Source organism: Bufo bufo, chromosome 3, assembly GCF_905171765.1.
Source record: "Bufo bufo chromosome 3, aBufBuf1.1, whole genome shotgun sequence".
In the NCBI taxonomy this organism is placed as follows: domain Eukaryota; kingdom Metazoa; phylum Chordata; class Amphibia; order Anura; family Bufonidae; genus Bufo; species Bufo bufo.
This window is the reverse complement of record NC_053391.1, coordinates 222,133,862-222,205,950: the sequence shown is the minus strand read 5'-3', so window position 1 is coordinate 222,205,950 and position 72,089 is coordinate 222,133,862. Positions and strand designations below refer to the sequence as shown.

General features: G+C 43.5%; 1 protein-coding gene across 1 annotated transcript; it reads right to left on the bottom strand.

Moving 5' to 3' along the window:
* Positions 1-28,590: 28,590 nt before the first annotated feature.
* Positions 28,591-68,902, bottom strand: LOC120995021 (Krueppel-like factor 15). Its single transcript, XM_040423970.1, has 3 exons — positions 68,806-68,902; positions 54,651-55,702; positions 28,591-33,378 (listed from the first exon to the last, which is right to left on the bottom strand). Exons 2-3 carry the CDS (start codon positions 55,598-55,600, stop codon positions 33,204-33,206), a joined length of 1,125 nt encoding a protein of 374 aa, XP_040279904.1. The 5' UTR covers positions 55,601-55,702; positions 68,806-68,902; the 3' UTR covers positions 28,591-33,203.
* Between the last annotated feature and the right edge of the window lie 3,187 nt (positions 68,903-72,089).

Sequence of the window (72,089 nt, the reverse complement as noted above, 5' to 3'; positions counted from 1 at the left end):
AAGCCACTCACTGATATGACTAAAAAGGGGGTAGATTTTTCCTCCTGGTCGGTAGATGCACTTAAGGCCTTTACTAGTATCAAAGAGAGTTTTGCTTCTGCTCCCATTTTGGTACAACCTGATGTCTCTCTACCTTTTATTGTTGAGGTGGACACTTCTGAGGTGGGTGTGGGTGCGGTCTCATCTCAGGGTCCCTCTCCTGCCAAATGGCGACCGTGTGCCTTTTTCTCTCAGGAAACTCTCCTCCGCAGAGAGAAATTACGATGTGGGAGATAGGGAGTTGTTGGCCATCAAATTAGCTTTTGAGGAATGGCGCCATTGGCTAGAGGGAGCCAGATACCCTATTACCGTGTTTACCGACCATAAGAATCTGGCCTACTTGGAATCAGACAAGCGTCAGAACCCGAAACAGGCCAGATAGTCTTTATTCTTTTCTAGGTTTAATTTTGTTGTCACGTTCTGCACTGGGGTTGAAAATGTGAAGGCTGATGCCCTGTCACGTTGTTTTCCGGGAGGGGGGAACTTTGAAGACCCGGGTCCGATTTTGGCTGAAGGGGTGGTCGTCTCTGCTCTTTATCCTGATTTGGAGGCAGAGGTTCAGGCAGCCCAGGCAGAGGCTCCTGATCTTTGTCCTCCTGGGAGGTTGTTTGTGCCTCTCGCTTTACGACACAATGTTTTTAAGGAGCACCACGATACTGTCCTTGCTGGGCACCCGGGGAGTAGAGCCACAGTGGATCTCATTGCTCGGAGATTCTGGTGGCCAGCTCTTCATAAGACGGTTGAGAGTTTTGTGGCAGCCTGCGAGACCTGCGCTCGTGCCAAGGTCCCTCATTCACGGCCATCGGGTTCTCTCCTCCGGTTACCCATTCCTTCCCGTCCTTGGACGCATCTGTCCATGGACTTCATTACGGACCTGCCTCGTTCCTCGGGGAAGACTGTGATTCTGGTGGTTTTAGCAAAATGGCGCATTTCATTCCCTTTCCTGGGTTACCCAATGCTAAGACGCTGGCGCAAGCGTTTGTTAATCACATTGTCAAATTGCATGGCATTCCTTCAGACATCGTTTCTGATAGGGGCACTGTTGAGGAAGGGTTGAGACGCATGCATATATATACATATATGCATGCAAACACGTGCATGCATGTATGATATATATACACTCACCTAAAGAATTATTAGGAACACCTGTTTTATTTCTCATTAATGCAATTATCTAGTCAACCAATCACATGGCAGTTGCTTCAATGCATTTAGGGGTGTTGTCCTGGTCAAGACAATCTCCTGAACTCCAAACTGAATGTCAGAATGGGAAAGAAAGGTGATTTAAGCAATTTTGAGCGTGGCATGGTTGTTGGTGCCAGACAGGCCGCTCTGAGTATTTCACAATCTGCTCAGTTACTAGGATTTTCACGCACAACCATTTCTAGGGTTTACAAAGAATGGTGTGAAAAGGGAAAAACATCCAGTATGCGGCAGTCCTGTGGGCAAAAATGACTTGTGGATGCTAGAGGTCAGAGGAGAATGGGCTGACTGATTCAAGCTGATAGAAGAGCAACGTTGACTGAAATAACCACTCGTTACAACCGAGCTATGCAGCAAAGCATTTGTGCAGCCACAACACGCACAACCTTGAGGCGGATGGGCTACAACAGCAGAAGACCCCACCGGGTACCACTCATCTCCACTACAAATAGGAAAAAGAGGCTACAATTTGCATGAGCTCACCAAAATTGGACTGTTGAAGACTGGAAAAATGTTGCCTGGTCTGATGAGTCTCGATTTCTGTTGAGACATTCAAATGGTAGAGTCCGAATTTGGCGCAAACAGAATGAGAACATGTATCCATCATCTGATGGCTACTTCCAGCAGGATAATGCACCATGTCACAAAGCTCAAATCATTTCAAATTGGTTTCTTGAACATGACAATGAGTTCACTGTACTAAAATGGCCCCCACAGTCACCAGATCTCAACCCAATAGAGCATCTTTGGGATGTGGTGGAACGGGAGCTTCGTGCCCTGGATGTGCATCCCTCAAATCTCCATCAACTGCAAGATGCTATCCTATCAATATGGGCCAGCATTTCTAAAGAATGCTATCAGCACCTTGTGGAATCAATGCCACGTAGAATTAAGGCAGTTCTGAAGGCAAAGGGGGGTCCAACACCGTATTAGTATGGTGTTCCTAATAATTCTTTAGGTGAGTGTACATGCATTAATGGTCACTTCATAGGATGATGTGCGCGGATGTGCCCAGCATCTGCGCACATCTGCCCTTAGTGGCCCACAGGGGCTCATGGTGGCCCCTGTGGGAAATATGTGGTCCCTGGAAGTTGTGCCCCCTTATAATGTAGGGGCTGTGCCCCCTTATAATGTAGGGGCTGTGCCCCATTATAATTTAGGGGCTGTGCCCCCTTACAGTGTAGGGGCTGTGCCCCCTTACAGTGTAGGGGCTGTGCCCCCTTATAATATGTAGCTGTGGCCCCTTATTATATATATATATATATATATATATATATATATATATGTCCCCTATACGCCCCAGTATCAGTGTATGGATGTGCCCCAAGCATCCATACACATGTATATTATACATATATCCCCCTCCATAGGCTGAAACCAGGTGCATCGGTGTGAATGGGCCCCAGGCATTCACACTGATGCAATCTGGCTGATTGCATCAGAATGACCGGACAAGGGTCCGGTCATCCTGATGGATACATCTAATTATCTCTAGCGCTGCTGGAGATAATTATGCATGATAGAAGGGAGGGAGAAACCTCCCCTCCTTCTATTATGCACATTCCGAGAGCGCGATTACTATCGCGCTGTCCGGAATGCCAGGTGCTGCAGGCGGGAGATCAAAGGCTTCTCCCACCTGTCTGCTAGTGGCGCGGCCCCGCTGTGCGCGTGCAGGGACGCGCGGGCTGGCGCGGTGACGTCATATCACCGCGCCGGCCCACGTGTCTTCACCTGTGGCGCGCGCGCACAGCGCATGCGCCGCGGCCTGGGAGTGCGGGCTGCAGGGTATAAAGCCCGGCAGCCCTGCACTCAGAAGAAAGAGACCCCTACCGGACCCCCCCCTGAAGGAGAGCACAACCGGCGCTCAGGAGAGCGGAGCGCCCCCCCGGCTGGAGTAGACCTGTCGAGCCGCCCCACCTGAGGATGACCCCCCCCCCCCCGGACAACGAGCAAAGCGCTGAGTATCACTATCCCACCAACGATTCCTATTAACCCCTATTTGCCCATATCTCCTATCCCACCAACGATCCACATCCCCTATCCCTGTACCTCCTCCCATATCCCCTACATAACCCCCAGCACTTGCAGGGTATTAACCCTTGCATTGACCTCACCCCTACCTACCCACAAACCCCTACACCCCTGGTACACCCCTACACCCCTGGTACACCCCTGAGCCAATACCCCCCTGGTTAACCCCTGCACATCCAAACCCCTACTCCCCTGAATAACCCCTGTGCTATACCCCCTCTCTGTACACTTGCAGGGTATTTACCCTTGCATTGCTTTACAACCCTGATCGCCCCCACTGTACATCATCCCTATTCACTTGCAGGGTATTTCGTGTCTGTGGCCTGCATGCACCCCTGCATTGCCACCATTAACTTGTCATACCCCATAGGGACAGTTAGAACCAGGTGGGTGGGCTGCTAATATATATGTGTGAGTGTATTGTATAGTTAGTTTGTAGGTGTATTTTGGGAACCGTGTAGTGTAGTTTAGTGCTGTATTTATAGTACTGTGTTAGTGTATTGCGTGCGTAGTGTATTGTTGATATTAATAAATACTATGTCTTATTTGTAACTATCTGTGTAACGTGTGGTTATTAGCGAGTTAGTTTAGTAAGGCGCATGCAGCTAGCTTAGTGATTAGCGTAAAGTATAGTGAAAGTATTGTACTGTTATATAAAGGTATAAAAAGGCAGAGTCATCAATAGACGCTCCTCCTATTTTTGAATATTAATTATTGATATTTGCATAAATATTGGTGATTAATATTCCCCCTTTATAGGCACGCAATTTGATTCCAGATTCTGGAAGGCCTTCTGTTCTCGCTTGGGGGTTCGGTTGTCGTTCTCTTCTGCTTTTCACCCGCAGTCGAATGGTCAGACCGAACGCGTCAATCAGAATCTGGAGACATATCTGCGCTGTTTTGTGGCAGAGAATCAGGAGGATTGGTGTTCTTTTTTGTCCCTTGCTGAGTTTGCTTTAAATAACCATCGCCAGGAGTCCTCTTATAAGTCACAATTTTTTGGTGCATATGGGTTTCATCCGCAGTTTGGGACATTCTCTGGAGAGGGGTCTTCTGGTTTACCTGATGAGGAGAGATTTTCCTCGTCTTTGTCATTTATTTGGCAAAAGATTCAGGGTAATCTGAAGAGGATGAGTGAGAGATATAAGCGTGTGGCGGATAAGAGACGTGTGCCTGGTCCGGACCTGAATGTGGGTGATCTGGTGTGGTTGTCTACAAAGAATATCAAACTGAAGGTTCCCTCCTGGAAGTTGGGTCCTAAGTTTATTGGGCCTTACAAGATCTTGTCCGTCATCAATCCCATTGCCTTCCGTCTTGATCTTCCTCAGACTTGGAAGATCCATAATGTTTTTCACAGGTCCCTATAAAAACTTATGTCCAACCCACTGTACCCTCCTCTTTGCCTCCTCCTCCGATTGTTGTTGATGGTAATCTTAAATTTCAGGTCTCTAGGATTGTGGATTCTCGCATTATCCGCGGTTCTCTCCAGTACCTCGTTCATTGGGAGGGTTATGGTCCTGAGGAGAGGATGTGGGTCCCAGTGGCGGACATTAAGGCCACTCGTCTCATCAGGGCTTTCCATAGGTCCCATCCTGAGAAGGTGAGCTCTGAGTGTCCGGAGTCCACCCGTAGAGGGAGGGGTACTGTCACCGCCAGCTCTCTGAGAAGGTCTGGCAGATGTTCTTCTGTACCTCTTGCATGATGTTCTTTGTTTTGGTTTCACTTTGTCATCTCCTTTCCTTCTCCCAGCTGTCACCTATTTACACTAATTGCCTCCCTTTATATTCCCTCCCATACTGCCTCACTTTGCGGTTTATACTACTTCCTGGATTGAAGTTTTCACTGCTGGAGTCTTCTGCTGCTGCTTGTTCAGATAAGTTCTTTCATGTATTGTGTTTTCTTGTTGGCTTGATTCTAGGTGACCCTGACTCCCTCCGTATTAAGTGCAGGGAGCCAGTGGTCGTGTCCCCTCACTATTATAGGGTTTTCAGGTGTCACACAGTCTAGGTACGAGGGCATGCAATCGTCTACCTTTGAGACCCTTGTATGTGCTTAGCAGTCAGGGTGAGCTCTTAGGGTTTTATAGGGGTCACCTTTATGCTCCTTAGTTTGGGATCAAGCCAGTCGGATGTTTATCCATAACTTCCAGCTATCTGCAACATCATACGTGACATTAGGTTTAGGAAAATAGTTTTTTTTAAGAATGTTTCATACATCCATGCCCACACTATGTATATGTGTTGTGCCCCTGTCAAAGACAAAAATTATTTCATCCTGAAGTAAATAAAACCTTGTTGATGGTTGCGGGGTAAATAGGTGAAGGCAAACTGGAAAGGGAGTTGAGGGAACCTGGAGAAGCAATAAGGAAAGTCCAGCTCTTCGCTGTTTAGAGCATTGGGAGAGTACCACACTTTGCCTGTTCACCTTTGGTCTATTTCCCACAAAAGGAGGGATTTGTGAGAGATAGGCTTTATATCTCTATATATAATGTGAACATTCTGTAGTACACATTTTTGTCCACTAGATGTCCGCAAACCAGATGTATGAGCCATGTGTACATTCGTTTGTCTTATGGTCAATACGGTAGGGGGAAGGGATTAGGTTGCAGTTTTCAAATCTACCTATCAACTCAGAGTTGAAGTTGCTGAAACCACTCCTGTCAGGTTAAGGAGCCAATAGTCTCTTCTTAAGAAACACCAAGAAGAGACTATTGAATAAAGTTCTCTTCTACCATGGCTCAGGGGGGATGAGAAGATCCTTTTATAAAACCAACTGTGTGTCTGGTCTCATTATGAAAGCAGTATGGTGTACTTATACTTATAATTGATTTGGCACCACACAAAGAAGATGAGAATCACATAAATTGCTGATGACCTATCCTAAAAATATATCATCAATCGTTAAATCCTGAAGAACCCACTTTAATACTTAGCCAATTTTTGTTTTTGCGTTTTTGTTTATTCTTCCCACCTTCTAAAAGCCGAAACTGTTTTACATTTTTCGTACACATAGCCATATGAGGGCTTATTTTTCAAGGGAGAAGTTGTATATTTTAATGGCACCATTTAATATATCATAGCTTGTATTTGAAAACGGAATAAAATTGTTTGTGGGGTGAAATTGAAAGAAAACAACAATTCTGCCAAGGTTTTTGGGGGTTTTGATATGTGTTCAGTATTCGCAAAAATGACAATTACGACAATACCAAATTTGTATTGTTTTTTTTACTTATAAAAACTACTTTGAAAAATAAATCTAATATTTTCTGAAATGCATAACTATTTAAAAGTTCCGTCTATGGAGCTGTCTTGAAGGCTCGTTTTTGTGGGGTGAACTGTAGTATTAATTAGTACCATTTTGTGGGTCCATATAACTTTGTTACTTTTTATTAAATTTTTTTGTTGTGAAAAGGTTAACAAAGAATGACGAATCAGGGATTTTAATTCTTTTGTCCATTACGGTGTTCATCACACAGGAAAAGTCTCGATATTTAATAGTTCATACATTTTCGGACACAGCAATACATGTTGATTTTTGTTTAATTTCATGTAAAATTTGCAAAGGAGGTTGATTTATATTTTTTATATTTTCGTGTTTTATTTAATTTTTTAAATATTTTTAAAAAATGTTTTACTGTAATTTTCAGTCCTCTTAGGGGACTTAAACATGCGATATTCTAATCACTTATCCCATAGACTGCAATAGAATACTATTGCAGTCTGTGGATTTTGACAGGCTGCCTGTGAAGATGTGTCTTGTGCACAGCTTTTCGGACAGCCCGCTGTGACAGTGCTGAGAGCCTTCACAAGGCTCCAGACTGGCAACCAGTCACGGCACTGTGATTTTGCCACGGGGCTCTAATCGGAGAACAGAGGTAGCCCCCTCCCTCTGTCTAATCCCATTGAGGCCACAGTCGCTATTGACAGCTGCATCTGAGCAGATCCTTCCATTTTATCTCTTTGGAGGCTAGATTCCTGTCACGACCATGGTCATGGTCGTGACTCAGGATCCGCATGCAGTTGCCTGCGGTTTGGTTTTGTTGTCAACCACATGGTGAGGGCTGCTGGTATGTTGCCTCACGTGTGGTTGCCGCTGGCAACATGATTTGGTACTTGGCAGTATAGCAGCCTGGGCAGCTTGCTGTCAAGTGCATGCGGTTACACCTGGTTGGGTGTGCGTGTATGTATGCACTTTGTATGTCTGGTGTGCACGAGGTTTATGTAGGTGTGCACTGTGACACTTCCCTTCACTGTGGCTGCCCGTGGCAACGTTTGGTATTCTGTACATGTGGTGGCAGTGTCTCGGCCTTCTGGCTGACTCCCAGGACATGGTTGCCACGCATGTCGTTGCCTGCGGTAACAGCTGCAGTTTGATGTTTTTTTGGACATTTCCCCTTTAAGTGGCTTTTTCCCTTGCCTGGTGTAGGAAGGGTTAACTCCCTTCTTAGTTTGTGAACACTGGGTGTGTGTGTGGGTGTGGCCACTTGGGGCTATTTAGCTCCTGCTGGATGCCAGACTCTGAGGGGTACTTCAGCCATGGTTAGCTGAAGTCATCCTCCTGGCTAATACCATCTGTCAGTGAGGGCCACCCTTGTGGTCATAAATTACGTTACATGGTGTTATGAAGGTGTGTGTGTAGTCTCATTGTTATTGCAGCTTATGGTCCTGGGTTCCTGTGTGATGTGTGGTGTGTGCTGTCTTCGTTTGTGTTCTGGACAGCAGCACTTGCACATGGGTTCCAGGCTTTGTTGTCTGTGGCAGGTGAGTGTTGTGTTTGTTGCATTTACCTGCCATTGCCATAAGTTGTTTCTGTTCCCCTTGTAGCTTGGTCACTTTAGACTCCTGTTTCTCCGCGTCCAGGAGGAACGGGCTGTCTACCCAGCTCCTAGTTCAGGGATTGACGGAGGGTCAGTAGGGATCCGAGGTTCCTGAGCATGAGCCCTCCTCCCTTCAAGGGCGGCTCATGCAGCTAGGAGTCAGGGTCAGATTAGGGAAGCTCTAGGAGGTGACCTGCTCCCTAATTCTGTGGTTCTGGCCAAGTAGCGACCTTTCCATCTTCTGGCATCGCACGGCTGAGGGTTTTCCCCATCCTCAGCCGTGACAATTCCTGGCTTTGGGTCACTTTCTTGGGGTTTCCTCTGTAGGGGTACCTCAAGGTCTCTTCAAATGCAACATGCCACCCAAAAAACATTCCAGGAAAATCTACCCTCCAAAACCCATATTGCGCTCCTCGCCTTCTGAAGCCTGCAGTGTGCTCAGACAGCAGTTTACAACAACTTATGGGGTGTTGCCGTATTCAGAGTAAAATGGGTATGGAGGCTGCATTCCTGTTTTTGGCTCATAATCACTGATGGACTAGACTAGACTTAAAGAAGCCCTCCAGGATTTTTATATTGATGGCCTATCCTTAGGATAGGGAATTAATATTAGATTGCCGACCCTCAGCACCCTCGCAGCTCACTTGTATGAATAGGCTAAGGTGCTCTATGAGGGCTTAGGCCTCTTCCTAGGCCATGAGATGACATCACATTCAATGGTCACATGGCCTAAACGCAGATGAGTCACTCCGCTGAGCTGCTATACCAAGCATATCCGCCATCTCCACTGTACTTGGTAAGCAGTGAGGAGGCTGCGGCGCACACCAAAGATGATCGGTGGCGGTGCTGTGAGTGGGACCCTGAAAAGGTGAAGTCCCACAGTGGGACAAATCTAAAAAGTAAAAAAATTAAAGTTTCAAGTAAAAAAAAAAAGCGCCCTCACCATAAAATAGTGTTTAAAATAAATAAAAAACAGACATATTAGGTATTTCCGCATCCGTAACAATGTGCTCTATAAAAAATGTCACATAATCTACCACCTCAGGTGAACGCCGTAAAAAAAAAAAAAACAGCAAAAAAAAGCAATTTTTTTTGTTAACCTACTTCACAAAAAGTGTAATTGCAAGCGATCAAAAAGATATATGTACCAAAAAATAGTACCAATCAAACCGTCATCTCTCCCCACAAAAAATGAGACCCTACCTAAGACAATTGCCCAAAAGATAAAAAAAAATATGGCTTTCAGAAAATGGAGACACTAAAACATGATTTATTTTTCTTCAAAAATGCTTTTAATGTGTAAAACTGAAATAAGTGTAAAAAATACATCTTAGGTATCGCCACGTCCGTAACAACCATCTCTATAAAAATATCACATGGCCTAACCCCTCAGGTGAACACCATAAAGAAATAAAAATAAAACTGTAACAAAAATGCTATTTTTTGTCACCATACATCACAAAAAATGTAATTCCAAGCGATCGAAAAGACATATGTACCCCAATAGTTCAAAAATGCTTTTAATGTGTAAAACTGAAATATATGTGAAATAAGTAGACATATTAGGTATCACTGCATCCGTAATCATCTGCTTTATAAAACTATAACATGATCTATCCCCTCAGATGAACGCCATAAAAAAAAATCTACGCCAAAAATGACATTTGTTTGTCACCTTCATCACAAAAAGTGTAATTCCAAGCGATCAAAAAATCATACAGACCCCAAAATGGTACCAATCAAACCGCCATCTCTTCCCTCAAAAAATGAGACCCTACCTAAGATAATCGTCCAAAAAAAAAAGAAATATGGCTTTTAAAAAATGGAGACACTAAAACATGATTCAAAAATGCTTTTATAGTGTAAAACTGAAATAAAAAAATAAAAAATACATCTTAGGTATCGCCACGTCCGTAACAACCATCTCTATAAAAATATCACATGGCCTAACCCCTCAGGTGAACACCATGAAGAAATAAAAATAAAACTGTAACAAAAATGCTATTTTTTGTCACCATACATCACAAAAAATGTAATTCCAAGCGATCGAAAAGACATATGTACCCCAATATAGTACTATTCAAACCGTCATCTCTTTCCACAAAAAATGAGCCCCTACATAGGACAATTACCCAAACTATAAAAAAAATATGGCTTTCAGAAAATGGAGACACTAAAACATGATATTTTTTTCTTCAAAAATGCTTTTATAGTGTAAAACTGAAATAAATAAATAAAAAAGTAGACATATTAGGTATCGTCGCGTCCGTAAAAACCTGTTCTATGAAAATATCACATGATCTACTCCCTCAGCTGAACACTGTTAAAAAAAGTAAATAAAAACTGTGCCTAAATAGCAATTTTTTGGTCTCCTTACCGCACAAAAGTGTAATATTGAATGATCAAAAAATCATATGTACCCAAAAATGGTACAAATAAAAATGTCAGCTCTTCCTGTAAAAAAAGAGCCCCTGCACAAGACGATCGGCAGAAAAATAAAAGAAATGTAGCTTTCAGAAAATCAAGACACAAAAACATTATTTTTGTTTTCAAAAATGCTTTATTATGTGAAACTGAAACAACAAAAACAAATACACATATTTGGTATTGTCATGTTTGTATCAACCTGCTCTATAGAGGCAACACATGATCTATCCTCCGTAAAAAAGAAAAAAGAAAAACTGTGCCACAGCAGACATTTTTTGGTTACCTTGCCTCACAAAAAGTGTAATATCGAGCAATCATAAAGCATATGTACCCCAAAATAGTACCAACAAAACTTTCACCTCATCCCGTAGTTTACAAAATGGGGTCACTTTTTGGGAGTTTCTACTCTAGGGGTGATTAAGGAGATCTTCAAATGTGACGTGGCAACTTAAAATTATCCCAGTGAAATCTGCCCTCCAAAATCCATATGACGCTCCTTTCCCTTTGCACCCTGCCGTGTACCCTTGCAGCAGTTTATGACCACATATGGGGTATTTCTGTAAACTGCAGAATCAGGGTAATAAATATTGAGATTTCTTTGGCTGTTAAACCTTGCTGTTTTACAGGGAAAAATAGATTAAAATGGAAAATCTGCAAAAAAAGTTACATTTTTAAATTTCAACTCCATTTTCCTTTCATTCTTGTGGAACACCTAAAGGGTTAACACAGTTTGTAAAATCAGTTTTGAATAACTCGATGGGTGTAGTTTCTAAAATGGGGTCATTTATGGGTGGTTTCTACTATGTCAGCCCCAGAAAGTGACTTTATAACTTAACTGGTGCTTAAAAAGTGGGTTTTGGAATTTTCTTAAAAATTTTTAAGAATTGCTTCTAAAATTCTAAGCCTTCTAACTTCCTGAAAAATAAAATGACATTTACAAAATGATGAGGTATCACAATCTGCTTGATATAGGTATATAAAAAATTGTGAATTTTTCCAAATTTTCTGCAAATCTTGGAATTTTTTATAAATAAAGTTGAAACATATTGACTCAAACTTACCACTAACATGAAGTACAATATGTGACAACAAAACAGTCTCAGAATCGCTTATGCAAGTAAAAGCGTTCCAGAGTTACTACCACATAAAGTGAAACATGTCAGATTTGCAAAATGTGGCTTGGTCCATATGATGAAAACTGGCTTGGTCTTGAAGGGGTTAATGATAAGAAGTAAAATTAATATAAAGAAAGGAAGTTTTTATTTAAAATGTTTCAACAGGCGGCACAGTAGATTTAGTTTATGGGAGTAAAGTTCATCTTGAATATTAGTCTTTATGGAGGAACATGGAAAGAGTTGACATTTTAGAAAGGTACCCTTTCTCCACCTGTTAAAGATTACCCTCCTAACCCTACCGTGTAGAAGCTCTGTGGGAGGCAGATCTTGCTTAGCTTGTCGGATCTGCATTCCAAGTCTGCTGGAGGATATTCTAGCAGATTGAACACACAGCATTATACCACTTATACGTGCAATAGAAACATAAGACAGAAGATATTTTACAGGTTGCAGGTGTAAAAAACTGACCCATCCAATCTTTATATTTCTGTTGTGCTCATCTACAGTCAACTATTCATGTGCTGTAGGTTACAATTCTAGTGCCCTCACCTATCAGGAGAAAAGGGTCCCATGACAATTAAGTCACCACAGTCTTCGTAGCAATCTACAGAGCGCCCTTCTTTTTCTTTAATGACAGCAGACTGCAGTAGAGAGGGCCATGAATCTGTGAACGATAATCACGAAACCTGCACCTGTCGGGCATTTATGGATTATCAGTTTTATGCTACTTTATAGCCAAGCACTGGAGTCCACCCAATACGCTGCACACGCTCAGGAGTCCTCACCCCCTGCCACTGATTGACAGCTCTCTTCCTATAGTAATCTATGTGGATTATAACTGATATTTTTTTGGGGGGGGTTATTTATTATTTAAGAAATTGTTGAATGCTATTACAGGGTATTCCCATCAAGGACATTTACTGTATGGTGTACCACTAGGGTATTCTATAAATATAGGTGTGGGTCTCACATCTGGGACCTGCTCCAATCTCCAGAACCGGGCCCCTAAGTGAATGGAGAGCAAGATAGGCATGCGCTTTCACCCTCCATTCATTCTCAGGGGACTACTGAAAATAGACTAGCGAGCTTATTCGGCTATATTAAAAAGTTCCATAGCAGTGAATAGAGAGGAAGTTGCAGATTATGAGTGTTTGAGACCTTATTCACATATCCGTGTTCTCGTCTGTGACAGGACTGTCTGCGTTTTATCCGTAAAGATAACATGGCTGCTGCTGTGCCTCAGCTTTCATTTTGGTGTGGTGAGGGTTACTGTGGGTAGAGGGGGCACTAGGTGTCAGTGTAACGTCTGAGCAGTAAGTGTATTCATATGTCATGTGGTGTATGGGCAGAGAATGAGCTGTGGCACTGCAGCCTTCAGTGTGTGTATGCTTTGACAAGGAAGAAGGGAAATGCCCCTGGCCCTGGTGTTCTGAAGTGGCGCTGTACATGTGGAGGGCAGTAGGGTTTGCGAGAGGCAGGCAGTAGTAGCAGGAATGCCAGTGAGTACAGGGAAGATGCACTATATTGGACTGTACTTTATCACTTGGCTATAAATGCCTTCTGTATATTCACTCCAGACCCCTTTTAGGGGCTTATTAACCCTCTGCTGGAGGGACAGGGTGATGTTATTTACCTGGGGATGTATGTTGGAAGGGCTGGAGGGACGGGGTGATGTTATTTACAAGGGACTGTATGTTGGAGGAGACTGAAGGGAGGGCAGTGATGCTATTTAAATAGGACTATCTGTTGAAGGGGGCTGAGCGGGAGAGATGTTATTTAGACTAGTAAATACAAACCTCTTAGTCCATGTTCACAACACAGCTATTTATTTCTGTTTTTTTGCTCCCTTAGAGGAGCAGAACAAGAAAAATAACAGATATGCTTGATAGGGCACATAACTGACCCAAACTGAGCTGAACAAACTCCATTAACTATAATGTAGTCTGTTCTCCGATCAGGATTTCTTGTCTTTTTACCAGCCAAAAAAGTCCTGCATGCAAGGCTTTTGTGTCCGGCCTTTTTGACAGACTCTGTGACAGAGGGCCTGAATGAAGCCTCCAACGCACATGTGAACAAGCCCTTAACATTATGTAGGCCCTTGTATTATTTATATCAATTACTGCAACATTTGTTCTCCTCCTCGGCTAAAAATACTCCTCTAAAATGGTAAGAGGGGTATTTTTACTCTTCCGGAAAAATAAATGGTGTGAGCTCTGGCTGTACCCAAGAAGGTACTCACCTGCTTCCCACCACTGCATTCTAGTGCCGGGGGTCTGGTCCAGTTCCTTAAAATCCCTGGCATCTAAATTGGATAAGGTCACTTGCGCCGCTGTGGCCAGTCTCTGGCCTTAGTAATGGCATGTCCCCAAGGATCGGGACAATTAGGATGGAGAATTTTGCATTCTCAGCATGTTAATTTCAGAGTCAGATTTCTCTTGAAAATCAGCTCCTTATTTTTTTATACACAAATCACTGGGTTTGAAGCATTTCCACCCGTTTAGGCCACTTTTTTCAGTGAGTTTTTGTCCTTATTTTTTTACTTCAAAATTATGTTATGTGAACATAGCCTTACCCTCAACCAGGTTCTCATTACTAAACCACTGTCCATGAATCATCTCATCTTTTTGTTTTCAACAAATACTGTATGTGGCTAAAATGTTCTATAATTAATTTTTTTCCAGGACATACATTGATGTAGTTTTACCATAAATCTAATAACATATATATGTAGAATAAATAATACACCAGGACAGTTATTGGAGTAGACTTAACATCATAGATGTTCCCCTGTAAAATATATCATGAGACATGTTGAGAGAGTATCTGATCCCAGCCCTGAAGATGCAACCATATTCTTAGACTGAAATGGTATTTGCAGAGCTAAACATTTATTTTTAGTATCTGTCGTTTGTGATCTATACGCTGCTACTGAGAACATGTAATCTGGCAGCGAGAAGATATAACTTTAACAGTCATAAAGTATAAAAATAGTCAGCAGCTCGCTTCACTCAGCCGTGCACCAAGTCACATATAGCAACTATTCCAGCTAAGAAGTAAATAAGGACATGTCATGGAGGAAGTGATTGCCCCCTTTCATTTTATTCAAATAATGCACCATTCTTCTTGAAAAGTACTACATTTATTACATGGTTTGTTAACCTTACATACATAGATTTGGTTTGTAGTGCAATTAAAAAACTGACGTTTGGCTTACCCATTTTTAAATATTAAAATTGTTTGTTCTGAAATAAAAATTGCTTTGGTACTTCTTGGTGTTTTTTTTTTATTGACACTGTTGTACAGGAAGATCCAGGTGATGGGACTGATATACTGACTATGCACGTCCATGAGATGGAAATGAAAAAAAAAAAACTAGAAGGCAGAATGACAATTTTTTTTAATGATTTAACGTTTTTGCGTGGACGACCACTTTAAGGATAATTCTGAACAATAGAGAAATTTAGCATTACACTTTGATGATCTGAATTGCAACTTCTTGATGTACAATCCTAAATATTCAGGTGCAATTTGTTCCTCTAGTGCAGGGGTAGACAACCTCCGGCACTCCAGATGTTGTAAAACTACAACTCCCAGCATGCATACTTCCTCTGCTCTTCTCAGAACTCTCACAGAAATGAATGGAGCATGCTGGGAATTGTAGTTTCGCAACAGCTGGATTGCCGGAGGTTGCTGATCCCTGCTCAAGTGGATAGGCTTGAGCGAATCGAGCTTGACATCATAGATCCAAAGTCGATTCATTTAAAAACTTAGTTGGTAATGCTGTTTCCATGCAGAATTTAAATTTATGAGCTCCGTGTAGGCAAACTCTGTCTTGGCCGAAGTCGCACAAGACTTTGGTGAATGTCTTCAGTATTCCTATCTGCATATTTAAAAACATTTTAAAATAAGAATCCGTAGTCGGCTTCAGTACCGAGGTAACAGCCAGTGCCAAAGCTGACTTCGAATTCCTATTTGAAAATGTTTTTAAATACGCAGATAGGAATAACGACGACATTCCCCAAAGTCTTGGCAACTTCGGCCGAGATTAAGTTTGCCAGGGAGCCCATACATTTTAATGCTGTACGGAAACAGCTTTACCAACTAAGTTTTTTAACTAATCGACTTCAGATCTATAATGCGAAGCTTGATTCGCTCAAGCCTAATTGTGGACAAAAAGTGAACACCTGTTCTAACTGCATAACAAAGCACACATGTAGTATTTGCCTGTGAATATACAGTTGCTTAGTGAACTTGGTTGATGATTTTATGCTGGGAAAGAATCTCAGGGATGAGGCTAGTCAAACTCAGATGGTAGTGTCCAGTGTCGAACTGGGCTGTCTAGGGCCAACCAGTAAAATTTATTTTGGGGGCTCACTATACGGTTACATTAAAATATTACTTGCTCACCACAGAGCAGCAAGACTCTACAAGATGATTGATTATGGGGTCCCTGCAGCAACTTTGAGAAGGCAGGTCCCTGGGAAAGAAGGATACTGGCTGTGCTGCTGTACCTATAAGTCATCTCAGCCACATGAATGTGTCTAATAATAAACTGGGGAGTTTCTTAAATATTCTACCCAGTTTTTTTTATATGAACATAGGCTGGTTGTCATGTACACTGCCTATGTATCAGTGGCATAGCGTGGCTTGCCAGCACCCAGGGCAAGCCAAGTATTGTACCCCCGAACTTGTGGTCACGCCCCTTTTTTACAGATAATGTAGTAGATCTCACTTGCAGTCTTACTTAACACCACAGATAACACAGTGATAACTCTCGGAGTACAGATAATGTAGTATATGGGTGTGAGCCCCCAGAATTCAGAACACGCACAGTGTGACCTGAAGTCTGGGGCCAGGATGCGGCAGGGTGGGCCAGATTCTATATCCACCCTGCCATCACTACAGAACATACAGGGTAATACAGCGCCCCATATCTCTTACATCCAGTGATGTCTCCTTTGATGTAGATGTTCTCTTTCCTCATCTTCTCCTTTCAGACCTTCAGACCAGACAGCCATTTCTCGTCTCTGCACTTTGACAAAAAAAACTCTTAGTTTACTACTTTTCCATCATTTTCCCATCTGCTGGACAAGTCATCCTACCACCTCCAATACTCTTCCTGCCGTGCTCCCCAATATTATACTGCAGAAATAGATAAACCCCCTGATAATACTAGTACCATGCAGATAGTGCCTTTCAATAATTATTGGCACACAGTGCCCTAAAATAACTTTGCCCAGCAAATAGTGCCCCTGACACTAATAGTGTCAACATAACGTTCCCCAAAAATAATTGTGGTAAGCTGATACTGTGCCAAGGTGCCCCTACAGTAATAGTGCTCCCAAAATTCCCACCAATAGTAATAATTCTCTGCTAGAGCACACATGGTAGTAATAGTGCTCCTACAGTGCCCCCAACATGTCCTCACTGTGCCCCAGAAGTAATAATGCTCTCATAGTGCCCATACTAGTAATCATGTTTCCCATAGACCCCCAGTAGTAATAAAGCCCACCATAATGCCCCCAGTAGTAATAATTCTCCTTATAATGTGACAGTACAAAAAATGCCCCCTTATAATGTGTGCCAGTGCAAAAAATACCACCTTTTAATGCCCCCAGTTGAGCTAATTTCCCCTTGTTGCCCCATAATGTGCCAGTATAAGATACCCCTATATAGTTCCCCCAGTAAATGCCCCCATAGTTCTCCTCTCCCCCCTTCCTCCTAGTGCCCACATAATGTACCAGTATAAAATACCCCATATATAGTACGCCAGTAAATGCCCTCAGTGTCCTCCATAATTTGTAAGTACAAAATACTGCTTCTTAGTGCCCACCATAGATGACCCCATAGTACTCCTCTCCCCTTTCCCCATAGTACCCACCATAATGTGTCCCAGTATAAAATGCCCCTAAACAGAGCCCCCCGTATAAAATACCCCTTCTTTGTGGCCTCAGTAGAAGCCCCCATAGTGTTCCTCTCCTTTTTCCCCCATAGTGCCCCCCAACTAAAATACCCTTTCTTTGTGGCCTCAGTAGATGCCCCCATAGTGTCCCCAATAATGTGCCAGTAAGAAGTGCCCCCATAGATGCCCCCAATAATGTGCCAGTAAGAAATGCCCCCACAGTGCCCCCCAATAATGTGCCAGTAAAATGTGCCCCCATAGATGCCCCCCAATAATGTGCCAGTAAGAAGTGCCCCCATAGATGCCCCCAATAATGTGCCAGTAAGAATTGCTCCCCATAGATGCCCCCCCAGTCATGTGCCAGTAAGAAGTGCCCCCAATCATGTGCCAGTAACAAGTGCCCCGCCCCAATCCTGTGGCAGTAATAAGTATTGTACCATATAAAAAAAATGAACACTTATACTTACCTCCATCAGGCTGGCAGCAATGCGATGCAGGCCTCTTCCGGCCTGTGTGCGGCACTGTACGGCTCAGGCGGCGTGATGATGTCACTGCACTGGCCTCTGATAGGCTGCAGGCCTAGTGCCTGCAGCCTATTAGAGGAACGGGGAAGGGAGATGCCTCTCCCCTGCCCCACAGCATCCATCTGTAACGCTGTCCTGAGGACGGCGATACAGATGACTATGGAGATGAGAGCTTCCACATTGGAAGCGCTCATCTCCCTGTGCCCCGCCGCCCCCCCCCCCTACTTGTCACCAGGGCCGCCAGAGTCTACTGTGTTATGTACCACTGGTGCAGGGGGTTGAAGACTAGGGGCCCACCTTGCTCAGGAGCTCACCGGGGGATTCACCTGTAACCCTGTGGGCCAGTCCGAGCCTGCCGGTGTCCCAGCATAAGCAAGTGTATATCCAGCTCCACCGGCATTCCTACAGAGGTGGTTTCTGTTGCACAGATTCAGCCCCGGCCTGGGCTCCAGTTAGGACCAATGTTTGAAAGGAGAGCCAGCAAATGTTGAAGCAAACCTTCTTTTTATTGCCATCCAAAAATATTAAAATACATAGTGACACAAATGACACCAACCTCATAAAAAACCGCTTACGCATTTCAAACGCTAAATGCGTTCTTAGTCATAGCAATACAGAATAATTTTTGCTACAAATATATAACACCCTTTAACACCAGATTCCAATTACTACTGAGAGGGAGGGAGAATACATCCACCACAAGTGGATGCATTAACTCTTTGTAGCACCGATAGAATAATAAAAACCAGATGCATAGTATGAACACATATGCATTGCTATAATACAGATTAATGATGTAACAAATTCTCTGACCATATTGGGTATTTAAATAGAACATCCAATAGGCTTTCCTATCTAACAGAAGACGTTTCATATCACCTCCCTGATGGCTTTTTCAGCACTTTAATTGCGAATGTCTTAATGCACCGATCTGCCATGTTTGTCTATAAAATGTCTAGCTGCATTTGATACATTGTACATAATAATATTGGCAATATAATTCAAATGTTCCAAAATACGGACCTTGAATTTTCTGGTGGTGCTGCCGACGTACGTAAGCTCATATTCAGTGCAAACTATAATATAAATAATACACTGTGAATTACAGTTAATATATTGTTTGATTCTGAATGTAGGCTTATGTTGTGAGTCCTGAAAGATGTTACAGGGCAGAGTATAACTTGAAAAAATCCACATCACAACAGAAGGACGTAGAGAGCTAGGAGATCATTTGTTTCCCAGTGTGAATGGTCTCCTAGACACTACTTTGAGCATCCATTACCGATATCCAAAAGATTTTAACCACTTGCCGCAACTGTAGCGCCGAAAGGCGTCATCGCGGCGGCTCCCCCAGGCTACGCTAACGCCGATTGGCGTCATCTCACGTGAGCCGAGATTTCCTGTGAACGCGCGCACACAGGCGCGCGCGCTCACAGGAACGGAAGGTAAGAGAGTGGATCTCCAGCCTGCCAGCGGCGATCGTTCGCTGGCAGGCTGGAGATGTGTTTTTTTTAACCCCTGAAAGGTATATCAGACGCTGTTTTGATAACAGCGTCTAATATACCTGCTACCTGGTCCTCTGGTGGTCCCCTTTGTTTGGATCGACCACCAGAGGACACAGGTAGCTCAGTAATATGTTGCACCAAGCACCACTACACTACACCCCCCCCCCTGTCACTTATTAACCCCTTATTCACCCTTGATCACCCCTGATCACCCCATATAGACTCCCTGATCACCCCCCTGTCATTGATTACCCCCCTGTAAAGCTCTATTCAGACGTCCGCATGATTTTTACGGATCCACTGATAGATGGATCGGATCCGCAAAACGCATACGGACGTCTGAATGGAGCCTTACAGGGGCGTGATCAATGACGGAGGTGATCACCCCATATAGACTCCCTGATCACCCCCCTGTCATTGATTACCCCCTGTAAAGCTCCATTCAGATGTCCGCATGATTTTTACGGATCCACTGATAGATGGATCGGATCCGCAAAACGCATACGGACGTCTGAATGGAGCCTTACAGGGGCGTGATCAATGACTGTGGTGATCACCCCATATAGACTCCCTGATCACCCCCCTGTCATTGATTACCCCCCTGTCATTGATCACCCCCCTGTAAAGCTCCATTCAGACGTCGGCATGATTTTTACGGATCCACTGATAGATGGATCGGATCCGCAAAACACATACAGGCGTCTCCCTGGAGCCTTCCAGGGGGGGTGATCACCCCATATAGACTCCCTGATCACCCCCCTGTCATTGATCACCCCCCCTGTCATTGATCACCCCCCCTGTCATTGATCACCCCCCCTGTCAGGCTGCATTCAGATGTCCGTATGATTTTTACGGATCCACGGATACATGGATCGGATTGGCAAAACACATACGGACATCTGAATGGAGCCTTATAGGGGGGTGATCAATGACAGGGGGGTGATCACCCCATATAGACTCCCTGATCACCCCCCTGTCATTGATCACCCCCCTGTCATTGATCACCCCCCTGTAAGGCTCCATTCAGACATTTTTTTGGCCCAAGTTAGCGGAAATTATTATTTTTTTCTTACAAAGTCTCATATTCCACTAACTTGTGTCAAAAAATAAAATCTCACATGAACTCACCATACCCCTCACGGAATCCAAATGCATAAAATTTTTTGGACATTTATATTCCAGACTTCTTCTCACGCTTTAGGGCCCCTAGAATGCCAGGGCAGTATAAATACCCCACATGTGACCCCATTTCGGAAAGAAGACACCCCAAGGTATTCCGTGAGGGGCATATTGAGTCCATGAACGATTGAAATTTTTGTCCCAAGTTAGCGGAAAGGGAGACTTTGTGAGAAAAAAATAAATAAAATCAATTTCCGCTAACTTGTGCCAAAAAAAAAATATTTCTATGAACTCGCCATGCCCCTCATTGAATACCTTGGGGTGTCTTCTTTCCAAAATGGGGTCACATGTGGGGTATTTATACTGCCCTGGCATTCTAGGGGCCCTAAAGCGTGAGAAGAAGTCTGGGATCCAAATGTCTAAAAATGCCCTCATAAAAGAAATGTGGGCCCCTTTGCGCATCTAGGCTGCAAAAAAGTGTCACACATCTGGTATCGCCGTACTCAGGAGAAGTTGGGCAATGTGTTTTGGGGTGTCATTTTACATATACCCATGCTGGGTGAGATAAATATCTTGGTCAAATGCCAACTTTGTATAAAAAAATGGGAAAAGTTGTCTTTTGCTGAGATATTTCTCTCACCCAGCATGAGTATATGTAAAAAGACACCCCAAAACACATTGCCCAACTTCTCCTGAATACGGCGATACCACATGTGTGACACTTTTTTGCAGCCTATGTGGGAAAAAGGGCCCACATTCCAAAGAGCACCTTTAGGATTTCACAGGTCATTTACCTACTTACCACAAATTAGGGCCCCTGGAAAATGCCAGGGCAGTATAACTACCCCACAAGTGACCCCATTTTGGAAAGAAGACACCCCAAGGTATTCCGTGAGGGGCATGGCGAGTTCCTAGAATTTTATATTTTTTGTCACAAGTTAGCGGAAAATGATGATTTTATTTTTTTTTTTTTTCCTTACAAAGTCTCATATTCCACTAACTTGTGACAAAAAATAAAAACTTCCATGAACTCACTATGCCCATCACGAAATACCTGGGGGTGTCTTCTTTCCAAAATGGGGTCACTTGTGGGGTAGTTATAGTGCCCTGGCATTCTAGGGGCCCAAATGTGTGGTAAGAAGTTTGAAATCAAAATGTGTAAAAAATGACCAGTGAAATCCGAAAGATGCTCTTTGGAATATGGGCCCCTTTGCCCACCTAGGCTGCAAAAAAGTGTCACACATCTGGTATCTCCGTATTCAGGAGAAGTTGGGGAATGTGTTTTGGGGTGTCATTTTACATATACCCATGCTGGGTGAGAGAAATATCTTGGCAAAAGACAACTTTTCCCATTTTTTTATACAAAGTTGGCATTTGACCAAGATATTTATCTCACCCAGTATGGGTATATGTAAAATGACACCCCAAAACACATTCCCCAACTTCTCCTGAGTACGGCGATACCACATGTGTGACACTTTTTTGCAGCCTAGGTGGGCAAAGGGGCCCATATTCCAAAGAGCACCTTTCGGATTTCACTGGTCATTTTTTACAGAATTTGATTTCAAACTCCTTACCACACATTAGGGCCCCTAGAATGCCAGGGCAGTATAACTACCCCACAAGTGACCCCATTTTGGAAAGTACACACCCTAAGGTATTCGCTGATGGGCATAGTGAGTTCATGGAAGTTTTTATTTTTTGTCACAAGTTAGTGGAATATGAGACTTTGTAAAAAAAAAAAAAAAAAGAAATCATCATTTTCCACTAACTTGTGACAAAAAATAAAAATTCTAGGAACTCGCCATGCCCCTCACGGAATACCTTGGGGTGTCTTCTTTCCGAAATGGGGTCATTTGTGGGGTGTTTGTACTGTCTGGGCATTGTAGAACCTCAGGAAACATGACAGGTGCTCAGAAAGTCAGAGCTGCTTCAAAAAGCGGAAATTCACATTTTTGTACCATAGTTTGTAAACGCTATAACTTTTACCCAAACCATATTTTTTTTTTATCAAAGACATGTAGAACAATAAATTTAGAGAAAAATTTATATATGGATGTCGTTTTTTTTGCAAAATTTTGCAACTGAAAGTGAAAAATGTCATTTTTTTGCAAAAAAATCGTTAAATTTCGATTAATAACAAAAAAAGTAAAAATGTCAGCAGCAATGAAATACCACCAAATGAAAGCTCTATTAGTGAGAAGAAAAGGAGGTAAAATTCATTTGGGTGGTAAGTTGCATGACCGAGCAATAAACCGCTAAAGTTGTGGAGTGCCGATTTGTAAAAAAGGGCCTGGTCTTTAGGGGGGTATAAACCTGTGGTCCTTAAGTGGTTAATTGCCAGAGATCTGTTGACATTCAGCAATAAAATATTTATCATTGCTGCAATTCCTGCGTGCCCTGATCATCTCCCCCACAGGAATGGACTTGATAGTTTGTGTGGGTTGATGGCTGTTGGCATGCAGGATGGTGTTCCCCGCGGTTACCTTGCGGTAAGTAGGTGTGGCAATAATTTTGTTTTCCCTGCCCACCAATGTTAAATCCAAAAAATGTATAGTGAACAAATAAAAATGATAAGTAAATGTTAAATTAAAAGAGTTATTATTCAAATAATTACCAAAAACTAGAATGGCAGGCACATCTCCCTCCCATATAAACAACAGGTCGTCGCTGTACCTGCCATACCAGTGAATTTGGGCAATGTAGGGATAAGTTGCTGTGAAAAAAAAAAATCTTCCCAGTATGACATTACATTCGCTAGGGAAGGTGAGTATTTAGCACCCACCTGAATTCTGCAGATAAAAACACTGTCAAATAAAAAGTAATGATATTTACTCAAAAAAGCAGTTGTCTGGAGTATGAAATCCTTTAATTCATTAGTGTAATTACTGTACTGATCCATATGATGTTGCAGAGCTGAGGAATACTGTATGAGGAATACAAGTGTATAGTGATACATAGTAACTTAACCATACATAATTGGAACACCAGGGTTTCTGAAAAAAACTTTTTAACACATCTTGTGTGTCTCTCAAAAAACCTTTCACACAATAGACGAGGTGCTGAAGAAGGTAATCCACTCGCCTAGGTTCAGAGTAAGGGAGTCTATCCCCAAAATAATGGAGAGCATGGCAGTGTTCCAGTAGCTGCATGCCCAACAGTGTGTCTGGTATAGGTTACAACAAAATTGAAAAGCTAACACTTCAGCACGAGTCTCAAAGTCTGAGTAGAGACCTTGCTAGGTATCTTGCAGCAGCGATGGGGATGGCTGTTACCTGGCATATTCTCCATTTTACACATAGTTGAACCTAGTACAAGACATTGATGGTGCTCCCCTCCCCCCAAAAAAATTATGATGGTCTTCCAGTGCCTACACAGTCAAATATCATACGAACAATTATCTATCTTTATACATCTTCACATTCATTCACAATCCTTTTTCTTTTCAATCTGGCCCAGGCCACCATGAATACTTCTTCCAGCCATTACTAATCTCTGTAGATTTACCTACCCAGACACCTTTTGCTCCCTGCTTTTCCAGCACCCTTCCCAACATATTCTTTACCATTTACAGAAGAATTCGGTTAATAACTAATGGTATCCCTACATTAACAGTGCCACAAAAATCATGATCCAAATCAATAATGGCAGGCAGTTATTGACCCCATTATGCTCCTTGCAGTAATAGAGCTCCATCCAAACCCTACACATTGTTAGTAATAGTGCTCCACTTAGTGCCCCACATAGTAACAGTGTTCCCCGTTGTGTCCTCACACAGTAAACATGTCCTTTTTGCCACTGCACAATAATAATGCTCCTTTTGTCCCTTCCCCACACAGCAGTAGTGGTCTTAAAATAATAAAACAGATACCTGACCCCATTCCCAAGACAGCCAGAGTGACTAAGGCCTCCTCTTGCACGTAGTAATGTTGCTGGCAGTGAGTATGAACCCACTGTGCCAACCAACTGGTTTGACTTCTGGCTATTCCTTAGGGTGTTATCTTCACGGTCCCCTGGTATTCCCCCTTTGACTCCTATACAGGGATCTGGGCTTTGCTGCAGGGGAGCCACCAGGCCGCTCCATCTTAGAATAGCCCTGGTGGGGTTGGCTGCTAACCCACTGGGATCAGAAACACCGATGCAAAGCATCAGTAAATCAGGCAATACACATAGTCAGCAAACAGGCAGAGATAAGGGCTGTAAGAGTTCTTGTGAATCCAAAGGTCAGGGCAGGCAGCACATGATCAGAACGGTGAACAGGCACAGGTCAGGAATCAGACAGATAATAGTTCTTTTACATGCTCCAGCAAGCTAGAGAGACCTAGCATGCTCTGTAGAGACCAATTGCTCAGGCAAGGACTGAAAGAAAACAGGTTTATATAGGAGCAGTTGATTCGCAATTTGCCACCACCCATGTAGCAGGTGACAGAGCAGGAGAAGATTAACCCTAGTATGCTGCAGACAGCACTACCAAGAATACAAGCCCTGTTTAACACACAGGTAGCCGGCGTCTGCGCACACAGGACAGTGGCAGCCATGAGCCGTCATTGTAACAAGTAACATCATTGTAATGTCTACACCAAGCTTCTGACATCCTGCACTGTCAGCAGCCCGGCATAGATGACAAAATACAGTGACATGTTTGCACCTCCTGTGTAATGTGCTCTCGGTGGCATGATGATGACATTTCATGGCCCCTCCTACTCTGTGCCCCTGCTGCCTATGGCCTGCTGGAGAGAATGGCAGGCAGGGAGCTGATGATAGCCTAAGAACGTAGGAGCTGGTGAAACTATAGAAATTGGAGCTGCTGCCAGGACTCCTGATGCACCAGTTGCACTATGGTTAGAAGAGCTGTACATAGCATCATAGAAGATTACATCAGAAGGATTTGTATGCCTAGAGGCCTGCAATATACATACCATATTCTGCTGCTCACAGAAGAGCCACTGTTGCCTAGGGCAAAGAACATTGGGGCAGATTTACTAATCCTGTAGATGGCTGTATAGACAATGTACCCAATTTATCACAGTGGCTCAGGACGGATGATAAAGTTGGTTCGTGGCTAGACACTTATGTCTAAGTTGATACTATTGGTTGGCTCACTTTGCTGGTGCAAAGTTGTGGTGCAATTTTGGCACAAAATGTCATATCTTACCCTAAACCCCTTTTCCACTAAACTACATCGATATACCATTACATCACTCGTTCTGTGAGATGCAGTGGATTTTTCTAAAAACTAGATGTGCCAAATTGTGCCCATTTTTGCCACAATTTACAAAAACGTCTAATTACACACACATTAGTAAATGTGGGCCATAGAGCTTGAAATAGGAAACGTGGCACTGTGTACTCTCTGTATTCTAAGGGCTTATTAACAGGAATGTAATTTACATCCATATGCTGTCCTTGTGTTCAACAGGCTGTGCATGGACACATAGAAGTAAGTGGTACTCTACATGAACGGAAGGTCATGCAATATTCTGGTATGTATCTCCCAGAAGAAAGACCTGAAGACATTTGGAGGACAGAAACCTCAATAAGCGGCTGTACAAAGATGTAATTCTCCAACATTATGTCCAGCTACATTATTGAGGGGTCCAATGTGACCAAAATTCCGATTTAGGTTTTAAAATACTAGGCCACATAGAAATGAAAAATGATAAAAATACTTTAAATGAGAAGATGATGAAACATGGAGGGGCATTATTGATGCCATATTGACTAGGACTCTTTAGGCGCCTAGGATGACATGTGGGAAAGAGTAAGACTCTGTAGTAGGCTTGAGCGAATCAGGTTCGGATTGCTGTATCGTTTTCGTTTGAAAACTTCGTTAAGAATATGGGCCCTGTCCTACTGTAAATTGTATGGCCTCCACGGAGGTCTTTTCCGATTAAATAAATATCGCAAGACTTACTTCCTCTCACTTCTATTACGTGTCACTTTTTATTTGCATAAAGCTTCGTATTTTGAAACAATAATTTATGTGAATAAACAAACTGACATGTGGTAGTGTGGAAGTAAGTCTCGCAATATTTGCTGAAATTTCGGAAAGACCTCAGCGGAGGCCAAACATTTTACAGTAGGACGGAGCCCTTATTCTTAAGGTAGCTTTTAAAAGAATCGCTCAACCCTATCTGCTAAACAATGTCTGTCTAGTGTGACCACATATTGTTTCGAACATTGTCGGCTCAACCAGGAAATGTTGGCATGCTGCAATCATGACACAAGCTCCGTTTTCATGATAAGTATCTGGTCATTAGGAGGTCCAACTTCTGGGATCCCCAGCGATCACATACTTACAGGATTGGGGATAAGTGTTTTTCTGTTCTTCTTAAGCCCCATTCACATGAACTTAAGCACCTTGATTCTGTGGATGCGGACCTTTTGACTTGAATGGGTCCGTGATCCCCAAGAATGTCCTAACTTTTGCCGAGCGGAGGCACAGATCAGTAGCCCACAGAAATCCTCAGAAGCGCTTCAGTGGGCTTTCGGGTCCATGCCTCCACACTGCAAAAGATAAGACATGTCTTATCTTTTGCGGATCGTGGACCCATTCAAGTCAATGGGTCCACACCGCAATACGGGATTCACATGACCGGTGACCGTGCATTGCGGACCACTATTTGCAGTCCGCCGCACGGGCTAGTCCGCCGTCCCTAAGGCTAGTTTCACACTTGGCAGGCTGTTCCAGTAGAGAAAAGCCTGCCGGATGCTACCTCCTTCCCTATGGACCCATTAACTATAATGGGGTCTGGTAGAAATCCGATATAAAAAACGGAATGTTTACAAACAACATCTCTTAGCAACCATCAGTGAAAAACGCATCGCACCGGCACTTGCTTGCGGATGCAATGCGTTTTTCACGCAGCCCCATTCACTTCTATGGGGCCAGCTTTGCGTGAAAAAACGCAGAATATAGAACATGCTTCGATTTTCACGCAACGCACAAGTGATGGGTGAAGAGCAACGCTCATGTACACAGACCCATTGAAATGAATGGGAACGGATTCAGTGCGGGCGCAATGTGTTCACGTCACGCATTGTACCCGCACGGAAAACTTGCTCGTGTGAAAGGGGCCTAAAGCTTGTTGCACACTAGTGTTAAAATCTTCTGTCAGGATGTTCCAGCAGAGGAAGAATGGAGATATATTGGTGCAATTATAAAAGGGTTCTCCAACCCAATTCGAGTAAGCTTTGAATTCAGTCCACACACAATTGTTTTTCAAAGTTATATCTTTTTAATCTTTGATGAGATATTTGTACATAATTTCTATGGTCTCAGCAAAAAATTAAAAGAAATGGAGAACATTCATGGTTTCCTAAAAATCATTTTGCAACATGATTATGATGACGTTTCGATTGTGGTGACTTTTTTTTTAAGTATCATCAGTGGGTACACATATAGGGGGAATGCCGAGACAGGAAAAAAATGGCGTGTGCACTGAATTCACAACTTACCAGCAGAGAAACAGCTTGTCAGAGTTCATTGTATCAGACTAAGGGCACGTTCACATCTGCGGCAGTGTAACTGGCAGGTTGTTCCAGAAGAGCGCAGACCGTCGGACTATAATAGGGTCCGACGGTGATCCAGCTGCTTTCTGGCATAAATGCATGCAACAGTTTTTGTCCGACCAACAGCTGACATTCTTGCCGGATCAGGCTACTAGAAGAGCTTGCCAGATTTGAACTGCAACCATGAATGTACCCTACTAGATCAGAAAAAATGTTAAACGCAGATGTGAACGCGGTTTTCCAATCTAGCACAGAGGAAAAATTTCCCACTTGGCACGAAAGTTTTTCATAATGAGTAGGAGCTCACAAAAAAAAAACTAAATGAAAAATCAAGGTAAGTAGAGACATTATTTATTATGCCAAGGCAACACCTGGAAAATCCATAATGTTTATTAAACCTTTAGAACAAACTGTAAGATCAGAGTATAAAAATAACTATACAATACTTAGAATTTAAAACATGAAAAACAAAAAATACCCTTTATTTTTCTTAAAGAGAGTCACCAGTTAAATGTATTACGAAAAACGGAAATCTGATTAATACTACAACTTGAGAAACGCGTGGTTTGGGCATGACAGACGCCATCTGCGTTTGCCTTCTCTGCAGTCAGCAGGTTGTCAGTCCAGATTTGAGAAGATCAGATACGGTAAGTCATGTCTCCGTATGCATACCTCACAAGTGTCCTGTTTTCTGCAGGGCTGAACCACGAAGGTGACCACATAAACAGGACGTGTGTAGATTTGCATTAAATGGCTGCCGCTATGCAGTTTTGGGGGCGTTCCTGCTGGAACAGGGAAGAGTTTATATGCCGAGATTTGAGATCCAAATTGGGAGGAATGTAGTCTGGTCAATAAGGGTTACCCTAACAGCTACAGTCTTGTTCGGTAGTGATTTTGTGGCAGCCAGTCTTCAGCTAGAGTATGTTCTCAAACAAAGTGAAAACCAAAAAAAAGGCAAGGATGCTTGGAAGGATTTAAACCATGGCTTTCTACACCAAATACTGCATTAATCATATTTTTTGGAAAATATAAATGTGTAACGGAGAATCCCTTCAAAGTGTTCACAGGCTGCAGCAACCTGTTGTGGACAAGCAATAAAACGGAGCATATAAAAGATCACGTAACAAGACAGCTGAAACAGAAAGTGGATTTTCAGTCATCGTTTTAACAGCAGCATACAATTATATTCAAGCCTCTATGATTAATGGACAATAAGGGTACGACCACACAATGCGGCCAAGTACCGTGCGGCTGTGTGAGCAGCAGCGGGATCCAATTAACTACCGTAATTAGAAGCACATTATTTAGCCGGTCTTCTTTGTTAATGGCGGCACAGCACATTAACATTGAAAACTGACTACACAATGCAGACCTAATCCGTTAATGAAGAATAAGCTATAAACATTCTTTCCACTTATATCAGCTCAAGATACTAATTAAGACTAGTTTTATCCCCCACAATTGTAACTCAGCACTCTATCACTCAATGTCACTTTGAGATTAGTCATATTTCTCCCAACAGGGTGTCCACAAGCAAGGACATTCAATTATGAAGTTGATGTCTTCCTGCTGCATTATAGCACTATGCTATAGGCTCTAATATAAACCAGAATTCATTCAAGCGCCGACACGTGAAAACTAACATTAAGCTGGATCTAGCATTCTGGGGGTATCCCATCAATGTCTGTTGTTGGAATAACCCTTTAAGGAAATACAATAAGATAGTTTTAATATCTAATATTTAGGTATCTAGTTACACCTGGCACCATAACACAAATCACTCATTCCTATGGTAGTGGCTGAAAAAGGGAGCCCATCGCGGGTGTAATCATGGTACTATATCAGTCACATTGCAGCACAAAAGGCTATTGCAGAGGTGAATAATAGGATACACCTTAAAAGTGAAAAATTATAAAGTACTATGCAGTATATCATTATAATAGCATCAAATTCCAAATTAGGCATTAAAAAGAGCATCCCTTAGTCAGGCCATCCTCTATAATGGAGCTATTGAGAACTTCTCCTACACAACAGACCTCTTCCAGATCATAAAATTTGAAACTGTGTTGAGAACCAGCAGTCTGATACAACCCCTTTAAGTGCAGTCTACCCAGTATTTCAGGCAAGCAAGAGCCAATATTTGTCAAGAATGGCTTGGTGCATAGGGCATACTATATAACAATGCCATGAATTTGTCATTTCCATGCAATTTATTTGAACCAATGTCATTTTTTTCTCTACCCTTTGCTCCTTCACCCCAAAATACATTGGAAACATTGAACTTCTAGGTTAAATGAATAATTGGCAAGCGCCAAATAGAACTTGTACATTTCCAACCTTTATATAAAGCCTATGCTGTAGTGATCAGCATGCTCATGGAACAGACTGGAAATACATTATCTGTAACAGAAGTGCCAGTGAAAGTAGATCTATCCCAACTCTGTATAAATTAAATATCTACATATACACAGAAATGTCCCCTCCATGCTCTGTGTGAGTACAACAAGACACCCATTGGAAGACTGATGATTTCTAAGATATCTAAATCCCAACCAAACCCAACTAAAATGCAAAACACCAACAGATCCAAGAGATCCAAAGAGTACACAGCACCACTGCAATATTAGGTCTACTGTCCACTCTGCTTGGACTCTTATCTGCCAACAGTAAGAACTGTACAGTAATTTATCAGTAGAGACATTACATTTTATGGAAGACGAGACCTAAAGTCCATATATTTTAGAAATGATTCATTTACAGGTATACAGACTTTAGTTTGTAACACATTTTTATCAAATACTGTATATAAACCGATGTTGTAGTTATGGTGTATTGTTAGCTAGTAGAAGTCTTCTAGAATTATCCATAAAGATCTAATGAACCAAGTTACATAGAGTTTAACATTCAACTGTGTCACGGTGTAGAAACCATGGTAATATTAGACTGGTGATGTTCTACAAAAATGTGGTTTTCATAGTTTTAGACTTTGTTGTTCTCATAGTAATACTTGAATGTTATATACATGGAATAGACAGGTAACAGTATGTAAGAAGACCTGTAATGGTGGGAGAACTTTAGTCTTTAGTCACCCACAAAATATGAATCACTAATGCCCCCTCAATGGGTAGAGGCTTTCCATGGTCTAGATACCTGGGCCTTCAGTATCTTATACAACCTTCAGGTGACTGCTTCACTTTTCTGAACTGAAAAGGAAATGAGTCACTGCAACATTGTACATGGGGAGGATGAGCCAACATGTTGGGGCTTTATTACAGTTTTGAAGTGCTTAACAACTATAGTCGATACCGATGGAAGGTGAAGAACATGACACATTTCATGGATAAAAGAAGGTATCCCACTATGACAGCTCCTATGACCTGTACCCATCCAAAAAAGTGTCATATATTGTATTAGCTTTGTTCCCCTTGCATCTATTTTTTATCCACTCCCCCCCCCCCCCCCCATTATTGCTGGCTCCCAATATGTAAATTATTCACATAGTGTGCAAATGTGTGAATAAATTGACAATTGCACACTCCTACTTGCCTAGTGTCAACTAGGCAACTTGGTGCACCGATACTGTAGCGAGATCCCAGGATAGTTTTTTCTCTTCAGTGGGACATGTACCCTTCCCTTTGGTCAGTTTGATTCTGACGACTAGTTCTGTGTTGGTCCTGAACAAGCCGGCTCCCTTATGTGAACAATGGAATCCAGCTCCCATAGGAGAGCCGATTGAGGATTTATTTTGATCTCCCTCCTTACTTCCTGTTAAAAAGGGGAGGGGCTGAAACAGAAAGTGGTATGAAATGGAGAGCTGATTGGGAGCCAAAAGAGCACCTCATGTTGTAAATGTTCTGGCTTACTAAAACGAGTGAAAATTTTCATCACTACTGCCGATTCTGCATCCTGGCATTGACCTGCTTTGTCCTGGCCAATGATGAGCAGCACGTTTCGCTGTTTGAAGAAGGCAAGATCACGTGGTATTGTACAGCTATCAGATCTCACTACTAAAACTGCTCTGACACAGTCCTCTCTCATTGACCACTGTCGCTACATGGAGTGTTCATGCCCAGTTGTCAACCTAGTCATCCATTTGGACAATGCGTGGCCAAGGAACATATCGGACACCAAAATTAACAGAGACAATAGTTGGGAAAAGGAGGAACTTTTGAAAAGAAGTGGATATAGAAATGGGGAGCACTGGGAAAAAAGGTAATATACTATTTGACACTTCTTTGGGGGTTTTCACAGGTCCTGTTCAATATTGTACATAAGTAAGAGCATTTAGTTATAGCAGTAAGGACATCTTCACATTAGTGTTATTTCAATTGTAAAATGAAATTTTCGTAACAGTCTCCAGTGTGTATGATGCAGTCATAATGGGTTTAAAATGTTACACAGGTAAGTGCATGTTATGGTATACAGAATGCTGTAAAATGTAGGTGCACTCACATACCTTGTACCTACATATATTCTCTTCTATATGTATTAACTTTATGCCCATCTTAAAGGGCAATAACAAAAAATAATGCAAAGACTGCCTTTACACAGCAGTGCCATAAATGTAACGTCCTTTAAAATGTGTAAAACCTGTACAAAATTACAGATGCTTATGGGGTTGTATATGAACAGACTACTTGGTAAGGTCTTTCATTTAACCCATCAAAACAAGTAACTGTCAACCGAGAGGTAGGGGTATATTCACAGGGATATTGCAAAGGTCTCTACCTCTACACACAAGAGAGGCATGTTACAAAAAAAAACAGCCACGGACAACATAGCACAGTAACTTCTGTCGAAGTTATCATCACAATCTGTGGGACTGGCAAGTCTATGTCACATAACTCCTAGTAGGCGCAATTGATTCGGCATGGGTTGATCCAGTTTTACCCATTAGTCTTGCTATACTGTTCCTTCAAGTTCACATCATAGACTAAGGATATATTTTGTTAAAGCAGCAACTTATTTTATTCTGCCCACCTAGTGGAACGCAAACAAAAAAAAGAAAGGTTAAGTGCTGGGTCGTGGTGTCCGACATCCACCAACTCTCTGGCCCCGATGTATCTTCATGTGTTTGGACAGGTGGTCACTCCGGGCAAACTTCTTGTCACATACAGTACATTGGTATGGCTTCACTCCAGAGTGGGATCTCTTGTGTCTTGAAAGCTCATCAGAACGAGAAAACCTGCAAATCAGAGAATAGGTTGATCACTGACATAGTAACACACTCTTATTATGGACACAAGGCCTACTAATAGTGTGCACCTCACACATACAGAAGCATAAATCGCTAACCCCCCCCATTCTATTTAAGGGATTGTCCGCTTTTTACTATTGATGTCTTATTCTCAAGATAGGTCACCAATATCACATCAGTTAGGGTTCCACACCCGCCGATCAGCAATTTGAAGAGAAGGCAGAGCTCGTGTGAGTGCTGCCTTCTCTGCTCTGTTTACCTACCTGCCGCAGCAACTGCAGTGGTGAGAAGGTGTAATTACAAGTATGGCGTCTCTATTCACTTCTACGCGACAACTCTGTATGTTCAAGTGAATAGGACGGAGCCATCCCATTGATGGGGACGCCATACTTGTAATTACACCTGCTCACCATGCAACTACTGCGGCTAGCAGGTAAACAGAGCAGAGAAGGAAGTGCTTGTACGAGTGCTGCCTTCTCTTCAAACCACTGATCGTCTGGGGTGCTGGGAGTCAGACCCCCGCTGATCTGATATTGATTAACTATCCTGAGGATAGGTGATCAATAGTAAATAGCGAACAACCTCTTTAATGCTCAAACTTTGCTCAGCCTCGGTTATATGGCACAGTGTTCATAATACTTTTAAAAAGTACCTAAACCTTTATAAAAAAATAAAATAAAGGAGGCAGAAGTGTTGCTCAAAGTCCCTGTGCCACAGGCCTTTTCGAGCACGTGGAGTACGGATATACAGAAAGTATATGGGAGCCATACTCAAAAAGTCAAGCAGAGACGTTGAAAGCTGAAGGGACAGTTTGCTCTCGGCAGCACTTCTGCCTTTTTAAAAAAAAAAAATTGTTAGTTCCCCTTTAACATGCTCAGGCTGTGTTATTCCATATGATTCCAACAGGCTATATAGTATGGATACATTCAGCTGACGATCTCATATTGCCATATACAGCCACTTCCCTCAATGCTGGAGTGTTGCACTGATGATTCCACCTCAGCCATGGGTAGAAAATCCACAGAAATTGGAGCTTCATCTCTTGTCTCTGATAAAAATCCATCCTTTATTCCATCAAGTTAAAAACAGAAAAGTGTACATTTTCCCGGTTTTAACTTGATGGAATAAAGGATAAATTTTATCAGAGATGACGCCATAAAAAGCATCCAGCATGAAATTGTATACAATGCAGTACAGGTTTTGTATTTTTTATCTTTTCGTTTTTTAATCTGAAAGCCTATAGGTCACTGCATGCCGTGTCGGTGGCATAAGCCAGAGGTAGACATCTGGAAATATTCCTAATGTATACTTCCAACGTGAGGTTCACAGTGTGAATAGACCCCTATTTAACCTTTCATTCTATAAGCATACCTTGAAAGGGTTCCAAAATTTTGATAAAGTATCCTGATGCACCCTTTGCAATCAGCTATTAGCAGAAGCTCGAGATACTGAAAACAGGCACTGGAACTGTACAGCTCCATCCACTGTGGAGTGGACGGGGATGATTATTGCAGTTTTGCTCCCATAAATAAGGGTAAGACATCAATACTTTAGTCTCTGTTAGGGATGTCCCGATACCAGTATCGGCATCGGGACCGATACCGGACATTTGCACGAGTACTTGTACTCGTGCAAATGTCCCCGATACCACTGCCGATACCTGTGCGCCGCTTCTAAATGTGCATGTGTCGGTCCGTGGCCTGCCCCTGCATCTCGCACAGCAAAAACAGCTTCTTCTTGCTCCCAGTCTCAGCCCCTCGCCCTGATTACCAGCGGCCTCCGCTGTCCCCGGCTCCTCGCATGTTTAAGACTCCGCCCACAGCCATCCGAAGTGACCAGTTCTGCTTGTGGTGTTAGGAGGTTGTCTGGAAAGAGACTTTTCCCGCGGCTGCTCTGATTAACACTTTCCGCAGCGGCCGCCACCGTCCCTGGCTCCTCCCCCCACAGACATCTGATCTCCGAATCGGAGCACAGGAGCAAGCCAGCCGCGGGAAAAGCCTCTCCAGAGTCCAGACACCCTCCGGCCTCCTCAAACAGAGTCCGCCTGCCAGTAGTTTTAAAAGCTATAGGAACCGACCCTAGTAAGTGTATAAAGCTTAGTTAGAAGATTATAACCAGCCCAAGTGGTCACAGACAGAAAGAAATAAAGGTGTTGTGTCTGTCTTCTATGGCCCTGGTCCTTCCCTTCCTGCCTGCAAGCTGCATATTGATCTCTAAAAGCAGGCATTAGGGCAAGAAGAAATATACATTACTGTATGATGGCCACAAGACTATTATACTGAGGAGGGAGGGGCTTCAAAAATTGTTGTCCTGACTCCTTACAGTAGGTCTCCTTGTGGCCCCCATACAGTCTCCTTGTGGCCCCCATACAGTCTCCTTGTGGCTGCCCCATACAGTATAACGTCTCCTTGTGGCTGCCCCATACAGTATAACATCTCCTTGTGGCTGCCCCCATACAGTATAACGTGTCCTTGTGGCCCCCCCATACAGTATAACGTCTCCTTGTGGCTGTCCCCATACAGTATAACCTCTCCTTGTGGCTGCCTCCATACAGTATAACCTCTCCTTGTGGCTGCCCCCATACAGTATAACGTCTCCTCGTGGCTGCCTCCATACAGTATAACGTCTCCTCGTGGCTGCCCCCATACAGTATAACGTCTCCTCGTGGCTGCCCCCATACAGTATAACGTCTCCTTGTGGCTGCCCCCATACAGTATAACGTCTCCTTGTGGCTGCCCCCATACAGTATAACATCTCCTTGTGGCTGCCCCCATATAGTATAACGTCTCCTTGTGGCTGCCCCCATACAGTATAACGTCTCCTTGTGGCTGCCCCCATACAGTATAATGTCTCCTTGTGGCTGACCCCATACAGTATAACGTCTCCTTGTGGCTGCCCCCATACAGTATAACGTCTCCTTGTGGCTGCCCCCATACAGTATAACGTCTCCTTGTGGCTGCCCTATACAGTATAACGTCTCCTTGTGGCTGCCCTATACTGAGTATAACATCTCCTTGTGGCTGCCCTATACAGTATAATGTCTCCTTATGGCTGCCCCCCATACAGTATAATGTCTCTTTGTGGCCCCCATTCAGTGTAATGTCTCCTAACTCTCCTTGGAACCGCAAGTGTTTTTTTTTATTCATGTTGCCCACAGACATCTGATCTCCGAATCGGAGCACAGGAGCAAGCCAGCCGCGGGAAAAGCCTCTCCAGAGTCCAGACACCCTCCTCACACAGAGTTTGCCTGCCAGGAGTTTCCAAAGGTAGAGGAACCGACCCTAGTAAATAGTAATAAAGCTTAGGAGAAATTCAGTAAAAAGAGAATATAAAATAAGCTGTAACATTACAACTACCAAAAAGGTGAAGAAACTTATTTATTGCATCCTTTCAGTGCACAGAGCCGCCAGCAAAATGTCAGCAGTGTGGAAGCATTTCAAAATTTGTAAAGACCCACGCATGGCAGAATGTAATCTTTGTTCTACAAAGATACCGAGAGGAGGTGCAAAAGGTAGCTCATATAATACTAGCAATCTTATAAAACACCTAAAAATCAAACATAAAAATGAGCATGGAGAATTTCTACCAGCAGTGTTCGGCAGCCAACACTGGAGGAAACCCTAGCAAGACGAGAAAAATTTCAAGAGATAACCCAAGAGCTATACAAATAACAGAGGCGCTTACTTAGTTTATTATTCTTGATGATCAACCACTGTCAATCGTGGATAACATGGGTTTTCGAAGATTTGTTAATGTTTTAGAGCCAAAGTACGAGATTCCCAGTCGCCACTATGTCACTGATGTAATCTTACCACAAATACATGACACCGTTAAAAAGCATGTCACCAGCATGTTGCAGGTGAAGAAGAATGCCATCAGCTTCACTACTGACATATGGAGCTGCAGTGTGAGTCCAGTGTCCTTAATTAGCTTGGATAGATGAGGATTTTTCTCTAAAACAAGTTATGCTCCATGCAAAGGCATTTCAAGGCTCTCACACTGGTCAAGCAATAGCAAACATCCTTCAGGAAATGCTTGAGACTTGGGCAATTCCTAAAGGTTCTGTTCATGTTGTGGTCCGTGACAGTGCCACAAATATGATAAAAAGGCATGGATGAAGCTGGACTTTGCAGTATTTCCTGTGTGGCACAGCGCAGCATTGCTGATGCTCTGGGAATTGGGCGCAAAATAGTCGGCCACTTCAAACATTCAAACCTGGCATACTCTCGCTTACAAGATATTCAAAAGCAGCTTGGTCAACCAATTAAAAGGCTTCAACAAGACGTGCAGACTCGTTGGAACAGCACGTTTTACATGCTGCAGTCATTGAATGAGCAGAAACGGGCACTAGGAGTATATATGTCTGAGCATGAGCTTCCGGCCACGTTCACTGCAAACCACTGGAATCTAATGGAGAAAGTGGTACACGTCTTGGCTCCCTTTGAAGAGTTCTGCGGATGCTTTTGCGTCTGATGTTATTCCTGCTGTGACTGTGCTGCAGAGACTGCTATCAAAAGAGGATGCTGACCATGGTATTAAAACAATGAAGAGCACTTTGCTTGCTGCTTTGCAGAAACGCTTTTCTGATACAGAGCGCAATCCACTATACTACATAGCAACAATAATTGATCCAAGGTAATGCAGTAACTTTTAAATAAAGCTTTAATTTGCTCATAAATGTTGGGGGGGGGGGGGGGGGAATGATGTGTTTCTAATTCTATATTATTTTTTTTTTCTAGGTATAAAGATCGATTCTTTTCCAATGCTGACAGTGCCAGGCAGGTCAAAGAAATGTTTGTGGTCGAACTTCAAAAGCTTTCGGAAGACACAGCCACGCTTGAGGAAGAACCAGCTGTCAAAAAACCACACCATGACAAGCCGAGTACCAGCCTGGACTGTGTTTTTCAGGAAATAGCAGATGAACATCCCTCTACATCTGTGAGCATCACTCCAAAAGCTGCTACTGTGCAGCTGTTAAGGTACCTAGAGGAGAACACTGTCACGCTCAGATAGTCCGCTTAAATACTGGGCATTAAATAAAATACGTTTTCCAACTTTGGCTGTAATGGCGCAAAAGTATCTTTCAGCCCCATGCAGTAGTACTGTTCAGCTCAGTGTCTCACGTTCTGACCGAAGGCAGAAACAGACTTCTAGCTGACCATGCAGAAATGCTTCTGTTCCTCAAAAAAACCCTTCCACTTATATTACATAAATAGTTGATACACTGCCTCTTGTACTTAAACAATGTTATAGTTCTGTTTTTGGGCCTTTTGGTTGGTCAGTGGTCACAAAATACATGTGTGTGTATTTTATTGTTAAAATTGGTATCGGTAATTGGTATCGGTGAGTACTTAAATAAAAGTATCGGTACTCGTACTCAGTCTTAAAAAAATGGTATCGGGACATCCCTAGTATCTGTACTTATCATTTCTTGGAAGGGTTGTTTCTCTCAGTGAATCCGTCAGAGAGCTGCTCTGACGGCTTGATCTGTAGCCCATATCTCTAGTTCCCTGACAACTCAAACACTCTTTTATGCAATATTCTTATTAGACTGATAAGAATTGTGTTTAAATGAGCATTGATGAGCTATGAGGAAGGTAAAGATAAGGGCTATGTACAGTTCAAGCCATCAGAGCAGCTCTCTGACAGTTTCACTGAGGATAAGTACCTGTCTACAAGTACAGTAGGACTGAAAGGAGTAAAATCTTTTAATAAAGACTAATTGAAAAAAAAGATTTTTTTTTAGACCAAGATAAGAAGATTGCAATAATTCTGAATCCCCAACTATGTCCATAGCCTTTAAAATACAATGGAGCATAGAGTCTTCACAACCTTGTCAAAGTTTTGTGTTAGTCTGAAATCACGCTTAAACCTCAAGTCATCCCTTTAATATCCCTTTAAATTTAGCTGAAGTTTAGAAAACACTGCTTCAACTGGAATTATATCAAACTTCTCTAAAAAGCCAAAACATTATTAATTTATTATGTGAAATCAGCAAAAAAGTTTCTGCCACCAATCTGTATTTTGTTCGCAGTTCAGGGCATACAGGGAGTCAATTTGTTGGGCACAAATGTTTTTGTGCGCAGGAGGTTCACAACACACTCCTTATACTGTACATAGGAGTGGAATTTCAAGTATGAATTGGGCTAGGTTTACATCTGCATCAGAGGTTCCGTTCAGAGCCTGGCCCTGACAATCTTACGCCTGTGCTGCGACTGTTCATGTGCACCTAACCAAAAGTGTAGAGGCAGCAGAGCCTCTGCACTTATGCCTCTAATCGGAACAGCAGCTAACAATCTGCTGATTGCTGGTGGAGGAAACTGCTGCATTTACATGCAGCAATCTCCTCCAGAGTATGGGGAGAAGCGATCACTATTGCTATCTCTCTTCCCCATACAGACTCGTTTGCCATCAGGAGATTGTGTTTACACAGCACGATCTGCTGCCGCTAAACAATCATTTTTGTGTGCACACAAACGATCTGATTACCCGATGGATGGACGAACATTTTGCTTGTTCATCAGGTAATCGGCAGTACATTTACACTGCCCGAATATCGCTAACGCATGTTACTATGAGCACTCGTTAGCAATAATCTGTGCGATTCTGAACCTGTGTAAGGGGCCCTTTAGGCAAAAGATTATCGGGGCAGGGCAAGATGATTAACCCTGTCCATCAAGCGGCAGGAGGAAGCCTCTTGAACTGCAGTGACAGTCCCACTCTCTGACCATTCAAGAACTCTTTTTGATTAATGAATAGTTTTAATTATATCTCTATCTCTATCTCAAATTATAAATTAATCAGATACGTTGATGTCCATCAAAATGGAACAGAACCCATATGAACTCAGCCTTAAGCGTTCTTGCTTTTTACGGTAGAGTAGACTCTACCAAGCTGGCCTGTAGTAAAAGAGACAGTCCAAATGTCATTAAGGGCCCTTGCACACAACCGTATGCCCTCCGAGACATATGGTCCGTGAGCTGACCTAGGGCCTAGATTATTGTCTATTCATTGTGGTGTGTATTTGGTGTTTTCCCTTCCCCTTAACCTGTGACATTATTAACCGCCTAAACAGTTATCTTTTGTTTTATCAGTGCAGCTATGGATACTGTTTCTGCACTGGTCGATCGTATGCAGGGGTTGCTTTAGAGGTGGCTGACCTCCGCATGGCTGATTGGGTTTTCCTGGCCGAATCTAAGTTGCGTTGCTTGCGGCAGGGAGAGCGTACAGGTGGGCAACTGATAGGGAGTGGAATGACCGTAGTCAATTTTGTCAAGGACTGTCTGAGAACCTGAAGGACGCCTTGGCATTTCATGCAAATCCAGAGTCATTGGAGGCGGCCATGTCTCTGGCGGTGCGTATTGATATACGCCTGAGGGAGAGATCTAAAGTTCCTCTCGCTTGGGACGTATTATCATACAGGGAAGTGGTCTCTTCTGACACTCTGGGTAAAGAGACACTTGAGCTCGTGTCTGGTGATGAGCCAATGCAGCATGGCACATTTGCCCACTCTTCTTTGCAAAAACACTGTCAGATTGCGAGGGCATCTCCTGTGCACAGCCCTCTTCAGATCACCCCACCGATTTTCAATCGGATTCAGGTCTGGGCTCTGGCTGGGCCATTCCAAAACTTTAATCTTCTCTGGTGAAGCCATTCCTTTGTTGATTTGGATGTATGCTTTGGGTCGTTGTCATGCTGAAAGATGAAGTTCCTCTTCATGTTCAGCTTTCTAGCAGAAGCCTGAAGGTTTTGTGCCGATATTGACTGGTATTTGGAACTGTTCATAATTCCCTCTAGCTTAACTAAGGTCCCAGTTCCAGCTGAAGAAAAACAGCCCCAAAGCATGATGCTGCCCCCACCATGCTTCACTGTGGGTATGGTGTTCTTTTGGTGATGTGCAGTGTTGTTTTTGGAGCCAAACATATCTTTTGGAATTATGGCCAAAAAGTTCAACCTCGGTTTCATCAGACCATAACACCTTTTCCCACATGCTTTCGGGAGACTTCAGATGTGTTTTTGCAAAATGTAGCCTGGCTTGGATGTTTTTCTTCGTAAGAAAAGGCTTTTGTCTTGCCACTCTACCCCATAGCCCAGAGATATAAAAAATATGGGAGATTGTTGTCACATGTACCACACAGCCAGTACTTGCCAGATATTCCTGCAGCTCCTTTAATGTTGCTGTAGGCCTCTTGGTAGCCTCCCAGACCAGTTTTCGTCTCGTCTTTTCATCAATTTTGGAGGGATGTCCAGTTCTTGGTAATGTCACTCTTGTGCCATATTTTCTCCACGTGATGATGATGACTGTCTTCACTGTGCTCCATGGTATATCTAATGCCTTGGAAATTCTTTTGTACCCTTCTCCTGACTGATACTTTTGAACAATGAGATCCCTCTGATGCTTTGGAAGGTCTCTGTGGACCATGGCATTTGCTGTGGGATGTGACTAAGAAAATTTCAGGATAGACCAACTAGAGCAGCTGAACTTTATTTGGGGTTAATCAGAGTCACTTTAAATGACGGCAGGTGTATGCTGACTCCTATTTAACATGATTTTGAATGTGATTGCTTAATTCTGAACACAGCTACATCCTCAGTTATAAAAGAGGGTATGCACACTTATGCAACCACATTATTTTTTTTTTGTTTTCTTCCCTCCACCTAAAAGATTTCAGTTTGTTTTTCAATTGAGTGGTACAGTTTATAGGTCACATTAAAAAGGTGGAAAAAGTTTTGAAATTATTTATCTTTGTCTCATTTTTTTACATCACAGAAACCTGACATTTTAACAGGGGTTTGTAGACTTTTTATATCCACTGTATGTCCTTATGTTAAACCTCAAGGTGAAAAGGTAAAAAAAAAAAAAAAAAAAGTCCTAATGTGTCTAGTCCTCTTCTCACTCTTGGTAGTTTGGATGGGGAAATTGAGAATGTACTTTTGTATTTTACCGGTAGTACCCGATTTCTACTGCCTGCCAAGGTGGCGCTAGATTCCAAAACTGTGGAAATGGAAGTATTTATTGACAGTGGGGCAGGAGTTAACTTAGTGGATGGCCAGTTTGACAACAAGCGCATTAGACAAATATATTTCTGTGTTTACAATTGATTCTGCCCCTCTCTCTCAAAAGTGTCTGTCTCAAATGGTGCAGGACATTCGCCTAAAGGTGGGAGATTCTCATATTGAATCCATTTCATGTTTTGTGCTGGAGGGTTTGCCTGATCCTCTGGTGTTAGGTTTACCATGGATAACCAAACATAACCCTACTATCGATTGCCAAGATAGACAGATTCTTGATTGGAGTGATTTCTGCCATGACAACGGTCTTAGCACGTCGCTTTCTCTTGTAACTACTAAAATGTTCCCTCATTTCCTTTCTGATGTATTCTCTAAGGGTGGAGACCAGGAGTTGCTGCCTCCTCATCGGGAGTATGATTGCCCCGTCAACCTTATTCCCGGAGCTAGATTGCCAAAGTCTTGGTTGTATAATCTTTCTGAACCCGAAAAAGTAGCCATGCAAGAGTATATCACCGAGAGTTTGGCTAAAGGTCATATTAGACCACCCAAATCACCAATGGCAGCAGGGTTCTTCTTTGTTAAAAAAAAAAAAAAAAAAGGAAGGAACTCTTAGGCCATGTTTGGACTTCCGTGAGCTTAATTGCATCACTATCCGTGATCCATATCCCCTTCCTTTGATCCCAGATTTATTCAATTAGATTGTCGGCACCAAAGTGTTCTCTAACTTGGATTTGAGGGGGGCATATAATCTGATAAGAGTCAAGGAAGGGGACAAATGGAAAACGGCCTTTAATACTCCTGAGGGTCATTTTCAGAATCTGATCATGCCTTTTGGTTTGTCCAATACTCCTGCGGTTTTTCAATACTTCATCAATGACATCTTTCATCATCTGGTGGGCAGGTTTGTGGTGGTTTATCTGGATGATATTTTAATTCATTCCCCTGATATGGAGATGCATAAGGATCACGTGAGACAGGAGAGAATAAATTGTATGCCAAAATGGAGAAGTGTGTATTTGCGGTTCCTGAAGTGCAATTCCTGGGGTACCTACTCTCATCTTTGGGTTTTCGTATGGATACGGAAAAAGTCTGTGCTGTGTTAGACTGAGATCGACCCAAAGATCTGAAGGCACTCATGCGATTTTTGGGGTTCACCAACTACTACCGTAAATTTATCTTGAATTACTCAACTGTTGTTAAACCATTAACTAATATGACTAAGAAAGGCACGGATTTCTCAGTCTGGTCTGAAGAAGCATTGCATGCTTTTTCAGCAATAAAGGAATGTTTTGCTTCTGCTCCTATTCTGGTGCTACCGGATGTGTCACAACCATTTATTGTGGAAGTTGCCGCATCAGAGGTAGGGGTGGTAGCAGTCTTGTTGCAGGGTTCTTCTCCTAGCAAATGGAGCCCTTGTGATTTTTTCTCTAGGGCCAGGGGCTATTCATGGTATTCAGTATATTGGGTATGCTAAATGGGCCAAATGGTTCTTATCTGCCGACACATTCCATGTTTCTATAAAAATAAATTATGATGTTGGTAATAGAGAGTTGTTGGCCATTAAATTAGCTTTTGAAGAGTGGCGTCATTGGTTGGAAGGAGCGTTCCATCCCGTTACGGTAATTACTAATCACAAAAATCTGGCCTACCTGCAGTCGGCTAAACGTCTGAACCCAAGGCAGGCCAGATGGTCGTTGTTTTTACTAGATTTAATTTCATTGTCACTTATCGTCCTGGGATTAAAAAGTCGCGTAGCTTTCCCGGAGGGGGAGGGGTGATTCGGAGGATCCTGCTCCGATATTGGCTGATGGGGTGGTTGTATCCGCCCTTTATCCTGAACTTGAGGCAGAGGTGTTGGAGGCCCAGGGAGAGACACCCGATTCCTGTCCTCCAGGTAAGTGGTTTGTCCCTTTGGAACTATAACACAAGGTGTTTAAGGAACATTACGATACTGTTCTTACAGGACACCCTGGGAGCAGATCCACTGTGGATCTCATTTCTCGAAGATTCTGGTGGCCAGGGTTACGTAAATGTGTTGAGGGCTATGTGGCAGCTTGTGAGACTTGTGTGCGTGCTAAGGAGGCTCATACTCGGCCTTCAGGATCTCTACTTCCCTTGTCTATCCCATCCTGACCCTGGACTCATTTGTCCGTGGACTTTAAACACTGATTTGCCTAATTCTTTTGGGAAAGCTGCGATTCTGGTTGTTGTTGACCGCTTCAGCAAGATGGCGCACTTTATACCATTATCAGATTTACCTAATGCCAAAACTCTCGCTCAAGTGTTTGTCGATAACATTGTGAAACTACACGGCATTCCCTCTGATGTGGTGTCTAATAGAGGGACTCAATTTGTTTCCAGATTCTGGAAAGCGTTCTGTACTCGTCTGGGGGTCCAATTATCCTTCTCTTCGGCCTTTCATTCATAGTCGAACGGGCAGACTGAGCGCACTAACCAGAATCTGGAGACTTATTTGAGATGTTTTGTCTCTGAGAATCAAGAGGAGTGGTCTTCATTTTTGTCGTTGGCCGAGTTTGCCATAAATAATCATAGACAGGAGTCCACTGATAAGTTGCCGTTTTTTGGTGTATATGGGTTCCATCCGCAGTTTGGTACATTTCCTGGTACTGAAACGTCTGGTATACCTTAAGAGGAAAGATTCTCCTCTTCGTGGTCATCTATTTGGCGGAAGATTCAAAACGGTTTAAATAAAATGGGCAAAAAGTATAAACGTATGGCTGACAAGAGACGTGCGAGTGGTCTGGACCTGAGAGTGGGCGATTCTGTGTGGCTGTCCTCAAGAAACATTAAGTTGAAGGTATTGGGCCATACAAGATCTCTGCCATTATTAATCCGGTTTCTTTTCGTCTTGAGCTTCCGCAGGCTTTGAAGATTCAGAATGTGTTTTACAAGTCATTGCTGAAAAGATATGTTGAACTTCCTGTCATGGTGGATGGTAATCTTGAGTTTCAGATTGCCAGGATAGTGAATTCACGTATTCTTCGTGGTTTTCTTCAATACCTCATGCACTGGAAGGGTTACGGTCCAGAGGAAATAATGTGGGTTCCTGCGACCGACGTGAATGCCAGTCACCTTGTGAGTGCCTTTCACAGGGCGCATCCTGATAGTCGGTCCTGGGTGACCAGAGGCCACCCGTAAAAGGGGGTTGGGTATTGTCACTGTCCCTCCTGTGAGAGAGGTGAGAAGATCGGATAGACTTGCTGCACGTGAGGCTGACAGGTCTCTCTGTTTTCCTCTATGTATGTTGTTGTTTGGCAGGATCTCACCTCTCCTCAGGTGCCGCTCGTTATCAGTGATCAGGCTCTATTTAGATCCGCCTCACACTGCTGACCATGCGGTTGATAGTTTCTGCTTGGAGTTGCTAGTGCTAGTTTGTCTTGGATTTCCTTCTTCTCCATACATCTCTAAGCTAAGTTCTTGTTGCCTTTGCGGTTTCTTATTAGCTGGAGTATGTTGTTTCTAGGCCTCAGGGAGACGCAGGTTCCTTCATTCTGGAAGGAACCAGCTGTCTCATCCCCTGCTACCTATCCTAGGGCTCGTCAGTTTTAGCAGGGCTTTAGGTATCCAGTGTATGAGTATTTCCACCATCAGGATCTGCTCATACTGGCAGGAGTTAGGGAAAGGCCTAGGGATTACTAGGAGGTCACCATCCCTCTTCCTTAGCTTTTAAAGCCTAGATTGTTGGTGTGTATTTGGTGTTTTCCCTTCCCCTTAACCTGTGACAGGAACGGCTGCCTGGCTGGAGTCTTGCCTTGTGGAGCTTGTGGATGCAGTGCCGGACGTTTCGGAGCCATATGGTGTGGTCCCGGCTGGAGGATCATCAGCGATGCCTACCATGGATGCAGGAGTCCCTGTTGCCTTACCTGCGCTCCTCTCTTCCGCAGTTTTCTCTTCCTCCCCCTGCAGGTCCTTATCGGAGCAGCACGCAGCGGAGAAGCGGCCGGCGTTGGATGCCAGGACCGGAAGTGGCATCGGGTTGAGGACGTCGCTTCCGGCGGGGCATGAAGAATTGGTGTCGCCTGGAAAATTTGACCAACAGATTGGTTCCTGCCTGCCTTCCAAGAAGAGGAGTTCCCTTCCTCCACTGCCAAGGGGTGAGCGGTCCAGAGAACCCTCAGTGGCACCTAGTCAGGCGAAGAACCGACAGTGCAGAAGTATGGCTTTGCATGGGCAGCATCCGGTACAGCAGCTCCGCTCTGGCGTTGAGCAGCTGGTGGATGCGTGTCAAGAAGATCCCCCCCTGCCTCCTGAGGACCCTTCTCCTTCTACGGATCAGCCTGGTGCTGCATCTACTGGAGAGTGTACTGCTGGCTTAGCCCCAGTGCTAGCGTCCCTGTCCAGGGTGCTGTCCTCCTTATAGAGCTTGGTCCCCCAATTGCCTTCTTCTGTTAGAACGGCCTCTTTGGCGGGCAATATCACTGACGCTTGGTGGCCGGGCGATCAAGAGGAGGGACGGGACTCATAGTGAGGACACCACCCCTTTGCCAATTTTTCCCAAGGGTAGAGAGGTTGCTGAGACGTGTTATAAAGAACCTCTGCCCTGTGATATTTCCCCTCTAGGTTTTTATTTGTCCATGTTGTAAAAGAGAAGAATATGGAGAAATGAATTTGTCGACATCCTATCCTTGCTGCCTTCTTCGAAAGAGTTTGTAGCTAAATTAGAGAAGCAGGAAGATAAGTAAGAGGAGGATAGAAGACGTCCAATCCCGCAGACTTAATAATTGGTTGCAGGCGTACTGTATATATTGTAGAGTGATGGGCGAGAAGTTCCTCCAAAGATGTTCGGGTTTGTTTCAGCATTTAGACAACGTGGGGCACAAAGGATGTGGGTTTGTGGTTTAATTTATTGGTGCCTGAGCGTACGTCTTTTTCTGCCCCTAAGCAGCAGCCACCTTTGGCAGTACAGCAATCTTCTGGGCTGAGGAGGGGCACGTGCTTTGCGTTTGATGAAACGCAGTGTCGATGGCCTTCCTCCTGTAATTATAGGCATGAATGTACATTTTGTGGGGGAGCCACCCCATGGTGCGATGTTTTAAGAGAGCAAATTTACCCAGCCAGCCTTCTACAAGGGAATTTATTGCAAAGAGCTTGGATGCCAGTAAAGCTGAAGATTATGCGTCCTTGGCTAAAGCCGTACCCAATCAAAATTAGGAAAGGAGTTGGCAGAGGATCATATTGCTGGTCCTTTCCCATTCCCTCCTTTTGCTAATTTTCGCATTTCTCAATTAGGGGTTGTACCTAAAAAGGGGCCGGGTGCTTATCGTTTAATTCATCATTTGTCATTCCCCTATGGGGCATCGCTGAACAATGAAATTGATAAGGCATTGTGCTCTGTTAAGTACGCTACATTTGATTCAGCTGTAAATCTAGTGCGTAACTACGGCAACGGGGCTTTAACCCCTTCCCGACATATGACATAATAGTACGTCATGGCAGCAGGTGCATTCCCGCATTTTGACGTACTATTACGTCATGGTGATCGGGCGGGCACCGGAGCGGTGCATGCCTCATCACTGCAGGGGTACGGCAGTCCCCGACAGCCGGGCCCCTGCTGTATGGATTAACCCCTTCTATGCCGCAATCAGAGCTAACCGCAACATAGAAGGGATTTGAGCCGGGTGAGAGAGCCCATCGAGTCCCCGCGCTGCTGTGGCGGGGACCCGATGAGTGAGAAGGCAGCCTCATGCCGTGCAGAGGCTGCCCAATGCCCTACACGGCATCGGGACCTGCCTTCTACGGGTGCCCAGGAGATCCAGCCTCAGGCTTGGTCTCCTAGGCAACCTGTTAGTGTATTATACTGAGTAATACACTAACAGGCAATGCATTACAATACAGATGTATTGTAATGCACTGCAGAGGGGATCAGACACCAAAAGTAAAATCTCAGAGTGGGACAGAAATAAAGTAAAAAAATAAGTTTTTAATAAATAAAAAAAGTTTCAAGTAAAAAAAAAACACCCCTTTCTCCTTATTTTATATAAAAAAAAAATAGAAAAAAAAACCCACACACACATATTATTAGGTATCGCCGCGTCCGTAACAACCGGCTCTACAAATATATCACATGATTTACCCCGTCCGATAAACACAGTGAAAAAAAATTAAAATAAAAGCCATTTTTGTCACCTTACATCACACCAAGCGATCAAAAAGGCGTATGCCCCCAAAATGGTACCAATCAAACCATCGCCTCATCCTGCAAAAAATGAGACCCTACCTAAGACAATCAGCCAAAAAATTATAATATATAGCTCTCAGAACATAGAGACAAACATTTTTTTTGTTTCAAAAATGCAATTGTGTTAAAGTGAAATGAAAAAAAAATAAATAAAAATATATATATATATATATATATATATATATATATATATATATATACATATATACATATATACATACATACATACACACACACACACACACACACACAGGTATCGTCGCGTCCGTGACAACCAGCTCTATAAAAATATCACATGAATTAACCCCTCAGGTGAACGCTGTAAAAATAAATAAAAACTGTGCCAAAACAACCAAATTGTTTTGGTCAACTTGCCGCATAAAGTGTAATAATGAATGATCAAAAAAATAATATGTACCCAAAAATGGTACCGATAAATACTTCAACTCTTCCTGCAAAAAATGAGCCCCTGCACAAGACAATTGGCAGAAAAAAATAAATAAAATGGCGTTCAGAAAATGGAGACACAAATTTTTTTTTTTAAAAATGCTTTATTATGTAAAACTGAAACAAAGAAAGTAGACATATTTGATATCACCGCATCCGTAACAACCTGCTCTATAAAAATAGCGCATGATCCATTGTCAGATGAACATTGTAAAAAATTAAAAATATAAAAACCGTGCCAAAACAGCCATTTTTTTGTTACCTTGCCTCACAAAAAATGTAATATAGAGAGATTAAAAATCATATGTACCCCAAAATAGTACCAAGAAAACAGTCACCTTATCCCCTAGTTTTCAAAATGGGGTCACTTTTGGGAGTTTCTACTGTAGGGGTGCATCAGGGGGGCTTCAAATGGAACATGGTGTCTAAAAACCAGTCCAGCAAAATCTGCCTTCCAAAAACCATGCGGCAGTCCTTTCCTTCTGCGCCCTGCCGTGTGCCCGTACAGCAGTTTACGACCACAAGTGGGGTGTTTCTGTAAACTCGAATCAGGGTAATAAATGTTGAGTTTTGTTTGGCTGTTAACCCTCGATGTGTTAAAGAAAAAAATTGATTAAAATGGGAAATCTGCCCAAAAAGTGAAATTTAGACATTTTGTCTCCATTTTCCTTTAACTCTTGTGGAACACCTAAAGGGTTAACAAAGTTTGTAAAATCAGTTTTGAGTAACTTGAGGGATCTAGTTTCCACAATGGGGTCATTCATGGGGGGTTTTCTATTATGTAAGCCCCACAAATGACTTCAGACCTGAACTGGTCTTTAAAAAGTGGGTTTTGGCAATTTTCTTAAATTTTTTTAGAATTGCTTCTAAACTTCTAAGCCTTCTAACGTCCCCAAAAAAATGTAATGACATTTACAAAAAGATGCAAACAAAGTAGACATATGGGGAATGTTAAGTAATAAATATTTTATGAGGTACTGTAGCACTTTGTTTTTAAAGCAGAGAAATTGCAAATTTATGACTATCATAAAGTACAATGTGTCACGAGAAAATCTCAGAATGGCTTTGATAACTAAAAGTGTTCTAAAGTTATTACCACATAAAGTGACACGTCATATTTGCAAAAAATGGCCTGGGCAGAAAGGTGAAAACTGGCCCGGGGTAGAAGGGGTTAATGACTAAAGCTGACAGTCAGGGTTCTTTTTATTTTGACAAGTGTTTGCCGATGGGGTGTTCGTTATCTTGTTTTTATTTTGAAGTCTTTTCTTCTTTCCTGGAGTGGGTTGTATCAGTTAGGAGCAGGCAAGGAGCGGTAAAGCATTATTTAGATGATTTTTTGTTCACTGGTCCAGCTAACTCTTCAGTTTCTTTAGAATTGTTTGTTAGTATTTGTTCTGAGTTTGGTGTTCCTTTAGCATCCGACAAAACGATTTTTCCGGTTAATTGTTTAGGAGTATTTGGGCATTGACATTGACTCTGTGAAAGGGGAGTTCCGTCTACCTGTGCAAAAAGTAAATAGAATATGCGCTGCCATCTCTCGTTTGATGGGTAGACGGAAAGTAACAGTGAAGGAAATTATTATTGGGTCTTTTAGCGTTTGCCTCTAGGGTTATGCCAATGGGTTGTGTCTTCATTTTCATGTGCGTTTATGCAAGGAAGTTAAGGAAGACTTGTCAATTTGGTTAGAATTCTGTCAGCAGTATAATGGTCGTTCGTATTGGCAGGAGGATTTTGTCTTGGCTCCTTCTTTGGTTTTTGTTTACAGATGCAGCGGGGTCTTGCGGATTTGGAGCTTATTGGAAGGGTCATTGGTGTGCGTCTAAATGGCATCCGTCATGGGTTGCAAATGGAGCGACAAAGAACATTGTTTTACTGGAGTTGTTTCCTGTGGTGGTGGCTTTGGTCTTATGGGGAAAGTTTTTCTCGAATAAGCGTATTTTTCTGCACACGGATAATAAAGGGGTTTTGTTCACGATTAACTGTTTGTCATCCAAGTGTCCATTAGTTGTTAAAATTGTTGCTCGTTTCAGTTCTGCTTTGTTTGAGATTGAATATTTGGGTTAAAGCTAGGCATATTCCGGGTGTAGATAATTCTATTGCTGACTCGCTTTCTCGTTTTCAGTTTCAGGTTTTTCGCAAGTTGGCGAGGGGGACTGACCTAGAAGGGGAGTTGTGTCCTATGTATCTTTGGAATCTGATTTGGTCTTAAGTATGTGTTATCTACGGTCATCATTGGCACCGATTACTTGGGCGGATTATGTGCGGTCCTAGGGTAAGAGGTGCTGTTTTGTGAATTTTATGGGTTGGTCCCCCTTTGTGAGTAAGGAGTTTGCGGCCTTATCCTTTTGTTTGTCTCTTTTTAAAGAGCATTTGGCGCATGCGACGGTTGTGCGGGTTTTGCCCGGCGTTTCCTTTTTTTCTTCGAGTTTTCGGTGTTCCTGCGTTTATAGATTATTTCATTGTTAAACAAGTTTTACCCCAGTTTATTGTGATCTTTATGTCAGGTAACGTCTTTTGTATGCACTACTGCATAGGAGGCTTTGCTTTTTTCATCTGTTTTTACATGCATGTTTTTTGGTGCTTTCAGGATAAGTGAAATCTTACCTAAAAGTAGAGAGGCTGGATTGGTTTTGGCCTGGGAGGATGTGCGGGTACATCGTAATTATATTTTGTTTTTTATTCCTCATTCTAAGACGGATCGGACAAGTAGGGGTTCGTTGATCCGGGTGGCCAGAATCGAGTCAGGTGACATATGTCCTGTAAGTATGCTATCACGCTACTGGCACTGTAGGCCAGCTAGCGGCATTTGGTTTTTTACTCATGCCGATTCCTCCGTGGTAACGCAATATCAATTTCGACCAGTTTTGTCCAAATGCTTGGTTTTTGAGTTGGGTTTAGAAGGTTTTCACTTTACGTCGCACTCATTCAGGATTGGGGCTGCAACTACGGCCGCTCAACTTGGTGTGAGTACATCCCTGATTAAAAGGATGGGAAGGTGGTTTTATGTCTTCTGATAGCTTTTACAGGAATCACTGTATGGATCGTTGGCCATTCCTTTGTGCACTGGGCGTTAGGAAGAGCGTTAGGAAGATCATACGGTGATGACCTTTCATGGTCCACGGATGATGTTTGAATTTTTTGGAACGGAATTAGAGGACTTCGTTGGGAAGTTGTGCTGGACGCGATTCTCGAGATGTGCTCTTTGCATCCGGATCCGGATGTTATTATTTTTCATGCAGGTGGCAATGATGTGGGTAAGGTAGGCACTATTGAGCTGGCATTTGGTATGAAATGGACCTTAGTTAGAATCAGGCGGTTGTTTCCTGACGCCCGTCAGTTTTTTTCCGAGAGGTTTCCGAGGTTATTATGGCTGTCCTATGCGAATTTTAAGTATTTAGACAAAATTAGAATTTGCATAAACAGGATTATGGCTCGTTTTATGCCGCTAATCTGGGATTTTCTTTTAGACACATGGACTTGGAAGGTGGTTTTCCCGACAAAATTAATCTTTCAGACATTGGTTTGTACATTTTTTCATTTATTTTTTATTTGCAGGCCATGATTAAATTAGCTGTAGGTGGGGTGGGGTCCATGCCGCCTGTTTAGGTGGCATGGTCCGTTGGGTAAAGTCGCTTGTCAATAAGTGGCGAGCGGATAAGTTGATTCAGGTATTTAGGCCGAGCTTATGGTTGGTCTAATTCAGTGGTTGTTATTAATCTTAAATTTATATGGTTATTCATTGTTTGAGCTGTTCTTTAATGAAGTTGGCCGTGGCCTAATTTTATCCATTTATAATTGTGTCCATGTGTCTTATTTGTAGCATTATTGGTTTAATTAAAAAATATGGGTTTAATTGAATCTATAATCCCATGTCTCCTTACCTTATTGCTCCTTATTATCTAACTGATGGACTAGGCAATGCTTTCCATATATCATTACCTTAGCTAAAATTCCTCATGGCATTATAACAAACAGAACGCTTTCTTGAAGCATTCATGCCTGCCAGGAAAGGAAAATGCTGTAATGGTAAGAGGTGCTGGCTGGGACCATCCTGGATATGACAAGCTCCAATTCAAACAATGGCTATGATAACCGTTTATGTATTTTTTCAATACAAGAACCTAAACTGGTGCTTACATCACTCCATGAGTGCCTGATCTCTAGTGGTGCTGGACTTTCCACAAGGGATCCCTAGAAACTACTTGATCTTCAAAAATGGAAAATACTGCTGGGCAGCAGAGATTGGTCGCACTAGGTCCCCAGTGTCAGATGAAAATGGTTAAATTTAGGCATTGTTTTCTTAGGGTAAGTTCTCCAACAAAACACTTGTCGCGTCAATCAGGTTTGCATAGCTTGCATTGATTTCGTTTGGAGAGTGACTAATGTACAATGGAAAGTCGAAAACATGTTCCTGGGTTTAGCAGCAAAGCCCACAAATCTCAAAGGTATCATTTTATTTATTAAATTAAAGTCTGTAGAAGGGAAGGAACAGTGTACTTAGGACAGACAGTCTGAAAATGAAGCTGAAAGGTAAATTTGGTTCATCTTTAGGACACTTTTATTTAACTTTAAACTATCAATTGGTAGAATATTTAAAGGGATTATCCAAGACTAAACTGCTTTAACAGACTTCAGAGTTGCTGGACCAGCAGTGGGGTTTATACTTACCAGGTCCCCCGCCTGTATGGCTCCACGGCCGCCTCCACCTGTTGATTGGCCAATCACTGGATGCAGCGGTGACCTGTCACCCATGCAGTAAATCACTGGGTCACAAGTCACCACTGCGGCCAGTGATTGGCCCATCAACAGGATATTGATTCCCAGAGACCCGAGAACTGCGGAGATGGCTGTGGAGCGAAGCAGCTGGAATCCAGCGGTGTGGACCAGGTAAGTATGAACCCCACTGCAAGTTCCAGCCACTCTGAAGAGGTCTGTTAAAAAGTTTAGTCTTCTAAAAAAAAAAAATCTGTAAAAAATAAAAATGTTTTCACTAAAGCACACATGTGAGAACACAGGAGCGGGTGAGATTACATCTCCCCTGCTTGACAGTCACTTAAAGGGGGGGGGGGGGGGACATATGTGGTGGGCAGCAATAAGCAGGGCTTTCGGTGCAATGGTGATTCCCTTGTTGCACCAAACAGCTCATTTTCAGAACACAAAATCATGAATCTATCAGGAATGAGGGCACCAATTGGGATATGGGAAACAGCGTTTGAATAAGGAGACCTCAGCACCTCTCCACTACACTTGGATTACCATGGAGATATGGTATGCATGTTAAAAAAAAAAAAAAACAACGCCTTCCCCACCAGCAGTCACTAAACTGAATGCGGCTGCAACATCTACATATGCGCCCTTCTCTCACTATATTTGCAATATATGGAAAATTGACGAGCACCGCTGCTGGGTTTACATTACAGAGTATTGCACAAAAAGGGCTGGTGGCACATATGTACAGGTAATGGAGGGCAAGTAGCCACTTAACATAGTAGTATGCTCAGGCCCAGGATCTTCAAAGTATCTGACAATGGTTTACAAAACAAGCTAACATATACATTTTAAATTATTTATTTGCAATTTAAACCATGTTAAGTTTCCTCACCTCCATCCACACTCTGGCCATGTGCAAACATAAGGCTTCTCCCCCGTGTGTCGCCGGAAGTGGGCTTTAAGGTGTGAGCTTTTGGTGTACATCTTGTTACATCCAGGGTGACTGCATTTATGAACTCTGATCACTGTTTGACCACCCTTCTGGATTTTCTGCTGCCCATCACTGACAAGTACTCCTCCTAAAGTCAATGGCCGGACAGCCACTGGTAGAGGAGCAATTCTAACATACTTTTGGTCCCCAGGTGAAGTAGGTCCTGGGACTGGAGCCAGTGCCAGGCTTTGGCCCTGTACACTGATTAAAAGCTGTGTAAGACGGACACCACCCATCGTGCTCTGTGCCAAAGAAGAAGCACCAGGCACAGGTTGGATTTGAAGGATGACCGGAATATTGCCTGTCGTGGAAGGTGGACTGGCTGAAGTATCTGGAGATAGCGGAGTTGATACATCTTCAGTTTGTTCAGTTGTGTCTGTATCTGAAGTCTGCTCATTTGTCGTGCAATTCTGAACCCAAGTTCCAGGCATGGGCTTCTTCTCAACCAGCTCTTCTCGGATAAGGTCCATCTTTTCCATTAAAAACTCCTCAATTTCTTCTAGTGTAGGACTGAAGTCTCCAGAGATCTGGGCACAAAAATCTGGGAGTTTTAACTGTGTCATTGGAGTAGCATTCTTTGGTTCCTCCGCTGATTTTACCAGTTGGGATAAAATAATTCCTTCCACATCTTTAAAGCCTCCTTCATCAACACCCGTCTTCTGTGTCGTGACAGTACTGTTATCAGGCTGTTCTGGCAGACATGGAGAGGAAGGACTGGCATCATTCTGCAGAAGGGTGAGCGCTGATACATCTCCAGATTGTGGCACAGTCATGTTTTGCCCACATGGAGAAGTGGCATTAGAGAGAAGATCGGAGGCAGACCGTGGTTCCCTGCAGATTAAAGAAACCATGTTCCAGGAAAATTTACCCCACACCCATGCCAATTTGGGGTGGTGGATTGTCAGAATTGAATCTCCTGCAAGTTGTCTTTAAATATGATGACTTGAAATGATCTGTAGATAAATAAAAACTAAATTAGATTGCAAGTTAAGCAACATAAAAAAAAATAATAATCATGTTCACCAATGGCTAATTCTACATTTGCTTATCTCCACATCAAAGCAGGCCCCCAAAGTTCAGGCCGGTCTATAGCGCTTTTCACTGTTGTGCATACAGAATCCGTATACTGTAGCTGTGTAGCGGTGTACGAAAGCCACAGTTCTACCGGTATAGAAGCCACAGTGAGGTGGCAGGAGAGCACATCCCAGCTCCTGCTTGTGCCCGCTAAAGCCTGGCATAGTGGAATACTGTACAAAATCATGGATTATATTTCAAACAAAAATAAAATAAAATTTCAACTACATAATGCAGAATTTTTACTCACAAAAATAGACCTGAGGTGTGGATTTTAAAATCTGCAGCTTACTGATTTCTGGTGTGGTGTGAGCCTGTTGGAGATTTCTTGCATTGACTTCAATGGGAAAGTAAAAATCTACAATAAATCTGTAATAAAATGTATTGTTGTGGATTTTGCCACGCATAACCCACACCATCCACAACCACCGGTTTCTAAACCATTTTTTTATTTTTGTTTTGTATAATCCACAGCAGCAATTCCACACCGAAATTCACATGAATTGGCAAGGATTCATCTTGCATATATCCCTGCAGATGACATCAGATTAGCTGCAGAAAGTTTACACTGCAAATCCGACCTATGTGATCTTACCCAGACAGTTATAGGGGTATTCCGCTTGCTATAAGTTATCCCCTATCCATAGGGAAAACTATTGGATTGGTGCGTGTTCTACTGCTGGGACACACACCCCCCCCCCCACCCCGCCCAGTTGAAATGAATGTGTCCACATCCGATCTGCAAAAAATGTGGATCAGACATGGACCAAAAATACGGTTGTGTGCAGGGGACGTTACTGAGACTTCACAAAACAGAAGTTAACACCTTTGTGGCTCACAGCTGTTCAGACCAATTTATAGCTGGATACATGCAGCCATATACACTTACATGCATTCCTCGGCTATGCAGTCAGTAAATGACTGAAGACATATGTTCTAAACATCAGTCGTATGTGACAGAGGGTTTTCAGGGGCCTCATACAAGTTCAGTATCCGTTCCAGTTGCTTCCCTACCACCACATGATCCTATATCCTGTTAGCAGCATTTACAGTGCAGTAAGCCATTTCATGATTCATCTATGTATTTTCTTATAACAAGCTACACAGCCAAGGGTCCCGAGCCACACGTGGGGAGAGTCAGTAGGTCTGTCTCAGTAGGACCCCTGATAAAGGTGACATTTACATATGAATACACAGTTTTATTTGTAAATTACATAGATTTTCATGTCACTTTATGAAAGTACATACTACTTTTTTAAAGGGGTTGTATCATCTCAGATGATGGGGCATATTGCTAGGTCCACCTCTGGGACCCGCACCTATCTTGTAAATGGAGCCTTCATGGGTGCACTGCACCTTGCGTGGCCACAGCTCCCATTCATGTCTATGGGGCCGACGGAAATAGACGAGCTACCACTCGGCTATTTTTCGGCAGCCCTATAGAAATGAATGGAGGGCAGCTGTAGCAATTAAAAAAAAAAAAAAAAAAGTAACTGTCCCCTTGACTGGGGAGATTTTCCATTGCAAAATCTGCAGTGGAGATCCACGGTATAAATTGACATATCGCAGATTTTGCAGAGCGGGTCAATTTACGCAGCGTGTGGATGAAGTTCCTCAAAATATTATTCACTTTGTACAACGCTGCAGATTTGCAGCATGAAAATCTGTGATGGTGAACCCGCAGTGTTTCAGCCGCGTGAGGACATACCCTAATAGTTTAGGCGCAGCCCTAGCCTAAGGCTGGGGCTACACGTTATGTGTCAGCAAGCTGCAGAAAGTCTTGCGACAAAAAAAAAATACGTGCAACCATTTTAGAGCAGTGAAAAAAGCCAAGACGCAGACAACTCATGACAGAAGATCCACCAAGTCTGGATGTTTCGGGACTGTCGCGGCAGACAGCGGTGAGTCCATGTTCAGTACTGTTTCCATTTCCGCAACATGTTGCTTCACTGCAGGATGAAACTCATCACATCTTGCCTGCGTGAGAGGCGGGATTCAGAGGAACCGAAATAACGTAAAAACCGAAAATATTTTAAACTAGATGACATGTAAGAGTCACCTGTTCTGCAGATTAGAGAGCTGTCCACCTGCATAGGTTCAGCGTGTCAAGAGTTATATTATCTAACATCCTGGAACCTCAGGAAGCGGCTTTGTGTGCTTAAATAACCACAGCCGCTTAACCCTTGTGCTGAAACGCGCAGACAACACACCAGACACTTCTGCACCAGTGATGTTCCGTCCAGGGCAAGAGACGCTGGCAAAACCATCAAAGGCTGTGGCTTTCTGTGGAACCTTTACCAGAGTTTACCTACTGAGTAACAGCTGTACTCCAAAACGGTCAAAAACAGGTGTGACACCTCATCTCTGTGGCGTAAAGCGTTTTCAGATCAAATCCCCGACGATCTGATGTTGATGACTTCACCTGAGGATAGGTCATCAATATGGGGAAAGCCGAAAACCACTCTAAGGGTAAAGGGGTAGCCCACTTATCCTATATTGATGACTTATCCTCAAGATAGGTCATAAATATCAGATCGACAGAGACCCACTGCAGACACCTCCGCCCATCAGCTATTTGAAGCCAGCGCTATGTTCTTCTCACTGTTTACCTGCTTGACGTCGCAGTGGTAAGCAGGTGTAATTAAAGCTCCTCTGCCCCATTCACTTCAACGGGACGGCTCGGTAATTACACTGCTCGCCGCTGTAATGTTGACAGCAAACAGGAGCGCTGCGTTCTCTATATACAGCTCATCGTCTGATATTAATGACCCATTCTGAGTTTTTATCCCCCCTTTTTTTAAAAAATTTTTCAAATGGCAGCAACCACAGAGTCTGCCGTTTTTCCCTCATTGCCTCGTGTTTTTCTCCCATAGGCCTCCATTTTTAAAATGTATTTTTTATTTTTTTGCTTCTTCAAAAACCGCATGTGCGATGTGTGTTGCAGTTTTTTTAATGATGATTTTTTTCCCTTCGGGACATCGCAGGGGAGCACATGCTTTCCTCTAAAAAAATATTAAAATCCTAGACATAAAAAAAAAAAAAAACACCAAAATTTTTTGCCAATCACAGAAGTGTGGGAGACAGAACCCTGCGACTAAAAAAATATTCCATTCATATGAATGCGGCTGAAGAAATTTTCTGCAACAAAATCTGCCGTGTGGCAGTAGTTGACGTAGAAATGAATTACTTGTTGGTGGAGTTTCTTTCTCTTTAGTTTGACGGCAATTACGGTATATTTTATATGTAAGCCACAGCTAAATGAATGTTTTGAGCGTTCCAACATCCCTGAAATATATACCACAGAAAACCGTGGAGCTAATACTGTACATCTCAAAATATCCAGCAGGCTCATATAGCTCTATATCATCATGGCAACGTGCCCACGTCGCACAGCATTTATGTTCATGGAGCAACTCCGTATACGTGGCAGTGCCTCAAATTGCTATGTGAGCTGCCATAGCCAAATGAATGGTTCCCACATAGAAGAAAACTAGACTGGATGCACACATGGTGAGACGGATCTGCAACTGTCCTATTCTTCTGAATGGGGCTTGCAGAAACCCATGTGCTTGCTGCCGTACAACCCCATTCAGATGAATAGAAATAATTTTCAGTCGCAGACCTTTCCGTAAAAATCTGCCGTGTGTGAATAGACAAATCATGTGGCCACTAAAACCAAAATGTATTTGTGTTTTTTGAAGTAAAGCAATTTATATTCACATTACCATAAACTATATCTATTACCTATATTTCTCCCTTTAATACATTTGGGGTCATTTATCAAACTGGTGTAAAGTAGAACTGGCTTAGTTGCCCATAGCAACCAGTCAGTTCTACTTTACACCGGTTTGATAAATGACCCCAATTATTTTTTTTATATACACTGCTCAAAAAAATAAAGGGAATACTTAAACAACACAAAACTCCAAGTCAATCACACTTCTGTGAAATCAAACTGTCCACTTAGGAAGCAACACTGAGTGACAATCAATTTCACATGCTGTTGTGCAAATGGGATAGACAACAGGTGGAAATTATAGGCAATTAGCAAGACACCCCCAATAAAGGAGTGGTTCTGCAGGTGGTGACCACAGATCACTTCTCAGTTCCTAAGCTTCCTGGCTGATGTTTTGAATGCTGGCGGTGCTTTCACTCTAGTGGTAGCATGAGACGGAGTCTACAACCCACACAAGTGGCTCAGGTAGTGCAGCTTATCCAGGACGGCACATCAATGCGAGCTGTGGCAAGAAGGTTTGCTGTGTCTGTCAGCGTAGTGTCCAGAGCATGGAGGCGCTACCAGGAGACAGGCCAGTACATCAGGAGACGCAGAGAAGGCCGTAGGAGGGCAACAACCCAGCAGCAGGACCGCTACCTCCGCCTTTGTGCAAGGAGGAACAGGAGGAGCACTGCCAGTACCCTGCAAAATGACCTCCAGCAGGCCATAAATGTGCATGTGTCTGCTCAAACGGTCAGAAACAGACTCCATGAGGGTGATATGAGGGCCCGACGTCCACAGGTGAGGGTTGTGCTTACAGCCCAACACCGTGCAGGACGTTTGGCATTTTCCAGAGAACACCAATATTGGCAAATTCGCCACTGGCGCCCTGTGCTCTTCACAGATGAAAGCAGGTTCACACTGAGCACATGTGACAGACGTGACAGAGTCTTGAGACGCCGTGGAGAACGTTCTGCTGCCTGCAACATTCTCCAGCATGACCGGTTTGGCATTGGGTCAGTAATGGTGTGGGGTGGCATTTCTTTGGAGGGCCGCACAGCCCTCCATGTGCTCGCCAGAGGTAGCCTGACTGCCATTAGGTACCGAGATAAGATCCTCAGACCCCTTGTGAGACTATATGCTGGTGCGGTTGGCCCTGGGTTCCTCCTAATGCAAGACAATGCTAGACCTCATGTGGCTGGAGTGTGTCAGCATTTCCTGCAAGACGAAGGCATTGATGCTATGGACTGGCCCGCCCGTTCCCCAGACCTGAATCCAATTGAGCACATCTGGGACATCATGTCTCGCTCTATCCATCAACGTCACGTTGCACCACAGACTGTCCAGGAGTTGGCAGATGCTTTAGTCCAGGTCTGGGAGGAGATCCCTCAGGAGACCGTCCGCCACCTCATCAGGAGCATGCACAGGCGTTGTAGGAGGTCATACAGGCACGTAGAGGCCACACACACTACTGAGCCTCATTTGACTTGTTTTAAGGACATTACATCAAAGTTGGATCAGCCTGTAGTGTGTTTTTTCCACTTTAATTTTGAGGGTGACTCCAAATCCAGTCCTCCATGGGTTGAAAAATTTGATTTCCATTTTTTTAATTGTTGTGTGATTTTGTTGTCAGCACATTCAACTATGTAAAGAACAAAGTATTTCAGAAGAATATTTAATTAATTCAGATCTAGGATGTGTTATTTTTGTTTTCCCTTTATTTTTTTGAGCAGTGTATTATGGAGGCCTTTGGCAGCGCGTGAAACACTTATGATATTTGAAACCGTGATCGATGCGAGATCCATATTTGAAGTAAATGCTAATTTTTCAGTATGGATATTTTGCAGCTTAACCCTTTAACCCTAGTGAATGAAGGACCCAAGGCTGCGGATGTTGTCGCAGATTTTCAATGTAAAGTGTAAACGCTCCACTGAAAATTCGTCCAAGTAATTGCCATGCTGTGGCTTTCAAAAATCGGACCACAGGTCAATTTCTGCACGGAAAATGTGACATGAGATCTTGAGAATGTCATCTACTTAGCTAGTACTGTATTTAGTAGATTTTGTGCACAAAAATCATCGAGTAAAGCGCAACGTCTGCAAGAAGCCTAAGTTGTCATTAGGGAATTCATGTTCATGCAACTTAACCCAGCAATGGAAACTGCGAGGACCACACTGCTCAGATATTTCTAGTGTGGCGTACGGCGTACGTGGAGTAATATCTGCTGGGGATACGTGCAGAGACAAAGCTAGCTGCTAATTTTGGCACAAGCAAGTTTCTTGTAACTCTGCCATGTGACTTTCCCACATTCATACCAGCTGCTTACTGTATGGCACATACTACATGACACAGCTCGGTGCTATTATTGGGCTAGCCACGGCAACAGAGCGTGACTCAACAAAATTAGAAATGTCAGTCACACAGGAACATTATATACACCGATTAGCCATACCATTACAATTACAAGCTAAATAACATTAATTATTTTGTAAAAATGGCACCTGTCAGGGATCAGCAGCAAGTGAACGGTCAGCTTTTGAAGCTGATGTATTAGAAGTGGAAGAAATGGGCAAATGTATGGATCTGAGTGACTTAGACAAACGCCAAATTGTGTGGTCCATCCACATGGATGTTATTTTTCACACATATCACCTACCTAAAAGGTTGCTGCAGACCAAATCTACCACTTCATGACAACAGTCTCTTTCAGCAGGACAATGCACCCTGCCACACTGCATGGCAAAGAACTCAACAGGGGTCATTTTATAAAAAAAAGCCCCAGTAGCAGCTGGACCTCCATAAAACAGCGGTCTTTGAATATGACCCCTAGTGTGTTGAATTGGCCTCCACATTCCCCATGTGTCAATCTGATCAAGCACCTGTGGGATGTGCTGAAATTACAAGTTCAATCCATGCAGATACATTGCAATTTAGGCCTCTTGCACACGAACGTTGTGCATCCGTTCCATGCATTGGAGAACTTGAATGGGTCCGTGATATGTCCGCACCACAAAAAAAGTTCTATTTTTTTGCGGTGCGGAGGCACGGACAGAAACACCACAGAAGCATTCCGTAGTGCTTCCGTGGGGTTCCGATCCGTGCTTCCGTTCCGCATCTCCGTGATTGCGGACCCATTCAAGTAAATGGTTCCGCATCTGTGATGTGGAGTGCACACGGGCCGGTGCCCGTGTCTTGCGGACCCGCCGTATGGCGGGCATACAATGTTCGTGTGCAAGAGGCCTAACAGAATTTAAAGGATCTGCTGCGGATGTCTTGGTGCCAGATACCACAGCACACCTTCAGAGGTCTTGTGAAGTTCATGCCTTGGCAGGTCGGAGATGTTTTGGAAGCACTATGGGGACTTTAATTTTATGACAGGTGGTTTTAAAGGGGGTTATCTCTTTTTAAGGGCTCACGCACACGGCCGTTGGATGTTTTGCGGTCCCTAAATTGCTGATCCGCAAAACACTGATACTGGCTGTGTGCATACCGTATTTTGCGGAACAGAACAGCCGGCCCCTAATAGAACAGTCCTCTCCTTGTCCGTAATGCGGACAATAATAGGACATGTTCTATTTCTTTTGTGGAACGGACATACGAAAATAGCATGCACATGGAGACATTTCTGTTTTTTTTGCATCCACATTGAAGTGAATGGTTCCGCATACGAACTGCAAAAAAAACTGGAACGGACATCGGAAAAAAAAACGAGGTTTTTCATCTTCGTGGGCCTCTCAGGCAGACCTTCCCACGTGGCTGGAACCAAAGCAGGAAACCCCCTAACTTCCCACAAACATGTTCGGTCCAGGAAATATGTGTAACAGCTGCATTTCACGGACCGAACACTGCTCCTCTAAACTGAACACACAGCATCATTATGACTTATGATGCCGTGAGCTCCTGCCTGACCGCAGGTCCACTGTACTGTACTCACGGCATTATGTGAGGAGCAGTGTTCGATTCTGGAAATGCAGCCATCACACAGAGCACATTTCTTGGATTGAAGACGCTGGTGTGAAGTTGGATTTACATTATCTGGAGGACTTTCTTCCCTTTCTGTGGGTGAGCAGCGGCTCCTCAAGCGTCTGCATCTCCCAGGAAGCAATGCAATTAGCTCTAAATGTGTTTCTCCCTGATAGTCCATCACATATAGCCCCAGTGATACATATGGGATATAATGTACTCCCCATGTCCTTCTCCACTATCTTCAGAGATATACATATATATTTCTATGAATTTAGGGATGGATGAATAAATGGAAAGTGGCCGAGTCGCTTCACCTGCATCAATATGAGATCAATATGCTGATATACTGAGAGAGGGAGCTGGAAAGCTACTGAGCATGTCTGTCCACCACTGAATGCAGGAGAAAAGGGACCAGAAGGATATACAGCAGGGGGCGCTACCAGAGAGGTGAATGTAATGTCCATTAAAAAAAACTCATATAGCAATAGTACTTCTCATGCACTGCAGTATTCAAGGCACAGTCATACTTTTTGAGGTATATAACCCGTTTAATATTATGGCTGATCAATGTAAATCAATACCATATACAGGACTGGTCCCCAGCAGAAAGCACTGGGAAAGCTTTCTTCCCTCCACTGGGATTTGTTCCACTGGAATACACTGGAGTACGACTCTGAACTGCACTGGCTTCTGTCCAGATGACTATCATTAGGTCTGACCTTGATCTATGCTGCATCTGTCAATCATCACTGTACATATTACTAATACCTACTCCCTGATAAGTAGACAATGAGGGTTCCCCCAGAATTAGCTATAATTGTTTGGAAAAGTATCTGGTTAGTCCAACATCTCTCCGCCACAGAAGGAGCCTCTCCACTCTAGAGTTGTTGCGATACCAAATTTTTGATTCGGTTTCGATACCATGAAAAAGTATTGCGATACTCGATACCATTCGATACCACGCGAAAAAAATAAACAAAAAAAGCCACGTGCATTCCTCATTTTTAAAATGGCGAATCGCGCAGTTTTTATTTTATTTTTTCTGTTCCGGCATTCACCACCTAGATTTTTTTTTTATATTTTAATAGTTTGGACTTTTCTGACGTGGCGATGTAATATGTTTATTTATATATTTTATATGTGAAATTGGGAAAAAGGGGGGTGATTTATACTTCATATTTTAGTGTTTTTTTTTTTTTTTCACTTTTTATTTAATAACTATTTCCCCCCTTAGGGGCTAGAACCTGGGATCTTTCATCCCTTTTCCTATTCACCCTGATAGATCTCTATCAGGGGTGAATAGGACTCCACACTGTCCCTGCTGCTCTGTGCTTTGTGCACACAGCATCAGGGATGTTACCATGGCAACCAGGGCTTCTGTAGCGTCCTGGCTGCCATGGTAACCGATCGGAGCCCCAGGCTTACACAGCTGGGGCTCGATCAGAAGCTGCCACTGCACCACCAATGAGGGGGAGTGGAGAGGTCCCTGTGGCCACTGCCACCAATGATTTTAATACTAGAGGGTTGAGAGGGGCCGGCGCACTGTGCCACCAATGATTTTAATGGGATGGGGGGATTGAGGGGGGGGGGGGCACACTGCACCACCAATGATTTTGGACCACCGCTGATCGCAGCTCCCTGTCAGGGGCAGGGTGCCGGCAATGCGATTCTGCTGCCGGCACCCGCCTCCTGTATGTGTTAAAGACTGACTACTGTATATGAGTCCAGACTTTCACTATTAGGCCACACAGAGCGGCGCCCAGCGATGTCTCAGCACTCACCATTTAGTCCTGGGCGCCGCTCCGTTCGCCCGCAGTGCCCCATTACTGTCTCCTCTCCTGCTCCACATGCTGCTGATTACTATCGGAGCGATGGGAGGAGACATCAGCTTCACTAGTGGGCGTTCCTTCTCCCTGGCTGTAGCGCTGTCCAATCGCAGCGCAGGGAAAAGGAACGCCCACTAGTGAAGCTGATGTCTCCTCCCATCGCTCCGATAGTAATCCTATCATTGGTGGCGCAGTGCGCCCGCCCCTCTCTTCTCATTGCCGCCCCTCCTCCACCCCCTCTCTTCTCATTGCCGCCCCTCCTCCGCCCCTCTCTTCTCATTGGTGGCAGCGGCAGCAGCACAGGGGGAGGGAGGACAGCTTCCTTCTCCCCGTGCTGCTGAGAGAGAACATGAGCGCGCCGATAGCAGCGCGCTCATGTTCAGAGATACTAGACTGCGCAGCAGCGCAGCCCAGTATCGAAAAAACGGAAATCCCGGTATCGTATCGATACCGGGACAAAAGTATCGATTGGGTATCGAAATTTCGATACCCGCAACAACCCTACTCCACTCTGATAAAGGGGTCCCAAACAGGACATATCAAAAGTGATGTCTGCTTTAGAGGGGTTTTCTGAGAGTTTGATATTGATGTCCTATCCTCAGGATATGTCATCAGTATCTGATTGGTGGAGGTCCGACTCGCGGCACCCTCACCGATCAGTTGTTTCAACAGATGGCGGTCGTCCATTGAGCGCTGTGCCTCTTCACAGGCCATGTGACGTCACCTTCATCAGTCCCATTCAAATGAGATAGGTCATCAATATCAACATCTCGGGAAACCCCTAAACATGAGACCATATGTGGGGTTTTTCACAGCTATTGGGTCACCAGCACTTAATGTCCACCTTATCTTTTTCCTGCATTGCATATACAGTAAGTGGTAACATACAGCTACTAGTTTGCCACTGATCTACACAACATTATCCATAATCCAGTTATACTATATATCATCATAAGGGCTCATGCACACGAACGTGTGTGCCCATACTGCGGACAGCAAATAGCGGTCCACAATGCACAAGCACCGGCCATAGACCCATTCATTTGAATGGGTCTGCGATCCACAAGATTCAGTCCGCACCACAAAAACACAGAACATGTTCTATTTTTTTGCGGCGCAGAGTTACGGACTGAAATTTGCAGGCCTCAATACAGGCACGGGAACGCGTACATACCCAATATCCCAGGTTGTCTAGGGTAGGGATGTGTTTAAAGGGGTTTTCCAAGAATTTGAGACCAATCTGTGAGGGTCAGACAACTGGGCCCCCCGCTGATCAGCTGTTTGAATAGGCAACGGTGCTTCTCAGCTTTTCCTAGGCCAGTGATGACACGTTCATCGGTCTCATCACCTTGGAGCAGCTCAGCGAATGGAGCTGAACTGCAATACCAAGCACAGCCGCTATTATATACGGCGCTGTCCTAGTTGAGTAGGGAGAAGGCAGTGGCTCTTACAGGAGTGCTGGCGCCTTCTCAAATAGCTGATTGAAGCGGGTCCCCAATAGGTCATCAGCATCAAGATCTCAGAGAACCCCTTTAATGCAATTACTATAGGTGGCCTAGAGTAGTGAAGACTGAGCGGCGCCTAGGATTCAGGATAGTGGTAATTCGGGATGAGCAAACTCGTGGAAGTTCGGGTTTGCCTGGTTCGGACAAACTTCAGGTCAACGTTCGTGTTCGGGACCCGAACATGACCCCAAACCCGGACCCCATTAAAGTCAATGGGGACCCGAACTTTACTTTATTATTTTCCGTTAGAACGGAAAATATTAGCATTCTTAAGACAGAATGCTAATAAAATGTCATTGAGGGGTTACTAGATAATAAAAAAAAAATCAACCTCATCACTTGATCGCGCAGGCAGTATCTCTTCTTTTGCAGGACCTGCGATGACGTCACAGCGCTCACCACGTAGTGAGCGTGGTGACATCATCGCAGGTCCTGCCGAATGGAAGATAGAAGGTCCTGCGATGACGTCACCGCGATTCACCACAAATGGCCATTTTATTTGCATTCTGTCTTAAGAATGCTATTGTTTTCCGTGATAACCATGTTATAATGGAAAATAATAAAAAAAATCAGCCGAACACCGAACTTCAGTGAAAAAGTCCAGAATCGGGTACCCGACATACACAAAGTTCTGGTTACGCTACACCTAGTGGTAATAATCTAATATGGAAGGTCACGGGGTAATGTTAATAATTCTATAAGTCACAAGAACGAGGTTAATGCAAGCCTAAGAGACGCACATAAGAATAACTGCGGTGGTCTATGGTAGTGGTACGTAGTGTATCCGTCCCATGTGGACCTACTCCTAGAACTCCATCAACCACCTGCACTGATGACTGCAGACAACGGATTTTGTTCCTGCCTTCCTTTTGCTCCTGTAGGGGGCCCTCTCACGTGGTTAAGTGTTCTGCCAGAAAATCAGCAATATCCAGACTCCCCCCATGTTATCCTATGGGGCTGAAAATTGTCTATCCCTGCGTTGTGTTCTGTGTGAGAATCTCTCCATTCAATGCAATGGGAAACGCTGTGGAAAATGCACACGGTAAAACCTGCCACAAAATCCATGCGGCAAAATCTATTTCCCTTTGAATTGAATGGAGAGATTCTCATAGAGGAAATCCGCACCATAACCCACACCCATGGTGAAAACTGAAACACAGCTCCCCGCCCCCAATACCCAATTTCTTAACCTAACCCCTTTGCCACAATGAAAGTGCTTATTGCCCATGGCACTTCTGCTGCCCCCCTCTTGCCCCTACCTGGTGCTGCCTCACCCTGGCCTCATTGGTGGTGCACCCCTGTTCACACCAGGAAATCTGCAACTTTTTCTGATGACTTTCCCTTTAAATGTCGACTGGGATGACATAAAGGGAGAGGTGGTGAACATGCCTAGTGAATGGGCACCATACTTATCATGCCAAGTGCATCATGGTCACACACAGGTCCACAGAACTTTGCTTTATCCTCCAAAACCGCTTTCCCCAGGAGCGGATTGGGTGGGGTTCATGGTAATACAACTGGGGATCACTGGATCATGTACGGGGCAATGCCAGGATCAGACTGGCACAGTGTACCCACTATCCACAGATCTGCACCCTGCAGGATTTATAGGAGGAAGCCTCTGTGACAAGAGGCTGTGGGGACACACCTCCTCCGTGTGACAGCCCAGCTGCAGCCATCGCTACACCCGGCCTGGGAGTAACTTTTGTGATAATCTACATGGACGTCTAGTTACGTCCCCCCCGTAGGATGCACTTCATAGATCTCCCTCCATGAATGTCCATAGACACTCACATACTCATGCATGCCTCACATGGAAGGCGGCCGTGGACGAATACATGCAAGCCCCACATAACACGTCAACTTTCCGCACACAAGGAAACTTTACTGAACACCAAACGATTGCGCCGAAGTCCCGTCTGCATAAGCCGGTGCGTTGTGAACGAGGGACCAAGGGTGGGGCAGCTCACCTGTCGTACCGCGCGATCCCCGCTGCGTTAACCCAGGGCCCGCATTGGCGCTGCCGCAGCTCCCGTCTTCCATGCTGGCATTCAGCACTCACAATGACTAGGGGAGGCTCGACCAGTAGACGTGCGCACCCATTGGACGGCATTCAGGGGGGCTCGGCTGCAGAGCGTGGCTTCTCATTGGTCCTCGTAGTAAAAGGGCTCGCCTCTGGCCTGCAATGTTACGTCACAGAAGAAGGGGGGGGCGTCGCGTGTCATGGGCGCAGTGTTTGTAGAATGTGAATCTGGAGATCGCCCTATCTCTGGGCATCTAGGCTTGTGTTCAGGACAAGGCAACTAATAAAGTTATACTGAAGCCCCTGAGGGGGCGGTGTTCTTCTAGTCCAGCACTCCCCGGGCCCTACAGCGTGTTCATTGTTGTACCAGCCCAAGAGCCACGTGGCCTCAGCGTGTTGTGACCTCAGCCTGCCATGCTCTGCACGGATGATGACATGGACGGGTGGCTTCCGCACTTGCATTTTAAAGGGCGGTTCCACCCGAAACATTAAATTGCTCACCTATTTGTAATCCTTCAGGAGACCACAACGTTAGTTTCACATTAATTTATGTCTGACCCCATGCTTCTAAGGGGGAAATAGTCTACAGGGGACAGAAAGACACCTGCCTGTCACTCAGGATAGGTTATCTTCCGTATAGTATACTTTGGATAAGGTTCCTCCTTTTGTCACAGAATACAACCGCCCTACCCCAGGGTTGGCAACCCCCGACACGCAAAGTGTGGTACTCTCCCAACGCCCTAAACAGTGAAGAGCTGGACTTTCCTTATTGCTTCACAGGTCCCCTCAACGCCCTCTCAGGTTTTGCCTTCAGTTTGTGGTGGCTGCAACTTTAATAAACAAATTAATGTCAGACGCGCCAGGCCCGCGCCCCTGATGTTTCCCACCACGCCAGCCTGCAGACCAGACTCTGCTACGTCACAGGCTGGTTGGCTGTGTAGCGGTGCGATACACTGTGCTGTGCCTTTAACACCTCAGCCCCCAGTGCTTAAACACCCTGAAAGACCAGGCCACTTTTTACACTTCTGACCTACACTACTTTCACCATTTATTGCTCGGTCATGCAACTTACCACCCAAATGAATTTTACTCCTTTTTCTTTTCACTAATAGAGCTTTCATTTGGTGGTATTTCATTGCTGCTGACATTTTTACTTTTTTTGTTATTAATCGAAATGTAACGATTTTTTTGCAAAAAAATGACCATTTTTCACTTTCAGTTGTAAAATTTTGCAAAAAAAACGACATCCATATATAAATTTTGCTCTAAATTTATTGTTCTACATGTCTTTGATAAAAAAAAATGTTTGGGTAAAAAAAAAATGGTTTGGGTAAAAGTTATAGCGTTTATGATGAATTTCCGCTTTTTGAAGCAGCTCTGACTTTCTGAGCACCTGTCATGTTTCCTGAGGTTCTACAATGGCCAGACAGTACAAACACCCCACAAATGACCCCATTTCGGAAAGTACACACCCTAAGGTATTCGCTGATGGGCATAGTGAGTTCATAGAACTTTTTATTTTTTGTCACAAGTTAGCGGAAATGATGCTTTTTATTTTTATTTTTTTTTCTTACAAAGTCTCATATTCCACTATGTTGTGACAAAAAATAAATACTTCTATGAACTCACTATGCCCATCACGAAATACCTTTGGGGTCTCTTCTTTCCAAAATGGGGTCACTTGTGGGGTGGTTATACTGCCCTGGCATTTCTAGGGGCCCAAATGTGTGGTAAGGAGTTTGAAATCAAATTCTGTAAAAATGACCTGTGAAATCCGAAAGGTGCTCTTTGGAATATGGGCCCCTTTGCCCACCTAGGCTGCAAAAAAGTGTCACACATCTGGTATCTCCGTATCAGGAGAAGGTGGGGAATGTGTTTTGGGGTGTCATTTTATATATACCCATGCTGGGTGAGAGTAATATCTTGGTCAAATGCCAACTTTGTATAAAAAATGGGAAAAGTTGTCTTTTGCCAAGATATTTCTCTCACCCAGCATGGGTATATGTAAAATGACACCCCAAAACACATTCCCCAACTTCTCCTGAGTACGGAGATACCAGATGTGTGACACTTTTTTGCATCCTAGGTGGGCAAAGGGGCCCATATTCCAAAGAGCACCTTTCGGATTTCACAGGTCATTTTTTACAGAATTTGATTTCAAACTCCTTACCACACATTTGGGCCCCTAGAATGCCAGGGCAGTATAACTACCCCACAAGTGACCCCATTTTGGAAAGAAGACACCCCAAGGTATTCCGTGAGGGGCATGGCAAGTTCTAGAATTTTTTATTTTTTTTCACAAGTTAGTGGAAAATGATGATTTTTTTTTTTTTTTTTTTTTTTTTCATACAAAGTCTCATATTCCACTAACTTGTGACAAAAATAAAAACTTCCATGAACTCACTATGCCCATCAGCGAATACCTTGGGGTCTCTTCTTTCCAAAATGGGGTCACTTGTGGGGTAGTTATACTGCCCCTGGCATTCTAGGGGCCCAAATGTGTGGTAAGGAGTTTGAAATCAAATCTGTAAAAAATGACCTGTGAAATCCAAAGGTGCTCTTTGGAATATGGGCCCCTTTGCCCACCTAGGCTGCAAAAAAGTGTCACACATCTGGTATCTCTGTATTCAAGGAGAAGTTGAGGAAATGTGTTTTGGGGTGTCTTTTTACATATACCCATGCTGGGTGAGATAATATCTTGGTCAAAATGCCAACTTTGTATAAAAAAATTGGGAAAAGTTGTCTTTTGCCGAGATATTTCTCTCACCCAGCATGGGTATATGTAAAATGACACCCCAAAACACATTCCCCAACTTCCCTGAGTACGGAGATAACCAGATGTGTGACACTTATTTTGCAGCCTAGGTGGGCAAAGGGCCCATATTCCAAAGAGCACCTTTTGGATTTCACAGGTCATTTTTTACAGAATTTGATTTCAAACTCCTTACCACACATTTGGGCCCCTAGAATGCCAGGGCAGTATAACTACCCCACAAGTGACCCCATTTTGGAAGAAGAGACCCCAAGTTATTCGCTGATGGGCATAGTGAGTTCATGGAAGTTTTTATTTTTTGTCACAAGTTAGTGGAATATGAGACTTTGTATGAAAATAAATAAATAATAAATAAATCAGCATTTTCCACTAACTTGTGACAAAAAATAAAAATTCTAGGAACTCGCCATGCCCCTCACGGAATACCTTGGGGTGTCTTCTTTCCAAAATGGGGTCAC

Bases quoted from the DNA above. Each gene is read 5' to 3' on its own strand.
- LOC120995021 (XM_040423970.1), bottom strand. From the start codon at position 55,600: ATGGTTTCTTTAATCTGCAGGGAACCACGGTCTGCCTCCGATCTTCTC. The intron at 33,379-54,650 runs GTGAGGAAACTT...TCTGATTTGCAG, and splicing joins TGGCCAGAGTGTGGATGGAG to GTTTTCTCGTTCTGATGAGC.